The sequence below is a fragment of the Hylobates moloch genome, unplaced genomic scaffold (genome assembly GCF_009828535.3).
Source record: "Hylobates moloch isolate HMO894 unplaced genomic scaffold, HMol_V3 SCAFFOLD_24, whole genome shotgun sequence".
Lineage (NCBI taxonomy): Eukaryota > Metazoa > Chordata > Mammalia > Primates > Hylobatidae > Hylobates > Hylobates moloch.
In genome coordinates, this window is record NW_026652299.1 from 24176081 (window position 1) to 24248169 (window position 72089).

A 72089-nucleotide genomic window follows, 5' to 3' on the forward strand; every position below is an offset into this window, starting at 1 on the left:
CCGATGTGGCAGGGAAGACCCAGAGGAGAAATGAGTACCTGTGGGTCACGCCGTGATTGGCCCAGTGGGCCCCGGGTCAGCCTTTCCAGGCTGTGGCTCCCGGCCTCTTCCTGCTCTAGCAGCATTGTTCTTCTTCTTTCCTCTTTCTTCTTCTTCTTTCTTTCTTTTTTTTTAAACAGAGTCTCGCTGTTGTTGCCCAGGCTTGAGTGCAATGGAGCGATCTCGGCTCACTGCAACCTCCACCTCCCGTGTTCCAGCAATTCTCCTGCCTCAGCTTCCTGGGTAGCTAAGATTACAGGAGCCCACCACCACGACCGGCTAATTTTGATATTTTTAGTCGAGACGGGGTTTCACCATGTTGGTCAGGCTGGTAGCATTCTTCTTAATAAAGCACCCTCGGCCAGGTGCAGTGGCTTACACCTTTAATCCCAGTACTTTGGGAGGCCGAGGCAGGCGGATCATGAGGTGGAGTTCGAGACCAGCCTGGCCAACATGGTGAAACCGCATCTCTACTAAAAATACAGAAATTAGCCAGGTGTGGTGGCGGGTGCCTGTAATCCCAGCTACTCTGGGGCCGAGGCAGGAGAATTGCTTAAACCCGGGGGGTGGAGGTTGCAGTGAGCTGAGATTGCAGCACTGCACACCAGCCTGGGTGACAGAGCAAGACTCTGCCTCGAATAAAAAAAAAAAAGAAGGCACCCTCATTTCAAGCCAGGCTGATTATCTGCATCACTGTGTGAATACCCTGACCACAACCCTTCAGTGGCTGCCATCACCTGCAGGATTGAGTCCAAAATCCTTATCAAGGCAAAGAAGGGTTTTGTGACCTGACCCTCCCCTATAATTCCTTCAACACCCTAGGGAGCTTCATGTCCCTGTGTTTTTCATAAACTGTTGCTTTCTTTGATCATACATTTCCTTCCCCCATCTACCTGAAGAACTATTCATCTTTCAAAGCCCTACACAGGCATTACCTCCTCTCTGCACATCCCTGAATCATTCTTTCTCCGGATCACTTTAGAACTTGGTTACACATGAATATAAAGCCCCAAACATACATAGGTCTCTCTCCTAGTCATTAGGCTGCAGGACTAATCTTTCGGTAATATTTGGAACCCAAAGCACGGCACAGTACCTGACACATAACACATACCGAATAACACCTGGCGTTGGCCTACAGAGCATTCCATTGGCATGTGTTTTCTGAGGGGGCTGGCTGCCCAGGAACGCACATCTCTACTTGGGGCTTGCAAGGCTTAACATAGCATTCTTGTAGGAGCATGGCAGGCTAGGACAGAGGCTGCTTCTGCAGCTTGGTGTGCTTCTCAGAGACACTCATTCCTGAGCTCTAAGATGACAAATGTCAGCCTGTGTGGCCCTGTAAGTGAGGTGCAGCCTGAGTTTCTGTTGCACAGCCAGATGCCAGATCCCATGTCCCCACCAGGCCTGTCTGAGTCCACACTCACCACTGAACATTGCTCCAGGCATGTGGAAAAATATGGCGTGATAGTGGAGGACCAGCCTTCACAGCATTGACATCCAGATATCTGGCTTCACGCTCACTCTGGAATCATTGTCCATTTTCTAGTTTTTCAGTTCTGCCCCCTGACTCCTAGCTTCTATCCATGATTTCCATCACCTAATTGTAGACAGTAATGACCTTCTATAAAGGCCCAGTCCCAGAATAGACCTTTTCCAGTAGCACAGCCCAGGCTAGCTCACTCTCTGTGTTTCCTCAGCCCAGGGAAGCTCCTACTCATCATGGTCCAAGCTAGCAAGGGGTTTAGATACTGTGTCCTAACTGTCTAAATGGGGGGACTCCATTGCTACTACTTATGACCTTGGGGTCTGACACCCAGCTCTGGCTTCCCCAAAAATCTAGCCTTGGCTGTAGTCCACCAAGATCTGGGGATTAGCAAAGCAAAACACCGCATTTGGGGTAGTCTCAGATGTTTCCTGCTGTCCAGGGAAGATTTCCAGCCTGGGCGAAGGTCCACTGAGCCTGAGAAATTTGTCTGAATCCATCAAAGTCATACTGGGACATAAAACTCAAAACCCCTCTCCCCAGCAGGAAGGCTCCATTCTGCCAAGACACCAGCATGCCATGCCATCAGCAATAATTGCCAACAAGAAGAGAAGAACCGTGTAAGATCAAAAAGATTTTAAATTGTTCAGCCATCCAAAATTGTCTGTGGTGATGGTTTTCAAGAGTCAGAGGTAGGGAAGGAGATCCGCCCCTCTGAAATTCACCTGCTGCCCACACACACACTTCCTTAAGATCTAGATTTTTGCTACCTGTTACCCATACTGTGCTCTGCCTGGGCTGTTCCTTGCTCAGCCTAGTTAAAATTAACCCCTTCACACCTTGGTCAACCTGCAAGGTGGAGCCTTTAAAGGGCAGAAGTGGGTAAAAGAAACAAAAGGAAGAGAAGAGCTGTTTATGTTTACCATTTCGAGCTCCTGAAGGAAACATTCCTCAGTGCTATAGGATTAGCCGGAGTTATTTTAAATGGCTTATTTTAAAAGACTATTGTTAAACAATAAGGCACCTATTTTTTAACAATACATGGGCACTGAGGGCCTGTGTATTTAACAAGTGCTCTGGTCCCTACTGGAGACAAGTGAGCCACCTGGCAGACATTGCTGACCCTGTCCCTTGGGCCACTCAGGGCTGGCTGCCGGGTGGAGGACATGGGATGGGGCAGGGATGGACAAAAGGTAGTAGAAGACAACGGCCCATTTGAGAAACTTAGAGTCTGTTTAGGGAGAAAACCTGGAATGCATGAAAAACTCAACTACTGTAAGCTGTAAACAGGCATCTGAGGCTCAAATGTCAGCTCCCCCAAGAGGCCTGGTAAGGCGGGGGTAGGGGCTCCTGGGTGAGGTAGGCCATGAAGGCACAGCAGGATCCTCTGGGTAGGGAGGACAAGGAGGCCTCTGTCTCAGCCATGGAATCAAGTGACAGAGGAGAGGGTGGCTAGAGAAAGAGAGAAGGCACTTGGAGGACCCTGGCTTTCTGAGCTGGCCTTGTTGAGGTGTTTGCCACAGGCACTGTTTTTCTATTGCTGGGCTTACCCCCTGCCCCCACCACCCAAGCTTTATTTAATTTATTTCTTGATATATGCTGGTTAAATTAACTAATGAATTTGTAAAGAAGCAGAGTCTTGAAGAGTGAGTAGAAATTAGGTGGAAATAGGAGAGATGATGCCGCCGGCAGAAGGAACATGGGGTGCAGAAGCCCAGAGGCCAAGCTCATTGGGTTTGCATAGGGGGCTGCAAGGTCAGTGGGTGTGGAAAGGGACAAGGTGGGAGCCAGGATGATCAGGTCTGGGGCACTGGGCAGGGACCTCATCCTGGAGGGTCTTACGGGTCTTGAAATATATTTTAGCCGATTTCAGGAAATATAGAAATATTTCCTTTTTTTTTCCTTTTGTTTCTAAGCTGTCTTTTCCTAGCAAGGAGGCAGGATTTCCACATTAGGTTTAGTGGTTGAGAGTGGTTTGAGGTAACAGAGGCCAGACAAAGGCCCCCTCTCTGGGCATGAGTCAAGCAGCCCGAGGTTTTGGTATTGATGTCTGCATTGCCTTTGCATGAGTCTCTGGATTCGAACTGCTGTGTCAGGTGGGCAAAGTATCAAGCGTGGGACTGGGCTTCCCTCTCTCCACCATTGTGACTGAGACTGTGGCTCAGTGGCCTGGGTTCACAGGCTCTGGCTTCCTCCTTGTGTCCTTGTGATCTTTCTTCATAGGAGACAGGACAGTGTGCCTGGGCCCAGAACACCTCTTTAAACAGAGGACTCTAGGCTAGGCTCAGCCCCAAAGTTCACTCTGCAATTCCCCAGGCAAGGGGTTGATGCCTGTTTGCGCTCCAGCTCAGGCTTGTGGATTTGCTGTTGAGTTTGGCACTGATTTGCAATCTGCAAGTTGATGGATGCTGAGGCTGCTGGCAGCTGGGCGAGTGAGAAGTGACTCTGAGATAAGAGAACCCCTCCTGATATTTACAGCAGGGCTCTGAGAGTCCAGACGGTTTTCTGAGGCCTCAGCCAGATCTGGGGAGGGGAGCCAGCACTGGGTGGGTGGCCCAGGGTCTTGGGATGAGTGAGGACATCTCAGACAAAGGGTGGAAAGCACTTCAGGCTTGGAGTCCTGGAGGCCTGGGTCCTCTTCTTGGCCCCCTCAACCTGAACAATCTGTGTGCCACTGCGAAAACTATTTCCTATCTGAGCTCTTTATACCACAAAGTAAGGACAACAATTTGGGCCTTGGTCTCAGCCATGCATGTCATGAGGATCAAATGAGATGACATCTGTAAAAAGACTATGCAAGAACTTTAAAGATTCATGAAAATATTGTAAAGGTCATTAAATTACAGGGATGTGTCCCCTGTCAGCTGACAATTGCCCAGCATAACATTGCAGAGTGCTTAGGAAGACTTGGGGAATTACGATCTCTCTGTTCTAATGTATATTAAGATATGCATGAAATAAGCCTTGTGATTTTTGTGGCCCTTCTTGTTTAGATCTGGTTAAGGCATAAATGTAAATGCAAGCATCTCAAGTGCTGGTGTGGTCAGTATTATGAAGTTGCTCATCAGTGCCTGAAGTTCAGGAAACCTGGGCTGGGCACAGAGCCAGGACTTTCAACATCAGCATTTCATTAAATCTCAGTGTTAGGATGTAGGCATTGCTGACCCATTCATCAGAGCCAGGCTGTCAGCCTCTGCTTAATCCACGATGACTGGAACATACGGGCTTGGAGAAGCACACAGCCTCTGAGAGTTCACCAGCCACTGTGCTGGGTTCCATCTAGGCCAAGGGGGTTCCCCCTCAGGCTCTGTGCTTTTCCTACTGCCCCTAATGGTGATTTTCTTGCTTGTCTGCATGTACCTCAGGGGCTTGTGCCTAAATGACTCTTGTAGGCTTTATCTTACAGGGTCTTCACCATAACCCTGGGAGCTGGGGGTCAGGGGAGAGGTGTTATTATAATGACTTACAAGTACAAACAGAAAGGGAGATTCTGGAAAAGGAAAGAAAGGAGGAAGGAGAAAGAAGGGAAGGAGAAAAAACCTTTGAAGTTTTCGCTGTGTCAGGCACGTCCACATTTGCTACCTCATTTCATCCTGTCTACCCATGGGGCTGGAATTATTATCCCCTTCTTTAGACGAAAAAGGGAGGTCCTGAGGATGTAGACAACTTACCACAAGCCACATGTGTAATCTCAGTGTTAGGTAGTTAATAAGTGGCACACCTAGACCTCTGAGGCAGATTGCATGACTATAAGGTCAGACCAAATTAATCAGTTTTGGTTTTTTGGAGTTTTATTCATGCTGCCGGTTTCCCTTCTGGAAGAAAGAGGAGGATATTAAAATTAAGAGCAGAAGTGATGCTTTTAAGTTATCCTTTCTGGAAAAATAAACAAACAAAACCTTTTGAAATAAAGTCAAGATGTGGGGGGAATTACTGACGGTGGAAGATAGCTTTTATTTTTAAAATTATTTTATTATATATATTTTTGGTAGACACAGCGTCCCACTATGTTGCTCCGACTGATCTCAAACTCCTAATCTCAAGCAATCCTCCCGCCTCAGTCTCCCAAAGTGCTGGGATTACAGATGGGAGCCACTGCACCCAGCTGGAAGGTGGAAGACAGCTTTTAAATTGGAAATTGCTTAACGGAAACATTTCCTCATTTTGATAGAGCCTCAAATAGAAAGGATCAGGGTGTAGTGAAAGGTGTCATCCCAGTGCAGAGAGCTTAAGCCCAGAAAACCAGAGAACTGGGGTGTGTTTGGCATCTGTGGGCAGCTCACTGGAGGACCCTGGGCATTTTATGTGCATCCTACGCCTTGTTATCCACATCCTTAAAATGGATGTACTAATATCCCCAAAAGCAGATAAGAAATGTGATAACTTGATTAAAAATCTCTCTGTCCCAAGCTTTATTTTTCTTCATAGCTCTCCTCACCACCTGACATGTCACATAGTTTTCAACATCCCTTCCTAAAACATAAGCAGCCTGAAAGTAGCCACTTTGCTCTACTGCAGCCCCAGCACCTGGATCAATGGCATTATATAATAGATACTCTGTAAGCAATTTGTGGAATATAGGAACCAATGATGAATGAATGAACAGCTTGTCCTGTAAGCGTCATGGAAAAGGATCTTTTGTTCCCTTATGTATCACCTAGCACAGAGCCTATATATAGTAAACGCTCAACAAATCTTCATTGAACAAATTAATACAAGAATGTGTAAAAATGCTTTTGTAAACAGGAAGGAACACAGACACTAACACACAAGATACACAAATGTAAGAGTAACAACCCCATCAAAAAGCAATCTCCAAAGGGAAATGGAGATGATAGCTAGACACTCAGCACATTTTGTTGCAGCTTCTTACTTTATTCAACCAACAGGTTATCCTGCAAACAACCAGTATGTGATCTCTTAATAACAGTCACTTCTAAGGATGAATTTGGCCGATAGCTTCCAAATCAGTGTGCATGTGGAGAAATGCATGACACTGATTTGCATTTGCATTTGCAAATGACACTGATTTGCACAGAAAGACTCCAAACCAAAGGAGAAATTACAAAGGTGAGCCCAGTGCCCTAGGCCTGCCAGAGAGAGAAACCAGGAAGAGATCATTAAACCCTGAGAATGGTCTCTGTGCTAATAATCTAAGTTACTATTAGTGACTTACAGCAGAGAATTTTTTTAAAATGCTAGAACACATAGGATTTTTATCTTGCCATTATCCCTGTAATCATTGGTCCTGATTAGAGACTTCTGCCTTAAAAGATGGATGGGCTCAAACACTTAAATATATAGTAATCGTTCACTTCTTAAACGCTGTTTCTCCCGAGACATCCTTCCATGCACTTCAATTTAACAACCAGCAATTGTTTCTCTTCAACTATTTGAAAAACACTGGGGAGTTTGGTTGAAGGGGGATGGTAAAAAAAGAAAAATAGTAATAATTCTAACCACCTCCATTCTTCCCAACTAAGGAAGTTAACTAAGCAGTTAAGAGACTTGTTAGAATTTTTTGCAATGAAGAGGCATATATTTGAAAAAATGCCAAAACATGTTAGCGCGTGTTTCTCCATAAATATGCAGGGCAAGATAGTCATCAAAAAGGAAATGTTAGGGTATCATTCACTTGACTCCTCTCACATCTAGTTAATGCCAAATGGGCTGGGATTCCCAGGGCATTCCTGTGGCATCTGATTCCCCAAGTTTCCCTTCCCATCCTGACCCAGTTGTCACCTCACTTAGCTCACAGTCCCTCATGTCAAATCCCTTTGGGACAGTTGTCATCTCAAGCTTGGTTTAAAACCATAGGAATTGGGGCTGTGCATATCCAGAGAGTAACATGAGTTCTTTGTGATGGATGGGAGTTGAAAATTTTTTGTACCGTGTCTAGTAGCAAATCTTGAACTACAACAGCAACAATCACCTTATCAGTAAAGGTAAAGAGATACAGTGAGTATCTTTGTGTAAATCTCAATGTTTCTTTGTCAAGTTTGCCCAAAGCAAGACTCCTCTTCAAGGCCTCCCTGACAGTTTAACTTCAGACTAGAATTTCAGTCTCATGGCTGCATTTCTTTAAATAGAACCCACCTGCTAACAATGTGTGGTCATTCACTCTTCCCAGACACCCTGTTCAATGTTATCTTCAGTCTCCTTGCTCATGCTCTCTCTGTTCCCTAGAACATCCTAACCCTTGTTAGGACTGTACTCTCTATTTGTCAGGACTGTGCTCATTCACAGCCATCCTGGGTAAAGGAGATCATCTATTCCAAGTTTTCTCCACTAACCAATCTCCAGTCATCAGCCCTCTTTCTTCTCTCCTTTGTCTGTCATTGCACTGAGGATGTGGGGCTTGCAGGAGAAGCATTTGGACACATCTGTACCCCCCCAGCTATGAGCTACAAGAGACTAAGGAAGTCGTTTTCTTCCTAGCACCCCAGTGCCCAGCATAGGACCTGGCACACGTGCAATGTCAGTGCTTGCAGACTGAAATGGAATTCCGCTCTTGGAATTTAGAACCTTAAGGAGGAGGCATCCATTTTTTATTTCACCCCAAAACCTCATCATCTCCCTTTCCAAGCTAAACTCTCCTAGTTACTTCTAGCTCTTCTGCCACATCATTTCCACTGGGAGAGGGGATGCAGACATGCCCGAATTTGAGTCTTTACTTCCTAGTGACTCATTAGCTATGTAGGTTTAACAAGATCTTAGCTGGTCTGTGCTGGAGCTTCCTTAGCTGTGAAATGAGGATAAGGTGTCAGAGGAACGCCTAGAAGATGGAGGGAGATCAACAGATGTAAAGCACTCAGCAGTTGGCAGCCACCATCCTGCCCCTGTTCTGCTCACACCTGGGGGATTTCTGGTTGGCCAACGTCCTTCCAAAGGAGCCCAACACTCCCAGTTGCCCTGGGAATTGGTAAAACAGCTGTGCTTTCATCTCCCTTTAACGGTTGCATTTCATTGTTAGCAATTCCTTCTAGCTCAGAGAACTCGGGCTTCCAATCTAATGATGTCCCTAAAGGGCTGACAAATAAAGCTCACCGGTGCTCAACTGCCATTTAATATTAACACTGGAGGATCCTTTTTGAGTTAAGTTACTGACAGTTCTAATGAAACGTAAATACAAGAGAGTAACATGTATCTTAGAGGTATCCCAAGCTCACCATGACACGATGGTTCCTACCACTCAGTCTGGAGAGCTGCAGATCTGGGCTCAAGTCCAGGACCCAGAAGTGATAAGCTGTGTGGCCCCAATCAAGCTATTTAGTGTCTCTGAGCCATGATATGCCAGGAGCCGCTGCCTCATCTGATTATTATAAGGAGCAATGCATGCAAAGCACTTAGCACTGCACCAGACAGATAGTAGGCACTTCACTGGTGGGGGATACCAAACAAGGCTGTTGTGAGAATAAAATGAGTTAAGATCTATATTAAAAAGTGCTTGGAAGTTATGACAAGTTTATTCATTGCCTCTTTCTGTGTTTGGGGTGCCAGTGATGCCATTATCCTCAGAGTGCCCAAGTCAGGTACCTGGACCATTCCTGACTTGTTTCTCTCTCGCTTTACCCTATCTTTCCTATTTCCCACCCCAAACCACTTCAAGTCCTGTTGACTTTGCTTCCCTACTGTCTAGCCTTGCTCCCCCTCATAGTCTTTGAACCTTACAATGTGCCCCCCAAGCTCCTTGTTCCTCTTGTTCATAGCTGTTTTCACAATTTGTGATTTTCTATTTATTTCTGGCGCTATATGTTTCTTCCCCACTAGTAGACCAGATGTTTTCAGAGTCAAGGACTCTGTTTTGCTCACCATTGTTCATCCCCGGTGCCTAGCACAGTGCCTGTTATATGGTAGGTACTAAATAAAGATTCTTAGGTGAATAGATAGATGTATGAATGGATAAGTGAATGAATGAATGAGCACTGGACTTAGACCTCAATGCCTATCCACCCTGTAACCAGAGCGATCTTTTTAAAAACAAATCTGATTGTGTCACTCTCCTGTCAACATCCTTCTGTGACTTCCCATGTGATTAGGATGAATTCCAAATTGCTTAGCCAATCTCACCGAGCACTGCCTGCTGAGGACCAGCTTGTTTTAGCCTCTCTGCTGAGCTTCTACAGTGCACTTGTTACACCAAGCCACTGAAACCACCCCCAAACCACCCTGCTGCATTTGCACATGGAGCTCCCGCACCTGGGTCTCTGCATTCGCCTTTCTACACCAGCCCCACTTCATCTGACCAACTCCTAATGGTACTTCAAGATTCTCTCCAAGGTCCCTACTGCAGGAAGCCTTCCCTGCCCACACAGGCAGGTTTGGGGAGCATCCTCTGAGCATGCACAGGACCTCCTGGTTGCCTTAGCAGAGCACTTTGTCTGCTGCGTGCCTATAGCGCCCATTAGCACATGAACTTATCGAGGACAGGGACCATATATTCATATTAGTCTTTAATGTCTTCCACTGAGGTTGTCTCGGAAGAGGAAGTTAGTATGTTTTTAGTCGTGGGTGAGGGAGTGAGTGAATGAAACCACAACTCCCCACTAACACTGTAGACAGGAATTTGTTCTGTATGGGAGCATCTCATGCAGAGTAGCACTTCAGAATAGACTGCAAATCAGCGTGGCGGAGAGCAGAGAAACAGGCCCTCCGGGACTGCAAATACAGAGCACCCAGGCCTGGGGGATGCAGTGAGGTGGGGCACTGGGGGTTAACCAGTCTGTGCTGGGTGATGAGAGCAGGACCTCCGGTAAGTCTGAAACTTACCTTCTCCTGGGAGAGACAGACACAGGCGATGGACAAATGAGCAAAACAGATCAATGTAAAATAATTATAGATTACTGTAAGAGTTTTGAAGGAGACAAACCTGGGAATTTAAATAGTATGGGCACAAAAAGCCCATCTGAATAGTGTTATTTAAAAGGAAAAGATGAGAAGGAGCCCCATGTGAAAAGCTGGAGGAGGAGCAACACAGGCAGCAGACACAGCATGTGCAAAGGTCCGACTGCTGACTTGTGTGAGGATCCACAAAGTAAACATGACAGTGTTGTTAGGACCTAGTGTGATTGTATCAGACACACACACACACACACACACACTTGAGTTCAAATATGGTCTCAGGACTTCTCATCTCAGTTTTCTTAACAGTAGATGGCAAACATTAAACCTAGATAAAATAATCTTCCCCTGGGAACTACCTTGTCCATTCAAGCTGCTGTAACAAACTACCATAGAATGGGTGGCTTCTAAACAACAGACATTTATTTCTCATAGTATTGGAAACTGGGAAGTCCAAGGTCAAGGTACTGGCAGACTGGATGTCTGGTGAGGGCCCACTTTCTGGTTCACATAGAACTGCCTTCTCACTGCATCCTCACGTGGCAGAAGGGGTGAGGGATTTCTCTGGGATCTCTTTTATTTTTACTTTTTAAATTTATTTTTATTTTTATTTTTTAGATAGAGTCTTACACTGTCACCCAGGCTGGAGTGCAGTGGCACAGTCTCGGCTCACTGCAACCTCCATCTCCCAGGTTCAAATGATTCTTCTACCTCAGCCTCCCAAGTAGCTGCGATTATAGGTGCGTGCCACTACGCCCAGCTAATTTTTTTGTATTTACAGTACAGACAGGGTTTCACTATGTTGGCCAGGCTAGCCTCGAACTCCTGAGCCCAAGCAATCCATCCACCTCGGCCTCCCAAAGTTCTGGGATTACAGGTGTGAGCCACCACACCTAGCATGGGGTCTCTTTTTTAAAGGTACCATTCGTGAGAACTCTGTCTCCACAATCTAATCACCTTCCTAAGGCTCTGCCTCCTAATACTCTCACACTGGGGATTAGGTTCTGACATACGAATCTGGGGGAGAGGGGACAAAATATTCCATCTATAACAGGAACTGAAATCTAGGCCTGGAGCAGGCTTTTGGTTGAGGTTTGTGGGTAGAGAGTGGAGGCAGTGCTCAGGGAGTGAGCCACGGTCAATGCCAAGGCTCCATCCCGGCAGCTTTACTGATTTGCTACAGCTGCCTTTTGTATCCCCTATTCCACATGCAAATGCATTTTGTATATCATGAATGTATGTGCAAACACAAATACACACGCACATAATCCACATATGCATACTCAGGGGAAATGGGGCATATTGGATCAAACACAACACGTATTTCCACATTCAAAGAGTTTCCTTTACGCTTTGAGGTTTTTTTTAGAAGACCCATTCAGTAATAACATCAGGAGTGGAAACTTTTGTTTTACAGGCATCTTTAAGACAAATTCACACAGAGGAGTACCAATAGGCTTTAGCTTTGGGGAATGCCCTCCTGGCTTTTGGAAACAAGAGTCCTGGTTATTTTGATTAGGAGGCTCAGATTACGTTGCTTCCACCCTGATCCCTGGGAACTGAAAGCCAGCTGCTGTCTTGTCACTAGATAGCATGTCCCCATCAATGACTGCTCTAACGACATAAAAGGGCAGAGAGTGACTGCCTCTCCTGTCTTTTGATTATGTTGCTCGTAAAAAGAGGCTAAGGGACATGCTTTGCTAAATAATTGGAAAAATGTGTGATGTTCCCCCAACCACTTCATAAAATGTTTGCATCTGTTAGCTAGTGTCTAGCATTCCAAAACTCCCAGGTATCCTTAATTATAGGATCCAGAGAATTCCAGATGGGAACACCCCACTCCACTGTTTTCTCAACTTTCATCTACGTAGTAAAGAATGTGCTTTTCCTTATCCAAACCACCAACAGGATAATCTTCTGCATTTTGCTGATTGGTCTGCAAATGTAATCTTCAGTGGCAAAAACCTTGAAGGGCTGCCTTGAGATTTGAGCATTCAATCAGTCTTAGGAATTTCTTTTGGCAAAAATACTTAGGCTTGGTCAGAACTCGTGGGGCTGCAGTTGGCTCCGTGTCTCTGAGGCTGGGTATGCCCAGCGGTGTGGTTAAATATCATCAGTGCTGAAGTCTGCCACGGGGTCTGTTGGAGGTAATCATGCTGATGTGATTTTGAAGAAAGGTTAAAGGAAATGGTGCTATTTCGCTGGTAGAATACAAGACTGAAGAGCAACTAGATTCCTGTCTCCAAGTTCAACAGCGTCTGTAACGTTTAGCACAGCATGGAACTTACCTCAAGATTCTGTAATTGTCTTTTTGCCACTGCACGGGGGCTTGTGCAAAGTACAGCAACATTCTCTCACCTCCACATCCTTAACAGGCCTGCAAGTGGCTGCTCTGAGGGTGTGTGCCAACTTCAGAATTTGTGAATGGAGAGGAAAAATGATACTCTCTTTTCATTAGGAACTAAACAAGAGGGCACATGCTTAAGCCAAAAAGTGGTTTCTTTTTTTTTTTGAGACAGAGTTTTGTTCTGTCACCCAGGATGGAGTTCAATGGCTTGATCCCGGCTCACTGCAACCTCTGCCTCCCGGGTTCAAGCAATTCTCCTACCTCAGCCTCCTGAGTAGCTGGGATTACAGGCATGCGCCACCATGCCCAGCTAATTTTGTATTTTTAGTCGAGATGGGGTTTCTCCATGTTGGTCAGGCTGGTCTCGAACTCCTGACTTCAGGTGATCCACCCGCCTCAGCCTCCCAAAGTGCTGGGATTATAGGCATAAGCCACCATGCCTGGCCCAAAAAGTGGTTTCTGGTGTACATCACTTAAGTACAAAGTGACTTCTGCTCTACATTTTTTATCTTCACTTGGTGAAATGATGACCAAGTGAAGATAGAAAATGTAAGTGAGATTTCTGGAAAAGTTGAAAAAACTCTATTCTTGAAAATATTTTAGAATTCTTATTCATGCTGAATGCCTAAGTTTATTTACTTTCATCTAGATAGGAGGCTGGGTATGTCAAGTTCTCTCAAAGCTTTAGCCGCCAATGAGTATAACTGTAAATAAACTCCATGGTTGGATGAATCTATACTTGTGAAATTTTTGCCTGCAGCTCCATTAAAGACTGGGTGTAAGACAGGCTCTCAGTCCATCAGTGGGGACTCTGGGCACTCACTGACAGGCAGCAGGCGCTCGGCATCTGAGCCCACACTCTCCCACACAGGGCCAATGGCAGGTGTGACTGGTCCATCACAATACTCCCAATGAGCCCAGGTGGAGCCTCAAAACCCTTCTTGAGCACTTCCAAATAATCAGTGTTGCAACATAGGAAGAAACCTATTAGCTATTAGGTTGGTGCAAAGTAATTGCAGTTTTTTGTCATTACTTTCAATACTTTACATCTAACCTCATTCTCTATGCTTTTGGAAGAAGGATTTGTTTAGCCCCAGGGATTGGAAATTGTGCAAGGGAGTAGGTGAATTTATAGAAGGAGGAAGGGGCTCATAGTAATTAACTTTACTAAAACGTTGAAGGGATGGAGAAAGATTTTTGAGTCTCTATGCTTTGGGAATCAGTGAGTGAACAAGTTTGTCTTAGGTGTCTGCTACAGCAGGCACTGAACAAGGCATAGGGCAGCAGGGTCCTGACAAGCAGAGGTCTGGCCTCAAGCTGCTTCCATTCTGTAGTGTGAGACAGACAATAAGCCTATAAACAAGTAAGTGCATGTTACAATTTCAGATTCTTAGAAGTAACATGAATACAGTAAAGGTGGGTTAGAAGGTGGGAACAGAAATGGAATTGCTGTTTTAGCCTGAGTGTGAAGAAGGCCCACTGAGGAGGAGGTGACAAATGAATTGAAATCTGAATGGTCGGGGGTAGGTGGAGAGGAGTGGAGACAGTGGCGTCAGCCATGCAAGGCCAGAAGAGAAGACAATAGACAGAAGAGCGTAGCCAAAATCCTGGGAACAAACCGGGAATATCCGAAGAGACAGCAAAAGGCTGAGGCAGCTGATGTGGAGCCACTGTTAAGTGGGAGGTGGCATCAAAGAGACGGGGAAGGGGGAGCTCAAACAGGGCCCATAGACCCACATGGGCATCTAGTTCTGGGGGCTGTGATAGTGTTCACAGCACAGGAGTGATGCACTATAATTTGCACTTCAGAAAAATCACTCTGGTTGCTGTGTGGAAGATAGCCTTAGGGACTGTGGAGGGATCAGACTGAAGAAAGAGAAAGAAGCTGTGGCTGTAGGCAGAGCAGGAAAAGATGGCAGCTCTTATGGGCTGAATTGTGTCCCCTTAAAATTCATATGTTGAGGTCTTTACCCCTAGTACCTCAGGATGTGACTGTATTTAGAAATAGGGTCTTTAAAGAGATAATTATGTTAAAATGAGGTTCCTGGGGAATGCCCTAATCTAATATGACTGGTGTCCTCATAACCAGAGGAAATCTGGACACAGATATGCACAGGGAGAAGACCATGTGAGGACACAGGAAGAAGGCGGCCATGTATGAGCCAAGGAGAGGGGCCTCAGGAGAAACCAACCCTGACAACACTTTGATCTTGGACTTCCAATTCCTCCAGAGCTGTGAGGAAATAAACTTCTGTTATTTAAACCACCCAATCTGTGGTGCTTTGTTATGGCAGCCTGAGCAGACTAATACAGTGGTGTAGGCTAGGGCTTGTGCCCTAAAGCCAATGAGACGTGACGTAGTCAAATCCAGGATATGTTGTGGAGGAGGGTCAGCAGTTCTTTCAAATGGATCGGATGTGGGATGCGAGAGAAAGAGGGTAATAAAGGCTACTCCTAGGTTTAAGGCCCGAGCATTTGGTGGGTGGCATTGCCATTACAGCGATGGCAGAGAAGTTTCAAGTTCTGTTTTGGCCAGGTTAGGTTGAGACACTTCTTAGTTTTTGGAGACCTCAAAGAAATCTCATGTGCACCATACCTATATAATTTAAGGGTTACAAGTTTCCTCTCCTCTATCATGAAGCATTCATTCTCCAGCTGAAATGTTGAAGAAACATCAAAAACAGGAAGCTCTCAGTTTCAGGCACAGTCCATTTGTTACTGTTAGGGTGACTGTTAGCAAGTTATTCCTTTGGTTTAGTAGAAATTAGCTTCTTTGTGAATTCCATTCATTAGACTTTATCTGACCACTGGACAAAACAGAGCAAATCTGCTCTATCGCTTAATGGCTTCTAGCAATGACAGACTTGAAAATTATGACCAACTTTCCTACTGAAAATAGATAGTAAAGCTGAGCAAAATGTTTTTAAAAGGTACTGAGATAAAAAAAGAATTTCCAGCTGAAGATCCAGGAGAAAATCAAAATTTAGAGAGTCGATTTTGGTAGGGGTTGCTTTTCCCTAGGAGCAGATGTTGATTGGCAGTGAGAAGTAGGGAGGCTGATCAGTACTTCAGCCTCATGGGACTGAGGAGACGAGGGTGAAATTCCAGAGCCAGCCAATGAGTAGTGACAAGGAGCTAGTAAACTCCCCACATTTTATGCTGGCTCCTTAAAGGACTCTGCCCTAGAAATGAAGATGTTTTGGAAATAAACCAGCCATAACATGCACAGCTTCCAGTCATCTAAATCAGCAGTCCCCAACTTTCTTTGCACGGTGGACCAGTTTCATCGAAGTCAATTTTTCCACAGACCAGGGTAGGAAAATGGTTTGGGGATAATACAAGCACGTTGCATTTATTGTGCACTTTATTTCTATTATTATTACATTGTAATATATAATGAAATAATTATACAACTCATCATAATGTAGAATCAGTGGGAGCCCTGAGCTTGTTTTCCTGCAACTAGGTGGTCTCATTTGGGGGTGATGGAAGACAGTGACAGATATCAGGCATTAGATTCTCATAAGGAGGAGGCAGCCTAGATCCCTCACATGTGCAGTTCACAAAAGGAGTCACACTCCTATGAGAATCTAATGTCGCTGCTGATCTGACAGGAGATGGAGCACAGGTGGTAACGTGAGCAATGGGGAGGGGCTGTAAATACAAATGAAGCTTCGCTCACTTGCCCGCCACTCACCTCCTGCTGTGGGGCCTGGTTTCTTTTTTTATGAGATGAGTCTCACTCTTGTTACCCAGGCTGGAGTGCAGTGGCACAATCTTGGCTAACTGCAACCTCCACCTTCCTGGGTTCAAGCGATTCTCCTGCCTCCGCTTCCGAAGTAGCTGGGATTACAGGCACCCACCACTATGCCTGGCTAATTTTTTTTGTATTTTTTAGTAGACATAGAGTTTCACCATGTCGGCCAGGCTGGTCTCAAACTCCTGACCTTGTGATCTGCCCATCCCAGCCTCCCAAAGTGCTGGGATTACAGGCATGAGCCACCGTGCCCGGTGGCCTGGTTTCTAATAGGCTGCAGACCAGTACTGGTCTGTGGCCCAGGGTTGGGGGCCCCTGATCTAACTAGCCCTTACAATCTCAAGCTGTAAAACTGAATTAAAGTGTTCCCTAATTGGAGTCTGGCAGAACTAACAAAACCCTTTCTGGAGGAAGAGAACGTCATCTTTGGTCTCAACATCTTTTCACAGACAATTTTTTAGTACACTGTAGAGTACACAATAAAAAGAAAACCAGGTATACAAAGATATAAGGCAAAATGATTGATAACCAGTAGAAACAACAAATGATAGAATCGGATCCATAGAGTGTCCAGATATTGGAGTTATCAGGTAAAGACTTTTAAGTAATTATGCTTTTTATGTTCGAAAAGATAAAAGGCATAATTGAGAATTTCATTAGAGAAATAAAAATATTCCTTTGGAATACTGTGAAAACTGCTTTTCATATGCCGGAAGTGACCCCCTCTCCCTACCCCATCCCCCACCAGGTTCTGGCTGATCACAGTCATTGCTCCAGGTGCAGCATAGGTGGCCCATCAGCTCTCTGAGCAGCTTCTTCAACTACTCAATCTGGCTTACAGCCTGCTCTCTGGAATCACAGAGCACTTAAAGATGGTATTGTGATCATCCTCCTCTTGTTTGTTTTCTCAGATGAACTGCATGCAATTTGAAGGCAGGGACCAGCTCCCATGCATTGTATCTGATGCACTAGTGCATAATATAATGCTTGGTGTATGTAACAATTAGGAAACTGGTTTTCAACTTAATGCCGAAAATGTTAAAAGCTGGAAGGCTGCTGAAATTCAGTGAGGAGGAGAAAAAGTGATGAGTGCAAAGAGAGATCATTTGCAATTCCAGGAAGAGAACAGAAATATCTGAGGTTCATTTTCATCAACTGCAGGTTATGGTAAGTCTGCATCAATGCAGGATCTACCTGATTTAAAAGGCCTAGGAAATAATCATGGATGTGCCTGATGAGTTAGTCACAAGGATGCTAACCTCATTATGATTTTGAATATAAGTATTTACTTAATGTAATGCTATTTGATTAATTGCATAATCATTATGTGTGGATATATAGTATAATGATAACTGATTTGATTGATTAATAAATAAAATATTTTAAATATTTTCATTAATTAACATTGAAAACGATTTAAACATCTTACACTAGCGGATAGGTTAAATAAATTAAACTTTGTTAATACAGTAGAATAGTATGTACATGCAGTCATTAAAAATGATTATATAAGTGTGTACTTATTGATGTCTGAATATTTTCAGAATGAATAATAAAGAATAAAAAGCAATATATTGAAATTTGTAAAATAGTACACATAAGTAAAATATAAAGTAGTATATTAAAAGGGAAAGATAGATAGCTTTATGATAGGATTATAGGTGATTGAATTCTTTTCCTTAACATCTGTATTTTCTGAATTTGTTCAATAGATGCAAGAGTTTTGCAAAAAGAAAGAATTACAACTTTAAAAAGTTTCAGGGTCAGTGCCTATTGTATCTTGCTGTCTACTTTACTGGGTTATTGCGAGACTCAAATAAGATATATGTGCATGAAAGCACTTTGCAAACAAATTTTAAAAATGTTTTTTGAAGCATTGTTATTAACGTTATAAATATGACAAATAATACTTTCGGTGATTTGGTCTCAGGGAAAACAAATCCTGTAATATAAAGGTGAATGTGTGGCAAGAGTTTGTTGGATTCCTAATGCAGAGCTAAGAAGAAAAATGTAGCCACCGAATAATTGCCAGCTTTTCTCCCTGAGCCTGCCATCTTGTACCAGTGGCTTGGGCAGCAGCCACACACATGCTCCCAGCCAATCTGCAGAGAGAACCTTTTGTGATTCTGTAGACGCCGCTCTTCTGTCACGCTGACTTCATCTTCAAAGGCCAATCCCTTGGATTTGCTCAAAGATGCGTCACTTTAAAAACCTGAGCCCGCTTTAGACAGCAGCCTCTCTTCCCTGGATAGGCTGATCCATGGCTCATTTACGCCACTGGAAATTTACGCATCTCTTCTCACCAGCTCACTTCAGTCCTTGCTAATTCCCTAATCATATTGAATTATTTGGAGTTTACTGTGTCATCCCTGGTCACCTACAGATTCCCTCACTTCATTACTCCTTGGCAAAACTGTCTTAGGAGGGCTCCCATGACAGATTTATATTCTGAGCAACAGACAGGAATGTGTTTCTCTGCTTTTCCTTTGCCTATACCACATAAACATGTCCAGGGACGCTCCTGGATAGGAGCCGCGGATCAGACCTTGGTCACAAACGGGCTCTCATAGAGGAATCTTCTGAAAGAGGAGGTTGAGGCCACTTACCTCAGCGAGTCTTCCATGGAAATGTGAATGCCCACCCAGGGCCTCATTCTAGAGAGGTGTGTTTAAATTTCAATGTGCCTTTGATTACCAAAATATCTCATTGTCTTGTATAAACATCTATTAGTTAAATACATCTATTGGAGTCACTGATATCTAAAAGAAGCTATTTCAAATTTTAAATTTCAAACAGTACCTTTAGATATGTGCCCACACCCTTTACCTAGATTTATCACATGGAGAATGGTTATCATTGATTACTAGTTTAGGAGAAATACATGTATGTTGAAAGTTTCCTAGCACATCCTTATGAAATTATTAAGCCTACCCAGGTTGTATGTGGTTACTATTTTGTTGTCGCTGTTCCATAGAAAACTCCCTCTTCTTAATTATAAAGAGTATTATTGATGTTGATGTTCTTGCTGCTGTTGTTTCACTGCACCAAAGCTTGGAATAAGACAAGGTCTTCACCTTGAGGAGTTATAGTCTACTAAGAAATATGGCTATATAAATAAATATGTTATATCATTCCATGACACACATGCCATAGAATTCTAAAGCATTATGGAACCACAGAGAAAGCAGTAACTGAAGTTACAAACAGTGACTAAAATACCAGCAAGAGTTCTACCTGGATAGAAAATACCTGCAACAAATCTTAAAGTGTAAGCGGAGTTAGCCCAAATAACGAGAGGGAGAAGGCAGCCCCAGAAGGAGGAATCATCAAAGAAAATGCATGAAGGAGTCAAGGGGCAGAATATTTTTTGAGAAATGTTGCGACATTCCGCTCATTAAGGACAACAGACAGTCAATAGCAGTTTTTGTGAAATAGAGGGATGGGACCAAATTCCTTTTCTAGGTCAATAGCTCTGGCATTTGTGTGAAGGTTGCACTGTAGTTAACATGGAGACTGGTGGAAGGAAGAACATTTAGGAAGTGGTTGCAGGAGAGTGAAAATAAGGACCTAAACTAAAGCCAAACAGTGGGAGTGAAGAAGAGGCCTGGATTCAAGCCAAGTTTAGGAGACAGACTAGGCAGGACTTGGGGCTAATTAGAAGCAGAGGAAAGGGGAAAAGGGGCCTAAGATGGCTTAAATAATGATTAGATCGAACAGGAGGGGCACACTCATTGGTCACTCATTCTGTCCCAGTCACTATAACTGGACTTAAGAATTCAGGAGAAAGAGATAGCTTGGGGTTTATGTAATGTGTAAAATTACAGTAATGCTAACTTGGAAATGCCTAATACAGGTAGTTGTTTGCACAGTAGCACAGTGCTATACAGATGACTGGAAAGCTGAAATCATGCAAAACAATCTAAGTAATCAATGGGGAAAAATTATATTTGTTTCACGACCTTTAAACATTTTTATCAAAACATTAAAAACTCTTTACTGTCAGCTATAACTGTATAGAAAAATGAAAAGAAGTTATATAAGTAACATTTACTTAATACACTGTAATTTGCATATTTGAAGCATTAATTAAAGTGCTTTCACTTCATTGTAAAAATAAAATCCTATTGAGAGAGTTTGCCTTCTTCTAGTGAAATAATTTGATACAGGGGATCATCTTTTCTGAGCCTTGGTGAATTTTCATATTTCTTTAAGCTTGGATCAATGTCCAACACTTTATCCTTTGTGCCTTCCATGTTGTGAAATATCTCAGAGCATTCCTTAAATGTGAAGTTCTTTGCTTATGTCACTTCCTCTGACACATCTTTATCCTTTTTGTAACAACCACTTTACTCATGTATGATGTAAGTCTTCACTAAGTTCCTCTAGCTACACTTTTAGAGTCTCTTGCAAAGCTTCAGTATCCACATCCCAATGATCAACTATTTTTTTTCTTTAATCTCATTTACATTTAACTAAAATTTCATTTCCAGTATTATCACATTTTGGTTTTTTTGCTGCACTTTCATCTTTCTTGGCCAATTTCCTCTTTTGATTATTTATTTTTATCAAATATCATGTAAGTTTATCATTGGAAAACAGGGAGGCAACACAACTACATGCTTTGCTGTCTGTGCAGTGACGAAACCTCTTAGACTTTGAAAGAAATGGTATGCATTCCTAATCATGGTTGTATCTGCTTTTTATGTAATAATTTGTGGAATGATGAAGTAACAATGAGGTTTGTATTTTATGCAATCAGTCACAGCCAATATGTCATAGGAACTAAAATTTGAATTATGTTATTGAATCATGTTATCATGTTATAGGGATTGGTATTATTTAACTAAATTGTGGTAACCAAAACCTATGTATGTTGGAGCCATGCAAAGAGAATTGCCAAGAGTTACCCAGGTAACACAGGAGTGGTCAGGCCTTTGGGAGCAATGAAAAGTTTTAAGAAGTATGAATTCATCATCAGCATCAACTACTGACCAAGGAGATCAAGGGAATGAGTCTGGAAATATTTTCTTGTTTTGGCCATTGGTCATTGGTCGTATAGAAAATCTTAGTGGTCAAGTTATGAGGCAACAATCTAATTGAAATAGGTTAAATAGAAAGTCACTGAGAAATTTAATAATATTTTATAATAAAAATAATCAACTCTTTTAAAGAAATTTTTCAATAAATAAAGGAGGGAGTTAAGATATCAAGATTAAAGGAAGATATTTAATTTTGGAGGTTAAGAACTTTTATTTTCTAAAAGTGCAGATATGATTCTAAGAGATTTAGTCAACAACTTCCTGAAATTCAGATATACCTTATCTATAATAGTTCTCATTTATATAAATTCCTATGAGTTTGGTAATTTTAATCAACAAAAAGAAATGAGACCTGGCCTGGCATTTTTTCTCACCCTCACCATGGATCCCCTTCCTCAGAACTCTTAGGTTCTTATTTTGCCAACAGTAAAGTCAGCATTGACCAAGAAGGGGGTCACTGTTTTAATTAACTTGGTACTTGAACATAACAATAGCATTCTGCCTGTTTTGAGATAATTCTAGATGAGTCATTAAGGCACTTTTCTAGAATCTGGTAACCTGGAATATCAGAAACCAATTAAAATGAATGCAAAGCTCTCAATGATGACAAAATAGACACTACCAAACCAGAAATAATATGAAATGAAAAATTTATTTGCCCTGGACCACTGGTCAATTCCCATTCTCATCACCTCAAATGAGTGATGAGTTTAAAAGGAATACTCAAAGTCTTTAAAATTTATATATCAACTCTACCACTTAGTAACTGCAAAATTCTAGATAAATTATTGAATATCCCTCATCCATAAAGTTGTATACCAGTATCTACCTTGCAGAGTTGAGATGAAAATTAGGTGAATTACATAAGAAAAAGTCTTGATTATTATATTGTATTATCTTGGAAGTTAAACAAAAAATGTCACTTCCCTTCCCATCGATAAGAATGACAAAATAGAGATTTGAGCCCCGCTCTCAATGCATGCATTAGGATGGCAGACTCACGTGGGAATGTGACTGGAAGATCAATAGTTTTAATGCCATTAAAGTTGAAACACATTACACACGCCCAGATTGTTTCCATAAAATATCACAATAGATTCTACAACAAAACTGATACAATCGTCTTATTTTTGTTTGTTTTTCCTACCTTTAGAGAGTATTCCATCAAGTTCACTTCTGCACACCAGGATTCCAAGGATTTCCTCATCCAGCTGCTCTCCAATGACATCAGGGCAGCACCGTGCACAGTCATGCCCCTAATCTGTTCAGAGGCACTCCATAATTGCAACCTTACTTTGTCCTCACCATAACTACATGACACATTTGCTCACTTATCATCTCCCCACCATCCACTGCATTAAAAATATGCTCATGCAAGTAGGGACTTTGCAGTGTTCTCTGCTGTACCACAAGGTACGTGGGTGGAATCAATAATGGAATGAGAAACTCTGTAAAGAACACAGAACTCCTGTAATGTCTTCCCCATTTGAGAAACCAAATCAGAGAGGATTCATGAATTGCCTAAAGCCTAGACTTGACTCACCTGGCTTCTATTCTAGTGCTTTTCAAAGCTTTAGACTTTCTTCTACCTGAATAGGGTATTGGGTAGGGCACAATGTGTCAGCACCTCCATGCAAGGCCACCAGCTGGAACAAACATAGCCTGCTCTGCGAGTGCTGCCTTTAGGCTGGAGACCACATCAGGGTTGCTTTGGAGGCTTGTGCCACCCCTAGTGATCACCTTTACCAAGAATGTGCTGGAAGCAAGGGGCGGTTTCTCCTGCCACAGAGAGGAAAGCCAAAGACTCAGGATGAAGCGTGGAGAGACTAAATTTCCAAAGGCATAATGGGTGTCTTCTTCTCCACACCCCCTCCGCACCACTATGAAGTATTGCAACTGGCCCTGTCAGCTTGGTATTTGAAAAAAATGGGTCAGGCAATGGGGCTGAATCAATCATAGCAATTTGAAATGTCACTTGGTTCTCCTATCGTGTTTGAATTTCTTCCATGTTACAACAGATCTTCTCTCCACGCCCAGACTCAATTGAATCCCTCTTTTTGTATTGTTGAAGAAGCTTGGAATAAGGTTTCGGGTGCACTAATATTTGGACAACTCCCAGAAGCCTTCTCTCTGCTCCCCTCAACTCCCCAGCAGTCTCTGCCTCTCTTGCCCATCACCAGAAAAGGCTTTGGAGTTGTTACCAGTTTGCAAAACATCTGCTTTTACTATTTGGCATAGTGTGGGGTTGGGGTGACAAGGGATTTGATTGGCCTTCCAGGACTTATTATATTTGATACATTGTGTGTCAGACTGGGGACCCCTCCCCTCGGTTGTTCCTATACTCTGTGCAACCCTGTGATTGGTTTGTTGTCGGCTTTCTTTTTCCAGGGACCAATTCTAGGGCTAACTGTCCTTTTTCTGCCAGAGCCTCCTGGTCTCACACTCTTTGCCTCTTAATAAATATGAGAAGCTGCCAGCTTCTTTGTTCTTGGTCCTCTTCTGGGCTTGAGTGGAAGAAGTTGTCCATAAAAGAAACTTCTGATTTACAGACCATCTCCCCACACGCAATCAGGGCCAACATTCCTCAGCACCATGGCCACATGTGTGCTTGGCTGGCCAGGTGTCCATCCAGACAGCAGGGGTGGTGGCTCTGGGATGCAGCAAAACCAGCCACTCAGTGGCCTGGAATGCCCTTCTGCTTCCCCGCCACCCATCTGTGTCTAAGACGTCCAAATGTTCCCACCCAGCCCAATACTCAACTCATCCAGGAGGCCATGCTAGCCCTCACAATTTCCTCCATCAAATCTAATCACCATGCACATCACTCATATGGCTCCTGCCTAACTGCCTCCCACATCTCTGGCTAATCTTTTCCATGGCCCACAGAAAGGGCCAGCCAGGGCCTTGGAGTTAGTCACACCTGGGTCCAAACCCCCATTGTACCTTGTATCAATTTAATAGGACTGCCATAAAAAAGTGCCACAAACTGGGAGGCATAAACAAGAGATATTTATTTTCTCACAGTCCTGGAGGCTAGATGTCTGAGATCAAGGTGTTGGCAGGAGTGGCTTCATCCTGGCCTCTCTTTCCTCGCCTTGTAGCTGGTTCCCTTCTCCATAAGCCTTCATATGGTCAACCCTCTGTATGTGTCTGGGTCCAACCTCCTCTTTTTGTAAGGACACCAGTCATACTGGATTAGGACCTATCTTACAACCTCATTTTAACAATGATCTCTATAAAGGCCCTGTACATTCTAAGGTACTTGGGGATTCGGACTTCAACATGTGAATTTTGCAGGAGGACAAATTCAGTCCATGATATGACTTTAGTTAGAGCAGGGGTTTATAACCTGAGGTTAACTTTACTTCATCCGTAAAATAGAGTTAAAAATCATTCCCAGGATTATAAATATTAAACAAAATCCTGTAGGTCAAGAATCTGACACTGAATAAAATTCTAGAAGCCTAGTTTGTTTCCCACTGTCCCGATTCCACCTTGAGTCCCCGACCCCACAGCATGGGCTGTGCCTCCTCATGTCAACCAACCAATAGATATTTGTTTCCTGATTTCAATGAAGACAAATTGAGTAGCCTATTGATATCTGAGTGCCTCCCTCTGCTCCTAATGAAACATAAAAGATGAGGTAACACAGTGCAAGGAAGGCAGGGAGCAGGGTGACTATGGGAGCCAATGCTGGATGGAGTCAGCCTTCAGGCAAGTCGCTGAAGCTCCCTCTGCCTCCATTTCTCCTCCATGGAAGAAAGTTAAGAGTAATGCACAGCAGCAGAATTGCTGCATGGATTAAACGAGAAAACCGTCATGTGGTTGGCACAGTCCTCCATGAATATGGCTGTTACTATTGTTACTGTCAGGATCCGTTCAGCATTGTCCACAAAGATGGGACAAATGTATTATCTCACATATTTATGACTTTTTTCTAGTAAGAACATTTAAATCTACTCTCAACGATTTTCAAAATACAACACATTGTCATTCATGTTAGTCACCATGTTGTATAACAGACTTCTTGAAGTCATTCCTCATATCCAGCTGAAGTTGTTTCTTTAAATCTATCCCTACTTCACACTGGGACCTGCAAATGTTAGGCATGTTCATTCTGATACTACTGATGTAGTAGCACCATTAAATGGGCCATTGTATCATTAAATGGGTCAACCAAACAAGGGACTTGGATAATACTTTTGCCCTACAGTCAAGGTGCTGAAGGCCAGCCTACCTTGGGTGAAATTGACAACTATCTACCCATCATTATATAAAGCCTCCTCTAAGCTGCTTCTCTTATGGCCAAGCATAGCCTAAGAGCCCTACCCTCAGCCTCTCCCTTATATTGAAGTCATTAAGGCCTTTGTGAAGTTTCAGTAACTGGCCTGGAACAAAGGGGAGTCTTTCAGCTATTAACTTAGCTCTAGCTGAGAGCAGGACCTGAGCAATGGCATTCAGGATGAGTAAATTTCAGAGAGAGGAAAATTGGAGTGCACCTACAAGTTAGGGAGTCCCCAAACCCACCCTCACCTTTGACACCAACTTCAAGTTCTGAGGTTCCCAAGACTTTGATCATTCACTAGAAGGACCCACAGAATTAACTGAAAACTGTACACTTAAAATTACAGTTGATATGCTGAAAGAATACAAATTAGAGTCAGCCAAGGGAAGAACACATGGGGCAGAGTTCAGGAGAGCTCCACATGCAGAGTTGTTCTCTCCCAGTGGAGCCATGAACAGCCAGGCTACTCCTGAGAACTGTGTAACAATAAACACCAAATGCTACCAACTGGGGAAGTGCACCTGTATCTTAGTGTCCAGAGTTTTTATTGGGGTTTGGTCATGAAGATATGGTTGACTATGTGACCATCAGGTACTGACCTTTAGTCTCCAGCCTTTCTGGGTGTCAAGTCGATACTACATAGCCCAAAGTCCCCACTTTGGCCAAGACTCTCTTGTGGAAAAATAATCATATCTGTTTTAGTGTCTGCATTTGTTATAGCATTTATATCACAGATATAGGAGTCATGTCAGTATGAACATGCCTAATATTTGGAGGCAGGCCCCAGTGTGAAGTAGGGATAGATTTAAAGAAACAACTTTAGCTAGGTAGAAGGAATGACTTCAAAAGGTCTGTTATACAGTATGCTGACTATCGTTAATGACAATGTATTGTATTTTGAAAATCACTGAGCGTGCGTTTTTTTTTTTTTTTTTTTTTTGAAGTGGAGTTTTCACTCTTGTTGCACAGGCTGGAGTGCAATGGCACAATTTCAGCTCATTGCAACCTCTGCCTCCCAGATTCAAGCAATTCTCCTGCCTCAGCCTCCCAAGTAGCTGGGATTACAGGCATGCACCACCACGCCCGACTAATTTTTTGTATTTAGTAGAGATGGGGTTTTACCCTGTTGGTCAGGCTGGTCTTGAACTCCTGACCTCAGGTGATCCACCCGCCTCAGCCTCCCAAATTGCTGGGATTATAGGCATGAGCCACCTCGCCTGGCCGAGAGTAGGCAAAAACGTCATACTACGTGAGATAACACATATGTTAATTAATGCAATTGAGCCATTCCACAATGTGTACATATTTCAAAACATCATGTTGTTCACAACAAATATATAAAATTTTTATTTTCAATTAAAATTAAATTTTAAAAAAGAAACAACTTATCTATCTAGAAAGTCATTACATACATTTTCATATTTTTGCCCTGATATGATGACTTGTTCTACTACCATCTATATCTCATGATACACTTGTGCAGAACTATTGTTTTGTTTTGGTTTTAGAGACAGGATCTCTGTTGCCCAGGCTGGAGTGCAGTGGTGTGATCACAGCTCACTGTAGTCTTGATCTCCCGAGCTCAAGCTCAAGTGATCCTCTCTCCTCAGCCTCCTAAGTAGCTGGGACTACAGGTGCACACAACCATACCTGACTAATTTTATTTTTCAGTTTTTTAGTTTTCGTAGAGACAGGATCTCACTATATTGCCCAGGCTGGTCTCTCAAACTCCCGGATTCAAGTGATCCTCCCACATTAGCCTCCCAAAATGCTGAGATTACAGTTGTGAGCCACCGTACCTGGCCAGAACTATTGAGCATAGCAATTAGATGACGATTAACGAAATCTAATGTTTCCTCAGGACAGTCATTTTCCATCAGTATTATATCCTGAGGAGGCTTTCACTTAGTTTCCTGATATATTTGATCATCGACAGCAGTACCGTCATTAGACTTATTTACATAAGGGGACGAATCTTACCATGATGCCAGTGCTACACCTTATTGCAATATGGTTACAGATGTAACCTGAAAAGTAAGTCAAAAGATACAGGCATATTACTAAAATCTCACTCAGTCATTATCAATTTGGTCCAGGTCATGATCATATTATACGACCAAAATGTCTCCCAGAGCAATGCCACCGACTCAGGTTTGCAGGTTTCCATTCAACCTTGTCAGGTTCCCAAAAGCAGGAGTGGTCTTTGCAACACATGGCTTCATCCTTTCAGGCATTTGCATGAAGCTAAAAGACAATATCATCTTTATCAAGGCACCATTGTAATATTGGAATTCCCTTGTTGCATAAGCCATCTATTCATTCATTTACCCTCAGCTAGGATTCTTCCTTCTATCCAGTTATCATTGTTTTTCGTTTTGTTTGGTTTTGTTTTGTTTAAAAAAAAATAGGATGGGTTCTCTAAGATTTGCCCGGGCTAGTCTCAAACTCCTGGGTTCAAGGGATCCTGCCCCTTCAGCCTCTCAAAGTGCCGGGATTACAGGCATGAGCCACTGCACCCAGCCTATCATTGGTTTTTATCCAAACTTTTCTACCTTTGGAAGGGCTGTTAGTTTTAGTACTGTTCTGATACGCACTGCTGATAGCAATACTGGTCTAACAGGTGCTTCTCTCTCAATTAACTTCCGTTTAATAGGGTGAGTTTACACACATACAGAACTAGTGGGCTATCTTGACCACTATGCAATAATATATCTGCATTCATCATCAAGACCAATTTTGCCAGATGGGCTGAAGGCACAGTCTACCCCATCAGGTGCTTGGGAATTCTGACATAAAAGTTCAAAAGTACAGTTACAGTTTCCTGCTTAGGGATTATCCCTGCTCTTGCATCCAGTTGCAGCTCTGGTTCTGTGATCACTGAATCAGATAGAAGGAAGAGTTAAAGTTATGCAGGGAAAAGAAAGTTGCAGTGATGTGAAGAAGAGTTGTATGGTCATATTAGCATTGTCCTCCAACCCTTCTTCCTGGATGTCACCCCAGAAATGGTCTCTGCCAATGAGAGAGCTGACACACAGTAAATACAGAATAACGAATCCTTTCTTGTTCCTCTGTTGCTGAGGTCTTAACTGATGATAGGAAAGATGCATCATTTGCCAACAGTGTGTTTGTGCTGATCAGATGTTGGCCTCACCATTTATCTTTCTATAGTTATCCCCTAAGGCAGGCAAAGGCCTTCACTCCCATGGGAAGGAGAATGTCCAAGGGCAGGAAGTGGGGGGTTGTCATTCACCAGAGCAAAAAGCAATTCCTTAGGGAGGAAATGAGGCCTGAGCAGGGAAGAGATTCAGCCTCCTTTGATGTGGATTTTGAGTGGTCTAACTAGAGAGTTTCTAGGAGGTGAGGCTTAAGGATAGTGCAGCAGACAGAATAGCAGCCTCCCAAAGAAGCCCATGTTCTAATTCCTGAAACCTGTGTATCTGTGACCTTTTATGGCAAAAGGAACTTTGAAGATGTGATTCAGTTAAGGATCTTGAGATGGGAAATCATCCTGATGAGACCATTTAATCAAAAGAGCCCTTTTAAGGGAAAGAAGGAGGCAGGAAATTCAGAGTCTGAGACGGAGATGTAACAAAGGAAGCAGAGCTCAGGGACAGAGGTTTGAAGATGCTGCACTGCTGTCTGTGAGGGTGGAGGAAGGGGCCACAAGCCAAGGAGTGCTGGCAGCCTCCAGTAGCCAGCAAAGGCAGGGAAACGGGTTCTCCCTTAGAGACTCCAGGAGGAACACAGCCCTGCTGATCCCTTGATTTTAGGACTTCAAACCCCCAAACTATAAGACAATAAACTTGTATTGTTTTAAACCACCACGTTCATCAATAATGTACTACAGCAGGAACAAAGAAACTCATACCAACAACATCAGCTGAGGAAGTCAGGAAGCAAGCTCCCCTGCATGACTATTTTCTTCTTTCTGTGGTCCCACAGGGTCTGTAAATAAAGAAAGCAAGACCAATTTTAGGACTGCTTAACCTGGAATCCATAGCCCACAGAAAAGATTTGAGGAATCCTCATATGCCAGGAAATTGTAAAATTTTACGTGGCCGGTTTTGGTGAGAGATGGTCCAGGAATCCATGACTCCTGAAAGGTTAAGAAATACTCACCTTAACAAAGAGAAAAATCCAAGCCGAAAAAGAGCCCCACAGTCAATACGGAGAAGTGATGTCAGGAGTCAGATGAAAGAGAATATGGAATCTCTACACTCCAGGAGCAAGGTGAGGGGAAGATCTGGGTGGCTGGGTAAGCCTCAGGATGGTGACCAGGCTGAGCGTGATGGCGAAGGTGGCCTGCTCCTCTTTGGGGGTTGAGGATATGATCCTGGTTTAACAGAGATGCATAAACAAAAATAAAGAGAAATTCAGCTTCAGCCATTCTGAAAAAGGAGAATTTGCTTAATGCGCCCCACTATGCAGAATAATAGACACCCCAGCATTTGTAGGAAACATAGAGAAGTGGCTTATGGTCTTTGGTTTGCCTTTCACTCTTTTACTGTCCCAAGGCAAGTCTCTGGGCTGGATCCAGGGAGGCAGGACATTCATACTCAGAAGTCATCCCAAGGAAGCCCTGCCAGCCACGGTTTCCCTAATCCCATTAGGACCACCCTTCAGGGATGTGGGCCAGCTCAGAGTCAGTGCACAGCAAGTTACTGCTGTTGAAAACGGAGGCTCCCAGAAAGTTCCTGGCCATGAAAAGAAGGTCTTTTTCTTTGCCCATTAACTGCTAAATTATCATTTCATGACCTAAGAGTAAACAAACCAAAACCACATGTCCCTTTGTAATTCAAATGAATAGAATATTCCAGATTAGAGAAAATCATGCCTGAAGATAGAGAGATCTAAAATCCAGTGTGAAAAACTTCTAGTAATACCTGGTGGATCCCAGGATTCAGTGGAAAGGTCACTTCACCGGGTGTCTCTGTCTAGCACATACCCAGGCAATCTTGAAAAAGACAAAGATAGGTCACCCAGGGAAGTGACCACATTAGAATCTTCTAGTGTAGAGATCACAGGACTCCCAGGAGTGCGTGTGTTGAGGGGAGAGGGGAAACGGGCAAGTGCCACTAGCATTATTCAACCTCGGCCACTTGAGCAGTTGTTAATGCATGACCCTGACTCGATGGTTGTGTTAAACACATTCACAAAATGTCACTTAGCATGTTTCTAAAATAAAGACAAGTGAAGTATGTGTGAGTGAAGGGACTGGGGGAAAAATGACGTGAAATATGTGAGAGGGGAGTGCGTGTGTCAGCTGCAGGAGTAAAAATGTGTTTTCTCCATTAAAAAAATAGTTTTTCCATAAAGTCACAAAAATGTTAGCTTGGAACTCTTGTCTGATGGACTCACTTAATGGGTTGGTGAGGACTCCTAAGTGCAAAGAGAAGAAGGGCTCTCTTAGGTCCATCAAGGGAAGGTGTTAATAGCCCAGCACTGGCTTTCTAACCCCAGGGCATTTGCACTGGCTGTTCTTGCTACCTTGACTGCTCTTCTGCAGCTATCCTCATACCCCATTCTCTTATTTCATTCAGGTCTTGGCTCACAGGTCCACTTATCAGAAAGGCCCTCCCTGACCACCCCCTCTAACACACACACAAGGGCAGTGAACAGTGTCTTGCAGGCAGTAGGCACTCAATTCATGTCTGCTGAAAGTTATTGACTGACCAGCTAAAGATGCTTCACTGTGGCACCTTTCCAGGATACACGACAGTTGGAAACTCTAGCATCTTAACTTGACATCACCATGTGATAATATCTGCAAGACATCAAGATGGGAAGACACTGGCCTATATTCAAGGACTATATATCTAGTTGGTGATACAAGCATTGCAGACAGGAAACCAAGTTAACACAGCCTTACCCACTACACAAGCAAGATTCTGTAGGGATGATAGAAGACAATGCAATTATGGGATAGTTGGTACAGATGGAAAATTCTGAAAGTTCAGAGAGAGAGAACAATGTGTGAGACAGGCAGGCTGGTTGATTCCCTGTTTTAAAATAATCTGGAGGAAAAGGATCAAAGCTCTAGCTTTTATCTAACTCTCAGCCAATCAGTAACGAGAGACCCAAGAAGCTGTTAACTGCAAGCTCCTATTTCAGGCAGCTAGAGACTTCCCTGGAACGCCACATACCAGTTAGACTTCAGCTCTAATCTAAAGTTACCTCTTCCTCATTTTAATGCTAAAATTCACACCCAAGGCTGGAGATTTACAATGCTAATGCTACACGCAATGTATGAAGCAGCATGTTGAGCCACTGAGCAAGCGTTAGAAAACTTTCTTCTACACATGCCCTGATGTAATTTTTTCCTATTAAGAGATCCTATAAAACGAACCCCCCCACAGAGTACCCTCGGGGAGCAGCCCACTCCTTTTTCCTCTCTCAATGCTAGCTCCCTTGTGCATAAGCTGGTATAAACTTAAACTGACCTTTGCTGCTACGTTTGGTGATATCTCTTGATTTCTATCCTGGGAGATTGCCAGAACCCCAGGCACCAGTAACATGTGGACAAGAAGAGTCCTTCCCATGTGAGCTAAACTTTGACAGAAAAAAAAGAAAAAAACACACACCAGTCACATGGGACCTAACCCAGGATAAGTTATGGGCCACGCAGACACCTGCTCAGGGCACCTATTTATAAAGAACTCTAAACAATCACTGGAATAAGTTGGAAGTATGGTGCCAGCTAATTTGTAATTCTTTAAACATGGCAAAATTTCCTTTGGTTTCCACTCTTTTCTGTGGCTAAAAAAGCCCTGTTTTTCGTTTGAACATGTAACAGGAAAATAATTATTTATAGTCCCTCTCCACTTTCTATGACACTTAGAAAATTTTTTTTCTCATTCAGTCAGTTAATAAGTATTTATTAAGTGTCTTTTCTACACTCCAGGACATTTTTCTAGATCCTGGAATTACACCTTGAACAAGAGAGCTAGAGCTTCACCTTCCGGGGTATGTTCTCACCGCCAGTGGTTCACAAGGAGCAAAGAGTCCACCGAAGGCTTTAGTGGGTATTTCTGTAAGTATGCTTCCCAAGAATCTACCCTTGGCCTTGGGGGACTCGAGAGTTTTGCATTTGGATCTATGCATATTACACTTTAGCTAAATGTTTATATAAAAATAGATTATAAGGAAAAAAATGTTAATGTTCCTTAATTGTCCCCAAAAAGGGTTAGGGTGCAGACATCCCAGAGTGTGTTCAAGGTGACAACAGTCTATTTAAAAAGACATTTGCTAGAGGTTGGCATTAAGGGAAGCTGGGAAGGTAATATATGAGCTCTTTGTACTATGTTTGCAACTTTGCTATAAATCTAAAATCGTTTATATTTTTAAAACATTTGCTAAAAAATGTATATGGAAAAATGCAATTGCAGATGAATTGCCTTGCCCACTTAAAAGACATCCTCTTTAAGTACTTTATTAGCACTTATTCATTCAAATATTTAACATTTAAACAACAAATGTTCTGCTTATAAACATTCCATCTAAATAGATCCACACCATTGGAATGTGGGAATAAAATGTTAGGACTATTTGTGTTTATTTTTTTCCCAAACATATTCATTTTTTGTGTGTGTATTTCATGATGTACATACATCTTAGTATAGTAGTTCAAATATATCATTTATACACAAATAAATGCACATATTAGAAGGATACACTCCCAAACCTTCTGGTAGAAGTACTTAATCAAAATAATCAGGAGACCACTGAAAATGTTATTAATTGCATAGCATCCCAAATATTTGTCTGCTATCTTTCCACTTGTCCATAAGGGAAGGAATCCCAGTTTTTCATAGGACTACACACATACTAAGTATTTGGTTGTATTTATGGAATGCCTGTACTCTGTATCCTCCTGGCTACCTTTGTGTTTTGAGAGCAAAGGAAGTGCAGTCAACCTGGGGATCAAGTACAGAAACTAACTCATCCCAGGTATTTAAAAAGCCCATCTCCTCTTTTATAATCGCTTTCTATTGCCTTTTATTTTTCCTTTTTAAAATTTTAATTGCCATGGTTTGCATGTGTTTTCTGCTTTAAGCTGCCTCGAATCCTTTTTTGGAAGAGACAGAGCATAAATCATAAATAGTTATAGGAACATTCTATGAAAAAGCACTAGCTAAACAACTGGAAAGGATAAAGGCAATTTCAAGAGGATTGCTCAACCTATTTAGCAGAAGTGGTCCTTTTAAGCACTTTATAAGCAAGCATTTACATTTTAAACAATTAATGTTCTAATTACTAACATTCTATTCACATAAAGCCAATTCCTTTTGGCAATGATTTGTAGCCTAATACATAACCATTTATGTTTGAACTGAATGCAACAGCAGGCCTTTGCAAAAACACTGACAGTATGCACTACAGTATGAGACAGCATGTGCCTTTGCAGGACCCAAAACACTGCCCTGCTCAGGGTTGGTGCTGGACAAATATGCAAATGATAGACTCTGAGAAGGAAAGAGCTCTTTACAAATAATTTATTCAGAACGCCACATTTTGTAAGTCAGGAAACATAGACACATAGAGATGAAGAATCCCACCTAAAATTATCCAATAAATGAATGACAAAATTTGATCTAAAACCTGGGTTTTCAGCTCCTTGTCTAGTGCTCTTGTAACATCAAACTCTCTTTCAGTCGTTGAATTCGATTTAATTTAATTTAACCCTTTTGGTAGTTCTCACTGTCTGTCAAGGTAATTAACCCAAATTACTACAGCTTTAGAGGGATTATGATGATTTCACCTTTGCTCATTATTCTGGGGCAAGGACTTCCTGTCCATGCGGAGGAAGCACCCATTCTCTATTTTTGCCCAGTTTCTGACAGCTCCCTGCCATTTGAAATGGGGAGAAGTTACAAAAATCTTACCCCCATCGTGGGAAACTCTGTGGCCAAATGTTGTAAAGAACCAAACTGAGCATCATCCTGGAAGCCAACTTCTTCACCCAATTGTCTATGAAGAAATCAACAACTACTGTTTTTCTGAGACCCATCATGCTATTGCTGCTCCTCTCTGCCCACCACCAAGACACACTCTATGATGAGAAAGCCCAGGTGACAACTGTTAATAATGCAACAATGGGCCTTCGCCTCATCAAGGGTGGCTCCAGGAAAAATAATTACAAGCAGGGATGCTCTCCAAAACCCACAGATGGCTCCACCAGTTCTTTCCCCAGAGTTAAAGACAGACCTGACAAACACTATCAGCCTCAAGGATATCAAAAGTGGAGAGAACAGGAGAAAAGGGGGGAAGATGAAGACATCGCTAGCTGGACCAAAAGAGACTTGGAGGCAGTGAGCGGCAGGAGGGGGGACTCTTGAGGGAAACAACATCACATCTGACATCATCCAGGCAGGGCAAGCTGAGAAACAGCTGAGCTAGCAAAACAAGCTCCCAGCAGGCTCTAGAGACAGTCCCGCAGCACAAAATAATCCTGCAATAATCGTTCTGCAGCACAGGCAATTCCAGCAAAGCAGAGACGGGATCCCAGTCAAATAAAATATTTCTTAAGACAAAGCAAAGCCGTATGGAGACATTTACTCTCATTCTTTGGCCTGGATGGGTCCTACCCTCATCCAAATGATCTCAGAATAATTAACAGTAGTCGGCCAAGATAGGGAGACCTGAGTTCTGAGCCTACCACTACTACTCATCTAAATGCCAGGCACTCATTCCAAGTCTTTAGACCAGTTATTGTTATTTATAAAAACAAAGAGTTGGGTCAAATCTATGGTTTTCAATTTTTAAGCATGAAATCTTTCTTTATAATTACCACATAACATTTTACATGGAAGGTCATGATTAAACAGATCACAGGAGAGCCTTGAAGTGGAAATGGAAGTGGAAAGTACAGAGCTTGGCATCATCACCATGCCGCTGAGGCCCCTCCTTAGACCCCAGTCCTTGGGGAGTTTGAAGCTACTGGACTAGAAGCTCAGAAATGTTTTCCAGCTGTCTGGCTCTGTGACACCATGTTCCTGAGAACCTGTGGATATTGGATGATAGACCACTGTGAGCTACGTGAGGTGGACTTTGAAGAATAAGCCAAGCTGGGACAACAAAATGAGAGAGGAGGAAGCATCCTAGGCAAGCAGCAAAAACATCAGGAAGCAGCAGAAGTGGCTCTCCAGCTTGAGTAGAGCATTTGGGTAGCTACTATAGACTTGACAGTGTAGAGTGAGTGTGGAGTCAGTGCTTCCCCGGAATGTTTGCAGTGGGACCCTACTTCCACTAAACCCTATCCCAGCCTATGGGAAATGCTTTCTTACGAAGTCACAGGGAACAGCTTGGCCAACAGCAAGATAGCTCCTCCCACCTCGGGTGTGCACAGAAGCCAAAGCTTGCCCACCTTCTCATCTGAGAGAGAAATGGGGCACCCGTGAAGGTCTGGTTCTTTCACATCATTGCTGCCTTTATAGCAAGGTTACACAAATGGCTGTTCCCATTTAAAATCATACCAGCTTCCTGAAATAGGAGCTGTGGCTCCTTTTCTTGGAGAGCTTCCAGTTCGTCTAGAGAAAACAGACATATATTTCTGGCAAGAGAAAAACACAGAATGAACTAAATAATAAAGTCCCAAATATGTGATAGAGTTTGCAGGTGATGTGGATGTGTCCTTGGGAAATTGGCAGAACAATATGAATTGTGAGGAACAGGGGTACACCTACCTTCTGATTGTCTTCATGGTAACATACAAGAAAAAATATGTTAGAAAATAGATTCTTGAAAAGAAGGGTGTAAATGCACAAGGGATGCCCCAGGAGCTCGTTGCTCTCGGTGGTACAACAGGATTACCCTTAATACTGATGAGTCATCTTGCATTTTGCAAGAACCTGGTGGTAGAATGTCTTCCAAGATAGCCACCAGCAATCCTGCCATCCGAGTATGCACCATAGCACTCCTCCAATCCAGACACAGTTTATCTCTTCTCTTTTTGAATCTGTGCTGGCCCTGCAACTTGGTTTAACCAGCAAAATGTGGTGAAGATGACACAGCCGGTTCTGGGTCTAGCCCTTAGGAGACCTGGAAGCTTCTGGCTCATCACTTAGAAGTCAACCACTTGGGCTAAACTATTGATTCATGAGAACCCACATGAAGAGAGATAGTCCTCTCTCTACATGGAGAACTAAGCTACTTCAGGTGACAGTCAACACCAGGTTTTCAGACATGTGGGTGAGATCATCTGAGATATTTCAGCCCCAGCAGATCACCTAGGCGAGCTCCCTATTGAATGTAATTATGTGAGTAATCCTGGCCAACACCATATGGAACAGAAACATCACTCAACTGAGTCCAATCTACACAGAGAGTTGTGAGAAATGATAAAGTATTGTTTTAAGTCATGAAGTGTTTGGGTGGCTTGTTACACAGTAGTAGATAACTGTAGATAACTGATACACTTGGACTCAATGGTAAGAGACTGTATTTAAGAAAGAGAGGATATGGTCCCTACACTCCAAGGCCAAGGTACTGAACTGGAAATCCATGGGCTTTTAGGGACTCTGAGAATAGACTTCAGGGAGTCCACGACTGTCTCTAAAACTGCATGCAAAATCGTAAGTTCCTGTGCATATGTTCATTTTTCTAGGGAATGAAATCACAAAATTAATCAGATCCTCTCACCTCAGGAGTTCCCAAGCTAATTGGGCCCTGCAAGGAGCAAAGAAGACAACATCTCCTCACTGTGACTCCGAATATTGTTTCATCTGATTTAACATATTCACACTTTTTTCAAGTATAGAACAAGTTTTTCAAAGGAACCAAACCTTCATTCGTAAAACAGATAAAAGTGAAGCTGCTCCAAGTGAAGTAAAGGCTTAGATCCCACCCAATGCTATTTTACCATCATCTCCCATGGAGGGCCCCAAGACACTTCTGAGGTTAAAAGCCACTTGTAGTGGGAGTGATTTTTCTCAGTCACTTTACCTTTTTCAGAATGCCATGTAAATGGAACCAGACATTGAATAGCCTTTGGAGTGTGACTTCTTTCACTTAGCACTATGCTGCTAAGATTCATCCATGTTGTTCCATCTATCAGTGGCTCCTTCCTTCCTATTACTGCATCATAATCCATCATTTGGACAAGAATTTCTTTATCCATTTACCTGTTAATGAACATTTGAGTTGTTTTCTCATAAGTTTTAAGTACTGAAAGAAGTTTCCAGGGAAATTTGAGAACTTCCTTACCTGAGCTTCAAAATTTGCTTGAGTTTTCTGTGAGGGTGACAAAGGCAGAGGAAGACCCCAGTAACCTGAATTTTGCTGAGATCAGGCTAACTGCATCACTGAAATTGACAGCTTAGCTTCCTGCTGCTGATTTCCACCAGCATGTCATTTGATGGGTGTGGGAGTTCTACACAGCAAAGCAGGGGAACACGAGCCAGTCTGACCCCTCCCTCTCTGTGCCCACCCACTTTGGGGTAGGTTGGCATCATTGCACAGACGAGGACACAGATGAATTCCCAGACAGTTGTGTAACAGCATCAGTGTAACAGATAGGCGGGTGTCACAAAGCCTGGGCGCCCTGAACCAAACCATACCAGCTTTATCGCATTTCAAAGCGTGTCAGGCCTCCCCTTCCCATCCGCTGTTCCATACAGGGCCCTGAAATCGATATATGCTCTGGGGATCCCAGGAGAGACCACATCCAAAACTGCCTCTGCAGGCTGTGCCTTAGTCCTGCTGCCTGAAACAGGCCTCCCAGCAGCCTGGACACTTGAGAGACAATTGCAGTTGGAGGGCATTCTTTTCCCCTCAGTGCCAGTAGTTTTACAGGCATCTTTTCCTGCTTGGAAGCCCCAGGAAGTGGACACAACATAGCCTGTGAATTCTGCCCATGGGATTGTAAAATATGTGCAGTCACTTGTAATGGGACAAGGAAATATATCAGCCCCCAAAATCATTCTATGGGTTGGCACCAGAAAGGAGAATCTCCCAGTGGAGATGAGGCTGCACTTGGAAGCTCACCATTCTCTGGATTCCCTCCTTGCCTGTCCCTGCTGCCACCATTACAATGACCTCCTGCCATGCCAGTCTGGCCCCAGCTGAGCAAACAACATTCCTAATGCCTGGCCCACTAAGATCCCACTGAGCAGCATGGAGCTGAAAGGTGTGTACTGCAATGCACGACTTCCTGCTTAGCGCTCCCAAAAGCAATCTTAGCCACAGCACCCAGGAAGATGTATAGCCATCTCTTGATACTTGAAGTCTGTATCAAGAGTCAGAAGCTGAGATTGTTCCCTTAACCTGCTAAGACCTGCAGGCTTCAGGGTTCAAGTTCTGGTCTCAAAATGCGCCTGTTACTTAAATGAGTTCCACAAGTGAGGCTGCATTAGCTGTGGGAAACCCAACCTCTGACTCGCAGGGGCATGGATTGACTGTAGCATTCCTTGAACAAAACCAGCCTGTCAATTGTGCAACATGCTCAGTTATGGCATGGGTGGGGTTGGGAGGCCAGCATGGCAGAGAGGTTAAGGACAGGGTCTCTGGGATCAGACTGCCTGTCCTACCACCTCTCCATTATGAGGCCATGGGCAAGTCACTCAACTTCCTTGAGCCTTAGTTTCCACACCTGTAAAATGAGGCAATAGTAATGCCTATCTCCACGGACTGCGATGGAGTAATAAATGTATCAATAAATTACATATCTTGGTGCCTGGCACATAAGCAATTAACCTGTAAAACATATTGTTCTTGATAGGTTCTTACAGTGCCCTCCTAGGGATAAGTTTCTGGTTGAATATAATGCTTCCACGGATCAGGCTGCCTTAGCCATCCAGCACCCTCTCGCTTTCAGGCTGAATCTTGAGGCTCTGAGTCTAGACTCTGAATAGAGACTGTCAGAGCAATGGGGGATCACTAGCCCAAGGCATCACGGAGAGTCACATGCAGCCCAGGGGGAGAGGTGGCTAGCCAAGCTGGCCAGGCCATCACATTGGATTCTCAGTCCCAGGGCCTGAGCAAAGAGGGTATCTAAGGACAAAGCCAAGAAACTAAAACAGCCACCTCAGGGGAAAGTTGCAGCAGCAGGAAGAAAGAACTCATCACCAACCCCAGGGCCTTCTCCACTGGTTAGGTGTACAGCCACCGACATCCCCCAGCCCTTCCCACATGCTCTTGCCTCTGCTGCAGTGCTCCCCGCGTGCTTACCTTGGCTTGCACCAATGCAGGTGTCTGTCTACACAGCGTTGCTCCTGAGGAGCCTGCCTTCATTTCCTCCATTATTCTTCTGTTGCCCCCAAAAATTCCACTGGCAGTGTTTTTCACACTTGAATTATTTACTTATTTGAACATAATTTGTCTGCTGCCTTTTACTCTTAGATCTTAAGCTCCAGATATTCTTGGTTTATCACTGCACCCTCAGTATCTGGCAGAGCAGTCACTTCATTTGTTAAATAACTGAGAGAATAAATGAATGAATTGCAGAGTGCTATATTAGCATTAGCTTGGATCATATAAAATTGCTGTTATTCAACTATATTTGACCTCCAAAAACAGCAATTTTATGTTCTGACCTAATATTTATCATCTGGGGGATTTACCTTCATTTCTCTAGAATAGATGTATAAATGCACAGGTGAAGGGGTGGGTTGCCCCTCCACACCTGTGGGTGTTTCTCGTTAGGTGGAACAAGAGACTTGGAAAAGAAAGAGACACAAAGACAAAGTACAGAGAAAGAAAAAAGGGGGCCCAGGGAACCAGCGTTCAGCATACAGAGGATCCCACCAGCCCCTGAGTTCCCTTAGTATTTATTGATTTATTGATCATTCTTGGGTGTTTCTTGGAGAGGGGGATGTGGCAGGGTCATAGGATAATAGTGGAGAGAAGGGCAGCAGATATAAACGTGAACAAAGGTCTCTGCATCGTAGACAAGGTAAAGAATTAAGTGCTGTGCTTTAGATATGCATACACATAAACATCTCAACGCCTTACAGAGCAGTATTGCTGTCCACATGTCCCACCTCCAGCCCTAAGGCGGTTTTCCCCTATCTCAGTAGATGGAACATACAATCGGGTTTTATACCGAGACATTCCATTGCCCAGGGACGGGCAGGAGACAGATGCCTTCCTCTTGTCTCAACTGCAAAGAGGCATTCCTTCCTCTTATACTAATCCTCCTCAACACAGACCCTTTACTGGTGTCGGGCTAGGGGACGGTCAGGTCTTTCCCTTCCCACGAGGCCATATTTCAGACTATCACATGGGGAGAAATCTTGGACAATACCTGGCTTTCCTAGGCAGAGGTCCCTGCGGCCTTCTGCAGTGTTTGTGTCCTTGGGTACTTGAGATCAGGGAGCGGTGATGACTCTTAAGGAGCATGCTGCCTTCAAGCACCTGTTTAACAAAGCACATCTTGCACAGCCCTTAATCCATTTAACCCTGAGTTGACACAGCACATGTTTCAGAGAGCACGGAGTTGGGGGTAAGGTTATAGATTAACAGCATCTCAAGGCAGAAGAATTTTTCTTAGTACAGAACAAAATGGAGTCTCCTATGTCTACTTCTTTCTACACAGACACAGTAACAATCTGATCTCTCTTTTCCCCACACATAGGAAGCCATTACAGGCTCACGCCACTGGCTGGGATGCCATATCCCATCTCCAGAAATGTCACATGTAAAGTACATATAGCTATCCCTGATTCACACATGATGAAACTGTGCAGAGTAGTTAAACGGCCTACCCCAGGTTAGTTTTGCTCATGATTTAGATTATATACATATCTGTTTACACATACTTGCCCTTTTAAAGCCCACATTCAGGAGCAAATAAAAAAAAAATCTTGGCAAATTGGCCTAAGGTTGGAGAGAAATGTAAGGGAGAGGACAAAACAACCGAGGGGAACATATATTGTTGAATTTAAAACAACACAGTTAATAAAATGCTTTCACTGTTTTTGAACTTAATGGCAAGTGGGGTTTTATTGATTTAACTCTTTATACTCACCATTAACTCAATAAAATTGCTTTTTAAATGGACTCAAGTGCTTTTAGCTCACAATTTTTGAATTCAATAAAAGTCATTTTAAAATTCGCTTTATTGCTTTGCACATTCTGAATTAAGCACTTCTCTGAACTTGAACAAGAGCTTTTGCAAATGGGCAGGTTCGTAGAAATATGATTTCTCATATGCTCGTTGCCATCTGCTATAATTAAAATCTGAGCATAAGTCAATGGGCACAATCACCAGTGATTAGTCAGAAAGTTGTGGCTGATAGCAAAGCCTGGTAAGAATAGAAGCTATGTGATTATTAAATTTCGACAGGTGTTCTTCTAACCTTCATTGTGACAGTAATTGCTGTAAGACGTGTAATTTTAGTCAGTGGTGTTGAAATTGTTAATTGACATCTAGAACCTCAGCAGATGTAAAGATTAGCTAGTTACTGTTAACATTAGCATTATCTTGGACTTCGTTCAGAGCACTGGGTTCCCTCACTCCCCATCCGCAGACTCCCAAGCTAGCAGTAATAGTCTATAATCGGTTTTGACAAAAGCTGCCTATGTTTGTTTTAGGAATCTTCTTTAGGCACTCTGATACAGCGATTTGCCCTGAAAAGCTTAGATTTGAGGTTACAATACAAGTTCTACAAGTGGCATTGTTACCACATAAAAACTTTATTAGCAACTTTACAATCTTAAACCTTTTATGATACTAAAAATTCCTCAATACTGACATTCCTATAAACAATGGTAAAGAAAAAAAAAATAATCGTCACTCCTGTAGTCTGCTAAGTGCAAACATATTTTCCATGTGTTCTTCATCTTGCCATTCCCATTAATGCCTATAAGAGGCAATGGCTTTACTTCCATTTTAGAAAAAAAAATTTGGAAAGGAGACTATTTTCTATTTTCTTGGGTTCTGGTGTAAATGCCAGCACACGTTCATTTTGCAAAATCATTGATTATTAATGCATCTACCTGCTTTCCACACAGTGAGAAGTGATGTGTTGGAGTGACATTTTTCACTCCGTTTTTTACCAAGCACTCATTTTGCATGAGGCAAAATGATTTTGTAATGACGATTGTGAGGTAGAGGATTAAGCTAATGACATTTGTTTAAACTCCAGCCACAGACACTCAACCCCCTCTAAATATAGCTTTGGTTGGTCCCAGGCCTCCAGCTCCCTTTGTGCTGGGAAACTTCTGTTTCCCCAGGCAGAGGACCTGGAGGGAAATGCTGATGAGAACAGTAAGGCAGACAGCTCCTTTTCTGCCCTTTCTCTAAAAGAAAAGAAAAAAGCAAATGAAAATGTGAAAGAGTCTATTGGTGAAAGCAACAGACCAAAAGTTACAAAAAGCAGAAGAGGAGGAGCAAAAATAGACATCAGGTCCATCTGTTCTCACAGCCAGGCAGGGGGAAGGGGAGATAATCGTAAAGGCATGCGTGAAAGTCAGTGTGTCAGGTCCGTCGCAGAGCTGGCTCTGATGGGGTAGAGGAAGCGTTTGTAGGAGAAGAAAGGCAAAGCCACGAAATAGCACACAGACACCCCCCAAAATGAGACTGAGAGTGGCTGGCCGGTAATGTGGGAAGCAACTGACAGCTCAGACCACAAACATCAGCAGCAACATCAAAACTTCTTTTGTAAGGCATCCAGTTCCTCGATCTGTGAAAATAGAAAGCAGCTAACTTTTTCCCAGACCACATTCTTATTACGGCTATCTACACCCAGACCCCAGCTCTGCACGTACCAGCAGCTTTGCCCTGACAAGGAATGGACATCCAGAAATGGTCCACAGATAAAAAACTGTTTCTTATGCACTTGAAGATTAGAGTTTATGGGTTGAACTTGCGGCTACAGACTGTTGAGTGCCCTTAACATCAGATCCTTATAGCAGGCTTCATAATGCAAGAGAAAGAGCAAGTACAATCTCTCTGCCTTGCATGCTGGTCATCCCTGTGTAGACAACTCACTTTCCATCAGGTTCGCAAAAGCTCAATTGTTAAGAGCCTCAGCTAGAGACAGAATCCTGGCTCCATTACTTTCCACCAATAGGATACTGAGCAAGTTACTTAAACTTTTCTGTGCCTTCATTTCTTCATCTGTAAAGTGTGAATAGCAGCAGAAGCCTAGTTCATGGGTTGCTATAAGAGTTGAATGAGATCTTCATCTAAGATGCTTACAGTATCCTCTGGCACATAGCAAGCATTCAGTAAACATGAGCTGACATCACTACACTTATAGCTGTTCCCATTGGCCAGGGCTGCTGAGAACCCAGCCTACTTCATACCTCCACTCTGATGAAAGGCCAAGAAAAAACTTTTCTAACTGCTTTTCATTCTAACACTAGTTTTTGCCTTTTCACCCTCCTCCTTTATCTCTATCATTTTCCTGACTCATTTTCCCTTTGCTACGGTTGCCTGGCTTACTGTTAATAGCCATTCTCACCACCTCCACCACCATCACCTCCACAATCATTTACTGACCTACACATTTTATATCCTTATATTGTATGTTCATCTTTTTATTCTATTTGTACATTTGAAGGCACTGTTTTATATTTTGATACCATTTCAAAACATTTTTGAAACAAAGTAGGGTATAAACATAGACTATAGAAAAGCATAAAGATGATACAAGCCATTTAAACTGGGCTATAAATCTCAGTGACTTTATTAAGAGTAAATTAGAAAATAATGCTATGTATTACTGGAAGTAAACATGCATGAAACTTCCTTTTTTCCATTTTTCGTTAATGATGTGTGCATACTCCCACGTGGTGTTTTAAATTCTAAGAGCCTGCATTTCCCCTTCTGTAAAATGGGGATAACAATTCAGCAACAACATGCTTTTTGAGATTGTTTTTAAGATGATGGACATGAAGGTATATTGGTAAAAATCTAGCCTATGGTACAAATGTCAAACTATACTCATTTAGGCAAACATCCTAAAGGGTCTCATTCTGAACCACATCTGCTGGAATGGGCCATCCCGTTTTTTCACTAAGGTGCATTCCTAAGTGACCAATGGACAAAGTGGTTTCCATGGAAAGTGTGGAGCGGCAGGGACCCTCAGGGGGTCACCTGGCACACACACCTACTCCCTGCCACTGTTAAGACTGAGGCCTTAAGTGCTCTACTGCACTCCTATGTTGGCAACAGACCATGGGAAGAAATGTGTGTGACTGCTCAAATCCCTCCCTTCACAGGGGGCCAGGCTCCGCCCCAGCTGAGCACTACCTCCTTGGTTTGGGGGTGTAGAGCTGGAGCAGGGAGATCCCAGCTAAAATAACAGGAGATGCTGGAGCAGGAGGAATGGGTAGGCCACATCCCGGGATCCAGGGCCAAGAGATGAACAGCATCAAAGGCAAGAAGCAAAGTCAACCTCAGAGACAAAAATTGGCAACTTGGAATGGGAGAAATTGAGATCTGGTGAAATTTTTTTGCCAAGTGGATGGGAGAAAGAGGTTGGGATGAGATGGGGCTGAAGGGAAAGCCTATAACAATTGCCCCAAACAGGAGTGAGGGTGTTAGCTCTGCCTTCCTGGATTAACAAGGGTCTGATAGATAGCTCCATCTAGTTATTGCAGGTTTCTTATTTCTGTATTTAGACATGTCTTCCTCCAGGGAGTCCTCAAGGAGGTTCAGTCTTGTATGGCAAACACCACCATAGAACATTCTAGAATTGACTTTTGTCCTTTCACCTCAAAATCAGTCATATTCTACCTCTCTAATTCTAATGAATTCAGGGGAGGATCCATCTACACTAAAGGCTTGTCTAAGTCAAAGAAAACCTTTGAAGAAACACCATTTGGTAGTGAGTTCTTCAACACTGCTTGAAGTCACAGGCTAGAGGAATATTGGATGGGACGTGAAAGCAGCAATTTAGGCATTAGTTTGGAGTTGGGAAAGGGAAGGAAGGGGTTGTAATTATTGACTTTTACGATCTTTTCCTTGAGACTCTGAGATCCTGGATTCTTAGTGCAGATAAAAGCACTCAAATATTTATGCCTACAAATATCTAGAAGAATAATTAGGCTTGTTTTGTATGGCCCACTGCTAAAAGTAAGGAAACAATTTTGGCTCTACCATGGAAGTACTTTCTGTTGGAGCTATCCAAATAGTCGACTGCCTTGAGAGTAGTGTGCTTCCCTCCCTGGAGTATCCAAGACAGGGTGGGCACTTGGAGGAAATGTAGAGGCTTAAGGGGGAGTGGTCATACCTAAAGACCTTAGGTCCCATGATTCTGGAAAATGACATATAAATCATCATCGCACTGATTGAAGAACTTGAAAGTAACAGGCTCAGAACCCTTGTCAACTTGATTGTATAATTAATTTGTTTAGTAAATTCTCCTTTGTGTAGATAGAGCTCAGCCTTGGTCAAAACTACTTCAACATTAATGGCATTTTTAACTCATGAGGATTTTATTGCATCACCAAATAATCTTATTGCAATTCAATATGCAGCCAGCCCTCATCCCATAAAAAAAAAACATAAAAAACAGAAGGGGAGCAAGCTTCTACTTTCTGCTACCAGGATGTAGATGTAAACAACAGTCTGATTTAGCACCACTCAAAAGCTAGTAACAATCAGGGAAAATTTGTCTATTTAAAAAGGGGCTGAAATGATCTTAGTCATTACAGAAATGTTAATTGCATTATCTGTGGTGTGGACATCACCCCCATCCTAACAAGGACCACACCACATTCACTTTCATCCTGGAAAGCAGACGAGATTAGCTGGCTGATTATTTTTTGGCATCTTCTGCCACTAATGCTGACTGCAACAGGACCGATATTTACTCAATAGCAAACTTGTTATAATAGGAAACTAAGAAAAAATAACCAGAGCAAACATGCAGCTCAATTCAAATAGCTGTGAAATCCCCTCCTTTGGGTTATTATCTTTCTCTGCAAGCAAAGGCAGAAATATTCTGCTCCTACCTGTGTCTTGGGCGCTCTGAGGCCCGGAGAACACAATCACGCTGCAGCAGTGGCAGAGCTGTAGGCAGGTGTGAAGCCCACACAATTGTTGCGGATTAGTGACTCCTCAGTACCCGGGGACAATAGGGACACAAAGCAGCCCTGCCGTAGAGTCTGAACACCGGCCATGTGCAGGGCTTCTCCAGTTCTCCCCAGCACAGCCCTGGCTCTTGATATTATTTATCCCCCTGAGCTCCGCGTGCCAAGATAAAGGCAGCCAGAGACGGCACGTGCATTTCACAGTAGGCCAGGCTGGTGGTGAGGAGTTCCTGAGAAACAGACTGGGGAGCACAAGAAAATCCGGATGAGAAATGGCCCCCGTAGGTATCCATCCAGCCTGCCTCCTTTCTTGCCTTTGCACAGGGAGCTTGCTGGGCTAGGAGCTCCTCCTCATCCCCACATTCTTTCCTTTTTCTTGCACCCAGTGAGGACTCCACACTCCTCCAGCTGGCTCTCTCCTACCCTCCTTGGAGATTCAATGAGCCTTCCCTGACCCCAGCCCCTGCACCTCCTGCTGTGCCCCCATTCCACCTGGCCTTCTTCCAGTTACAGTTTAGACCCTGTGGGGCAGCATCGGACCCTCCCCCATATCATTACTAGCTAGACAGGAGCTCCTCAAGGAGAATGATGGTGTCTTGTCATCTCTGCACCCCCAATGTCTGGCACATAGTAGGTGTTCATCAAATATGTGTTGAAAGGATGAATAGGGCACTTTTGAAGTAACCAGTGATTAGCATTTTAGATGTAAGTGTTCATTTGAGAGGAAGGAGCATCATTTATGCCTTCCTAGGACCCCCTTGGGGTGATTAACTTCCCAAAGAAAGGGTCTGGTGACATATCTGCCCTTGAGGTCCCTTCTGGAACACAGTGTGGTCTCTAAGAAATATCCCCACCACCACTACCCTGGAAAGCAGGCTACCAAGTTAACAACCCTGATGCATGGGTCCCCATTATGTGGTGGACACTGCTTCCCACCAAGCTAGGCTCTGGCACAGCCTCCTGGGTGACTGCCTTCCTCTCTATATGAAGAACTGGATGACTCAGACCATTTTAGCAGTGTCTAGCCCCATGTACCCAAGTGTCCAGCAGGTTGGCAATCCTCTGAAATGCTCTTCTCTTTAATAACCAAATAAAGGACCTAAGTCCCCACTTAAAAGCATGGTTCTTGCACCTCTTCATCCTTAAGAGTCCTTCTCATTTAACACCACTTTCCTGCAGGCTTGGGTGTTAAGAGGAGACACGGTAGCTCTGTCTCTAAAGTTTCCCATCCCGTACATTTCCACAAGGAATCCTGCAGCCTGTCTCTCTCTTCTGAGCCTCTCATGCCTTCATGTTGTGGGGTCTGTTCCCAATTGCACATCTTTTCTCCCCTTTTCTCTTGTCAGTTCCAGAATCACAAAATCTAGGCTCCTGATCTATTAGCCCTAAAATCACTGCAAATTCAGAAAACAGTCTGCTCGAGCAGGCTACCCTATGACTAGCATGCAGAATAATGTATTTCTTTATCACTGTAACTCTTGCTATTCTGGAAAAAGCTCAGGGACTAACCCTGCTGTCACCTAGCAGCCCCCCAATGGTCATTTTCCCAAACAAAATAGAAGTCCTCCCTTTGCCAAGAATGCCCTTCTGCAGCACACTCCTCTACCTCGCCCTCACCTAGAATGCAGAAATGACTCCAAATTCTTTAAGCAGCAAATGCTAGTTTTCTGTTTGTTGATACAGCTTTTATGTGGGTCTGTATCAAGGAAGCTGGGGGAGAAAAAATCCACAACCTCCCTCTAGCAAAACTTTCATAGCACCATATGCCACAATAGGGAGGAAAACTCCATATGAGAGCTTGAAAAGGAGACACTGAGGATTCATCTCATCCATGATCCTGCCCCCTGAACACATGCTGCCGTGCCATGCCAAGCAACAGACTTCTTCCCTATTCTGAACTCTCCCCGCAAGCCTACCTTGATTTAACCTCCTCACATCACCTCTTGCTAAAGAAACCTCCTCTTGTTTGAACTCCAACCCTATCCTTCCCACAGGAAGGATAACCAGTCAGCAACCTCCTTCTAGTTACTGTTTCTTAACTATAAGATTAAGGAACAGTTAGGCTTCTGGTTCAGGCTCCACCTTCAGGGAGCTCAGTCAGACACAAGAGCAAAATCACTCCTGTCCTGGGAAACACCAATTCCAATAGAAGACACACAGAGCATCAAGGCCTGCGCATGTGAAAGGAGGCCTGATAGAAATCTCGATTGCTGGCTGAGCGCAGTGGCTCACACCTCTTTTTTTTTTTTTTTGAGACGGAGTCTCGCTTTTTCACCCAGGCTGGAGTGCAGTGGCGCGATCTCGGCTCACTGCAAGCTCCGCCTCCTGGGTTCACGCCGTTCTCCTGCCTCAGCCTCTCCGAGTAGCTGGGACTACAGGCGCCCGCCACCACGCCCGGCTAATTTTTTGTATTTTTAGTAGAGACGAGGTTTCACCGTGGTCTCGATCTCCTGACCTCGTGATCTGCCCGCCTCGGCCTCCCAAAGTGCTGGGATTACAAACGTGAGCCACCGCGCCCAGCCGGCTCACACCTCTTAATCCCAGCAGTTTGGGAGGCCGAGGCGGGTGGATTGCCTGAGCTCAGGAGTTCAAGACCAGCCTGGGCAACATGGCAAAACCCCGTCTCTACAAAAAACACACAAAAATTAGCTGGGCGTGGTGGTGCAAGCCTGTAGTCCCAGCTACTCAGGAGGCTGAGGCAGGATAATTGCTTGAACCTGGGAGGTGGAGGTTGCAGTGAGTTGAGATTGCACCAGTGTACTCCAGCCTAGACGGCAGAGCAAGACTTTGTCTCAAATAAAAAAATTAAAAATTAAAAAATTTAAAAGAAAACCAGAAATCTGATTGCCTTTTTCTGGCTGTGCCTTCAGTAGCATGTTCAGCTCCCACAAGTCAGGCTTGGATAGCAATATCTACAGTGATGGCTAACACTTTCACAGCCTTACTATGTGCCAGACAGTTGTTTCCAACTAACTCCCCATTAGCATTAACTCCATTTTACTTATGGGGAAACTGAGACACTATAAAGTGATGATTTATATGTGGGTAGGTAGTTGTAGATACCCATCCAGTTTCCCCAACCAGATATCAATCCTAGAAAGAGGAGCCTTGTCAGCGGGGAGTGCCTGCTGCATCTAGAGACTGGTAGCAAGGGACTCAACGAATCTACAGTCTGTGATGACCCATTGCTCTCAGTAAGTCTTTCTAGCCAGGTTCTCCCTCAAAGAGCAAAAGGCCCCTCTTATCCAGATCCACTCAAATATTGAAGATTTGGTACTATAAGCTCCATCAAAGATCCTTGGTATTGGAGGCAAATCCAAATGCAGAAGGAAATAAAAAATAAAAGAGCTTATCACTCCCTCAAATTGTAAGTTAACGGAAGAGGTAAGACAAATCCCAGTTGACTAACAGCTCTGAATTTGGCCCCAGAGTACCTGAAAATGGTCAAATATATACAACAAAATTACACATTTATCAGGATACATTATAGTCATTTATTTGCCCATCGTTGCCTCAGTGGATTTTGAGTTTAAGGAGAGGCCCCAAGCCTTATACATCATTAGACCCCTGATGCCTGGAATAATCACTTACTATTTTTTTTTAATGAGCGAATGAACAAATTAATAAATAAAAGAACAAATGGGTGACTGTATGTGGATATACCTCCAAACATTCACATGTATGTCGTGTATGTAAATTATATACTAAGAAAAGCTCAAAATTGAATTATATAAATGCTAATGAACAGTTTGACTTTAGTCTTTTTATTTTCTAAATTTCTTTTTCCTACAGCAAGATGGCTTCTGAAAAGGGGCCTCAGGACAGCCAGGTGATTGATTGCCTGCAGGACCAATTGGAGCTCCCACTTGCTCCAGAATTGATGGTCCCAGCCCCTCTGTGGTAGTGCAGTTTTTCATTATATGAAATGGAAAAGTGATTTAATAATTCTTTCTGCCTTATATTGCTTTAAAGAATTTCAGACAGTTAAAAATTGCATGGATTTTTTCACCATCTGTGTGAGAGTGGAGGGAAAAAATGCTGGTTTTGTTTTTCCTATTTTTAATACGAGCCAGATGAAACAAAAAGATTGTTTCCCTGCAAACTATAGGTCAAGTACCTATAGAGACTCAGGGATGCTCTGTAAGTTATCATATTATCTGTCTTCCTTGACAGGATACCATTAGGTGGTGTATCATTTCAACATTTATTATCTTTCATGTCCTTTTATCTTCACACTAGGATTTCTTTTAAAATTCCGATCTGTGCGTTTGGTTTCATTACATAGCACTGTCTTTTACCAAACCAATTTTTGAATGGCTTTCGATATTCTTCAGTTCCACATTTGTCATCTCAGCCTGAAACAGTGCCCTAGTTATGTCTGTTTTAGCTTGTTAAAAAGAAACCTATCCCGGGAATGAAGTGTTGGGAGATCACACCTTCAGAGGTAAGTGTTATGCGTCCTGGAGAAATGGAAATCACTCATTGAGGAAAGTCAGCCATTATGGAAAATAAAACAAAAATGTTGAAACCAAATGTAACAACTGGTGTTTGTTTTTAGAATATCATCAGTTATTTTAACATCTGGAAACATTCCATAGACTGTAGCAGTTTTCTCCTACAGCCCATGTGGGGATATCTCCTGATTCACAAATGGGTTGCCCTCTACAATTGCAAAGTGGTCCATAGTTTTCCTTTGTGTTCAGAGTCAGCAGCATAAAGAGCTTCTAGTTGAATATCAAAAAAAAAAAAAAAAAAAAAGCTTTCGACTTACGCCACTTATTTGCAAATAGGGCAGTCTGATTGCATGACTACCAGTGGCCTTCCAAAGCATCTTGACAGTGTCTTAGGAAGTTCTGAGGACTTTTTCAGAATCCATTTGGATGTCTTTATTTCTGCTATAGCTTTATTAAGCTAAAGGGATTTGCATCACAGGAAATTTGAAGTGTTCTGGAGAAATGCTTGCATGTCTCTGTTGCAATGTTGTCAATTAGAGTTGCATGAAGCATAACAGATGGGCTGGACTGGGAAGTGTCATTTCAACAGAACCAGACACCAGCCAGGGCTGTGGAAGATCCTGGTGTCATCTTAAACATGAGTTCCACAAGACACTGTTCCTCCTGCATCACACTGACAAGAGACGGTCTACAAACCTTCTTCACTTACCCAGATGAAAGGACAGATTTGGCCTGCTTCACTAAAGCAAGAAAATTCAGGTTATGCATTCATTCAGTAAAAGGTAGAGTTGCACAGTAATTTTAATGCATCAGAGTGAAATGAAAATTTTAGAAAAATGAAATTTAGAATAATGCCTGATTCAAGGAATTGGGTGTGAACAAACAAACATCCAAGGTGAGACAGAATCATGTAAGGAATGTCACCATAACAAAGAAAAGGTGATTTGAAATGTTGTAGACTGCATTAGCTTCCCAGGGCTGTCATAACAAATTAACGCAAACTAAGTGGCTTAAAATAACAGCAATAGGCCGGGCGCGGTGGCTCACGCTTGTAATCCCAGCACTTTGGGAGGCCGAGGCGGGCGGATCACGAGGTCAGGAGATCGAGACCACGGTGAAACCCCGTCTCTACTAAAAATACAAAAAATTAGCCAGGCGTGGTGGCGGGCGCCTGTGGTCCCAGCTACCCGGAGAGGCTGAGGCAGGAGAATGGCGTGAACCCGGGAGGCGGAGCTTGCAGTGAGCCGAGATTGCGCCACTGCACTCCAGCCTGGGCGACAGAGCAAGATTCCGTCTCAAAAAAAAAAAAAAAATAAAATAACAGCAATATTTTTTAATAGTTCTGGAGGCTAGAAATCTGACACCAAGGTGTCAGCAGAGCCATGCTTCCTCGGGAGGCTCTAGGACAGGGGTCCCTAGAGCCTGTCCATTGCCTGTTAGGAACCAGGCTGCACAGCAGGAGGTGAGCACAGGTGAGCAAGCGAAGCTTCATCTGTATTTACAGATGCTCCCGTAGCTCACATTACCACCTGAGCTCCGCCTCCTGTCAGAACAGGGGTGGCATTCAATTCACAAAGGAGCGCAAACCCTATTGTGAACTGCACAGGTGAGGGATCTAGGTTGTGCACTCGTTATGAGAATCTAATGTCCGATGATCTGAGATGGAGCTGAGGCAGTGATGCTAGTGCTGGGGAGAGGCTGCAAATGCAGATTAACATTAGCAAAGGGGTTTGACTGCACAGAGACCATAATAAATAAATTGCATGCAGACTTATATCAAAACTCTGTCAGTGAGTGGCAAATGAGAATTAAGCTGCATCTGGTGGCAGGCTTTATAATGGCAAGTGAATTGATGTACTTCAATTATACAGCTGCATCTGGTGACCTTAAAAATGTGTTTGAGACAACTTCAAATCTCTATACACTCCGGATTAAAGTCAAGGCGGAATATCCTGAAATTGCCACAAAGCACTGAAAAGCCTGCTTCCATTTCTAACATCCTATCTTTGCGAAGCAGGGTTTTCCACAGTGACAGCAATTAAAATGAGATTATGCAGTAGACTGGACATAAGTAACACACTTCGGGTGTCACTCTCTCCCATCACCCCCAGATGGGACTGTCTAGTTGCAGGGAATCCACCCAAAGCCATCCACGACCCCCAACAGCATCTGTGGAAAAATTGTTTTCCAGGAAACCGGTCCCTGGTGCCAAAATGGTTGGGGACCGCTGCTCTAGGGAAGTATCCTCCATTGCTCCTTCCATGTTCTGCTGGTTGCCAGCAATCCTGAGTGTCCCTTGGCTTGTACCTGCAGTGCTCCAATCTCTGCCTTCTTCAACACATGGCCTTATTCCCTGAATGTATCTGAGTCTCTGTATCTCTACATCTCTCTGTATAAAAAGACCAGTCACTGGATTCAAGGCCCACCCAATCCAGTATGACCTCATCTGCAAGGACCCTCTTTCCAAAGAAAATCAAATTCTGAGACATGAATTTTTGGTAGACACTAGTCAACCCAATACAGAGACCAGTCATGATCCTGAAAACTTTGTGAGCTTTCTCAGTCCCAGTTGAACTTTCAACATATAACACACAACAACTTCTCTGACATGTTTCTTCCAAGTTCTTCTAAGTTTCACAGTACTCAAGGCAACAAAGATAGATTTCTAAATTCTGAACAACACACTCACATTGGATTTGGTGCTCTCTTTGAATCAAGGATAGAATGAGGTTTCCTACTTAGGCAATCTAATCTCTAAATGGCTTTGGCTAGTAACTGCAGCCAAGTTGGTATCAGACCTTAACACAAGGTAGGAATGAGATGCAGAGACATTTATTAATGGCATGAGAATTCCATGTACCTCTTTGTATTGAACAGCACAAAATCAATAGAAAGCATTTATGAAAATATCACATCTAATACACAGAAGGTGCTCAACAAAAGTAGAATGCAAGGCTAAATAATGGTTTGGATTTTGTTTGGAGAATTTTAGATTATTGTAATAGGTAAGTTCAAGTTAAGCAATTAAATAATAGTAACGTTAACAATGCAGATTATTTTTCACTTTCTCTAACATAGAAATCCAGAGATAAGCAAACAGCTATGCTGCATGGAACCCTTAGGGACTGGGATCCTTTCAGCTTACCACCTGCTATCTCTAGCAGGATGAGCCCTCATCTTCATGGTCCGATATGGCAGAACCTGTTTTCCAACATAAAAAGGCAATGAAAGGGCACATTCCAGATAACTATTTACTTTGGATTCACATGGGCCAGATATGCTAGGTCTGTGGGTCAATCCTTCCCCAGAACCAGTCACTTCTTTCTTTTCTTTTCTTCTTTTTCTGTTCTAGATGCTTGCATAAATGGAATCAAGCAGTATGGGCTCTTTTATGCCTGGCTTCTTTTGCACAACAAAACATTTTATCCATGTTGCTGTGTGCATCAGGGGTTTGTTCCCTTTTAATGAAGAATAGTATTCCATTGTATGGATGTACCGTAATTTGTATATCCATTAAATTTGTCGATGGACATTTGGGGTGTTTCCAGTTAGGGACTCTTATGACAAAGCAATAGTCAACAGTCTTGTATAAGTCTTAGCATAGACATGTGTTTTTATTTCTGTTGGGCAGATACTAGAAATGGAAATGCTGAATCGTATAGCAAATATATATTCAATTTTATTAGAAACTGAAAAGCTGTTTTCTGAACCGGCTGTACTATTTCATACTCCCACCCACAATGTATGCCCATTTTTATTAGGTTGTTTGTTGTCTCCATATTGAGTTTTAAAAGTTCTTTATATTCTCTAGACACAAGTCCTTTTTCATATATATGCATTGTATATATTTTCCCCTAAGATTGTGAAGATTTTTCCTCATATTTTCTTCTGGAAGTTTTAAAGTTTTAACTTTTATAGTTAGGTCTGATTCATTTCAAGTTTATTTCAGTAAATGGTATGATACTGGGGTTGAACTTTTTTTCCTTATGGTTGTCTAGTTCTTATAGGCCCATTTGTTTAAGACTATACTTTCTCCGTTGACTTGATATCTTTGTTGAAAATTAATTATTCAAATATATGTATGTCTGTTTATAAGCTCTCCATTCTGTCCTATTGCACTATGTCTATCTTTATACAAGCACTACAGTGTCTTGTTTGTTACGCCTTTATAGTAAGCCCTTAAATCTGGCAGTGTTATTCCTCTAACTTTCTTCTTCTTTATCAAAGTTGTTTGGGCTCTTGTATGTCTCTTGCATTTCTGAATAAAATTTAAAATTAGCTTGCCAATTTTTTAAAAAAAAGTCTACTGGTGATTTTTTATAAAAATTGAGAATGCAATTCTAAAATTATTATTGAAATGCAAAAACAACTTTGCCAAAACAACAAAGTTTTTATCAAAGTTGCCAAAAGAACTTTGATTAAGAAGAAAAAAACAAAGTTGGATGACTAACACTATTTGATTTCCAGACTTATTACAAAGCTACAGTAACCAAGAAAATGGGATGTAATGCATACCAAAACTGCGTAAACAGAACAGAAAAGAGAGATTGGAAATAGACTCATACATACAGGGACAATTACAACAAAATTGCAAAGGCAATTGGATCAAATGGCGCTGGAACAACTGGATATCCACATGCAAAAAATAATAATAAATTACATTTCCAATTTGAACACACAGTTCACCAAAGAAGATATATAAACGGTAAATAAGCACATAAAAATGCTTAATATCTGTTATGGAGGAATGTTTGTATCCTCCTAGAATTCATATATTTAAGCCTTAATCCTCAACATGTTGGTATTTGGAGATTGAGCAGTTGGGAGGTAATTAGATTACGTTATGAGAGTGGAACCCTCATAATCGGATTAGTGCCTTAATAATTAAAGCAACAGAGCTCTCTTTTCCTCTTCCCTTCCCCCTGTCTCTTCTCCTCCCTCCTTCTCTCACCCACATGCACACACTGTAGAAAGCCCATGTGAGGACCAAATGAAAAGGCAGCCATCTACAAGCCAGGAAGAAAGCTCTCACCAGAGCCTGACTATGCGGGCACCCTGATCATGAACTTCCAACCTCCAGAACTGTGAGAAAATGAATGTCTGTTGTTTAAGCAACCCAGTCTGTGATATCTTGTTATGGCAGCCCAAGCAAACAAAGACAGTATCATTAGTCATTAAGAAATGCAATTTAAAACCACAATGAGATACCACCACACCTTCATCAGAATGCTAAAATTATAAAGAGTGACCACACCAAGTGTTGATAAAGACGTGAAGGAACTGGAACTCTTAAACACTGCTGGTGAAAATATAAAAGAAAGGCAAACAAATTAATAGTGACAGAAAGAAGACCAGTGGTTACCTGGGTGGGAGGGTTGTGAAAAGAGATAGAAAGGAGGAATTAACAGAAATATGAAGAAATTTTAAGAGTAATGCATATGTTCATTATCTAGATCAAGGTTGTCAAATGTTTTTCTTTAAAAGACCAGACAGTAAACATTTTTGGCTTTGCGACTATATACTCTGTCACAACTACTCAACTCTACCACTATAGAGCAAAAGCAGTCATAAACAATATACAAACAAATGGGCATAACTGTGTTTTAATACAACTTTATTTGCAAAAACATATGGTAGACTATATTTGGCCTACAAGCTATAGTTTCTCTACCACTGATCTAAATTGTAATGATGGTTTCAAAGGTGAAAAATGTACTAAACTTATCAAATTCTACATTTTAAATGCATACAGTTTACTATATGTTAATTATACCTCAATAAACCTGGTATTTTATTTTATTTTATTATTTTATTTTGTTTTTGGAGACAGAGCCTTGCTCTGTCATTCAGGCTGGGGTGCAGTGGCCCCATCTCAGCTCACTGCAACCTCTGTCTCCTGGGTTCAAGTGATTCTTCTGCCTCAGCCTCCCAAGTAGCTGAGATTACAGGCATGCACCACCAATTCTGGCTAATTTTTGTATTTTAGTAGAGTCCAGTTTTCACCATCTTGACTAGGCTGGTCTCAAACTCCTGGCCTCAAGTGATCCACCTGCTTTAGCCTCCTGAAGTGCTGGGATTACAGGCATGAGCCACCTCACCTATGCAAAGCTGGTATTATTATTATTATTATTATTATTATTATTATTATTTTGAGATGGAGTCTTGCTCTGCTGTCCTGGCTGGAGTGCAGTGGCGCTATCTCGGATCACTGCAAGCTCCACCTCTGGGGTTCAGGCCATTCTCCTGACTCAGCCTCCCAAGTAGCTGGGACTACAGGTGCCCACCACCATGCCTGGCTAATTTTTTGTATTTTTAGTAGAGAGGGGGTTTCACCGTGTTAGCCAGGATGGTCTCAATCTCCTGACCTCATGATCCACCCGCTGTAGCCTCCCAAAGTGCTGGGATTACAGGTGTGAGCCACCACGCCCCGCAAAGCTGGTATTTTTAAAAGGGGGTGAGAAAAGACAAAATTCCTGTATATTACATTGTTATAATAACAATATAATACTATTGTTATCCATGGTTAATGTAACATTATTATATTATCATTTACAACTAACCATCTCTCCCTTCTAGGAGAGACTATTTCTGTATTTTATTTAAATGAGACTTGTCCAATGTCCCCCATAAGCAGAGTATACTTCCCAATCTATGTCTAAGCCAAAGCTTTCAATCCAGTGAAGTCTTTTGGCTTAACTAGGCATATTTCTGTCTTCTGCCTTAAGAAGAGGGTCCCAAATGAGGAGACACATGGGGCCAGCCCTCATTTGCACACAGCTTGACTCAGATTCTTAGTCTACCCATAACCCACATTAAAGTAAATGAGGAATGGACCTTGTAAACCACTGAGATATGGGGATTATTTATTACTGCACTAAAAGCGCGAATACACTTCCCACCAAGTTGAAAATGGACTTCTTGATTCCTTCCTGAATGATGCTGTACACACATTAACTGATTCAAATTTACTAAATGCCTCCTCTATACCAGTCACTGTGCCAGGGACTATTGACACTGACTATATCCACAGTCACCACTTGTACGAAATGTATAGTCTAATGAGGAAAACAGACCACAATGATGAAAGTGGATAGCAGGCCGGGCCCGGTGGCTCACGCTTGTAATCCCAGCACTTTGGGAGGCCAAGGAGGGCGGATCACGAGGTCAGGAAATCGAGACCACGGTGAAACCCCGTCTCTACCAGAAATACAAAAAAAAAAATATTAGCCGGGCGTGGTGGTGGGCGCCCGTAGTCCCAGCTACTCGGAGAGGCTGAGGCAGGAGAATGGCGTGAACCTGGGAGGCGGAGCTTGCAGTGAGCCGAGATTGCGCCACCGCACTCCAGCCTGGGCGACAGAGCGAGACTCCGTCTCAAAAAAAAAAAAAAGAAAAGAAAGTGGATAGCAGTGTTATGACAGTTGGAAACTCGGGGACTCCAGGAGCATGCAGGAAAAAGCACTGGACCAAATCAAGAGGGTGAAGGCAATGAGGGGCAGACCCAAGAAGCTTCCCCATGGAATTTGACATCTGAGTTAATCTTGAAAAGTTGAATACAAGTTTGTCAGGCTAAAAACGAGAAAGAAGTTGTCCTGGGCAGAGGAAACCTCATAGGGAAAAGCTTGGAAATAACAGTCTAGTTTACTCTATTCCCTATTTCCCTTTTAAGGACTTTTCACTACAAGGGCTCTTTAAAAATAATACCATTTCAGATAACACCTCCTTTCAATTCAGCATAACAAGTTGTTTACCCCGCAACACCCTAAATAAATACAATATAAGAAGTGAAATTTTGACATTGTGGTTTCAGGCAAAAACTTGCTCACCAATTTACTTGACACTGCAGTTTCTAGTTAAAGAATATCATCGGGGACAAATTTGAATTCATGTTTGAATAAACCCAAAGCATTTTGCTTTACATACACCATGCAAGCGAGATAAAGAGGTAGCATCTTCTATAACTTTTCAGTCTGTTAAGAGTGTGTTATTTCCAAGTGCTTCAATGCACTGGCATAATTAATTTTTATTTTGTTTAAAGGTGTTTTTCTGTGCTATTACTTTGTTAAAGTGCAGCTTGAGTGTAACCACAGTTGCCCGAGAGTTATAAAAGAGTTATAAAATATCTTGGGAAATGGTGCAGAAAAAGAGAGAGCATTTTCTAAAGAATGACTCCCTGGCCTCCACCATCACCTACCATCAAGCCATTTATTCTTTCTTTGGTGAGTACAATAATTCTTCGCTTTATGAATAAAAAGCATTTATTTACTTTCAAATTGTTCTTACTACTAAAATTTATTTTCATTGTTTAGTTGATATATTTTCTATTTGTGAAAATTGTCGAGATGAAATGTCCCATAATGTTTCCCACTATAATAATGGAAATATTTCCTTCATTCAATAGCTTTTCTCTTAGAGATAACGTTTTGGGGAACAAATTAAAGATGCTAGGCTGGGTGCGGTGGCTCACGTCTGTAATCCCAGCACTTTGGGAGGCCGAGGCGGGCAGATCACCTGAGGTCAGGAGTTCAAGGCCAACTTGGCCAGCATGGCAAAACCCCGTCTCTACTGAAATATACAAAAATTAGCCAGGCGTTGTTGTGGGCACCTGTAATCCCAGCTACTCAGGAGCCTGAGGCAAGGAGAATTGCTTGAACCTGGGAGGCGGAGGTTGCAGTGAGCTGAGATCACGCCATTGCACTCCAGCCTGGATGAAAAAGCAAGACTCGGTCTCAAAAAAAAAAAAGAAAAAGAAAAAAAAAAAAGGATGCTCAGCAAGGGATAGGTATATCGTACAGACTAATTTAAATTAGGGACACACAAAATGACCTCTCTAAAGTAGAATTCCAGTTTCTCCCTACTCTTTACAAGGATTCAGTATGTGGTCCCCAACACCTGGGAGCCTCTCAACCTGCCACAGAAGGTCTCTTCCAGGGCTATCTTGCTCACATCATCTTGACCACTTAGCTCCCCCTCTTCCCCATACCAGGTGGGGGACTGTGGATCTTTTTTGAGCCTGATTCTATCTCCAGGGAAGAAGGGAGCAGCAAAGTGGACAATTCCCAAAGAGCTCTGTTGCAGGAATGGAAGAGGAAACCTCTGAGGTTACTATTGTGTGTGTGTGTGTCTGTGTGTGTGTGTATTATGTATATTATATTGTATGTAATATATAATGTGTATACATGTATATACACATATTGTATATACATATATCTCTATAGATATTATATATAATAATGTGTATAATACACACACAAAATTGTTAAGTGTACTATTTTTCTGTAATATCTCTTGGTTTGCCTGCCACATCAGATCTCCCTCTAACCTGATCCCACATTTCCAGTTCTTCCATCTCTCCCTGTTTTCTCCTCACACATTGTCTCTAGTCCAATGAGACTGTCCCAACCAGTCACCTCACCCCACTGCGATTCATACCTCTCAGCTTAGGGCCCCTCTGCTCCTTTCCTCATCCTTTCTGTTTGAAAATTCAAGACCCACAGGGTGCCTTTCTTTCTACAGCATTTTTGTGCTTAACACATATCATCCTGACATGATTCTTTTTCACGTTCAGTATCATATTCAACAAATTACATGAGTTATTCAACACTTTATTATAAAGTAATCTTTGTGTTAGATGATTTTGCCCAACTGTAGGCTAATGTATGTGTTCTGAGCATGTTTAAGGTAGAGTAGGCTAAGCTATGATGTTTGGTAGGTTAGGTGTATTAAATCCATTTTTGACTTACCATGTTTTTAACTTACAATGGGATTATGGAGCTGTAACCTCATTGTAAGTCAAGGGCCATCTGTAAATACAGCTCTCAATTGCTCTACAAGGGTTTCCTTTTGGCTCCCCAATCAGATTCGATGGAGGTCAAGGTTGCCTGCATTCCACGGTGCCCAACCGAGTGTTTAGCGCATAGTCAATGCTGTTGTGTTCAGAGAAGACAGTAGGAGCCCCATGCACAAATCTTATATTGTCTGTAATGTTACCAATTAGCTAGGTAACTTGCTTAACTGCCTGGGACCCAGTTTACCCCACTGGACAATGAAAGATGAAAAAATAAAAATAGAAAGGATGATTTTTGATGTCTCCTCCATCTCTGAATGGCCTGATGCTGGTAAACAACTTCCTGCTAAACTGAACTGGCAGAAGGCATCGCCTAAAACTAATTTTTTTTTTTTAAGATTATTCTTATCAGACAGCCCCTGCAAACCAGAATAGGTTGAGAGATTCCTAAAACTAATTTTTAATTATAAAATTCTCTCTTTTTCCTCCTTTCCAGAAATGTCTCGAAATAATTCAACCTAAAAACTAGCCCTTGAAAGCCTGTGAGACTCTATGACTCTCTACACTTGTGGCTGAGCCCCAGTGCTGCACCATCACCATCACCATGTGTGCGCACACATGGACTGGTGCCTAGAACACGACTATTGTTAGGTAAATGCTCAGGAACTGGCTTTTGCATATACGTACTTGGCAAGGTCATAGGAGGAAAGAGATGGAGAAAAGGATTAAGACTAAAAAAGAAGGAAAGTGTTATGCCACTAAGTGTTCCGGAGGTGCAGAAATCAGAATATTTGATAGTCTGGAGAGGAACATCGCTAGGGGCAATGACCTGAAATCAAGCAAAGGAAATGTGGAGCTGAGCAGGAAATTTCCCAGTTGGTCTGTCACACTAGGCTAGACAGCCCCGAGGAGCCAGTGGAAGTGCATGTCATTAAAAAGCTCTCGCAGTTACCCGCTGCTAATGGGAATAATCCCATTTTGCTGGGATTAGAGAATGTCTGTTAGAGCTGACGGTTCATCCCCTTCATTTTTCAGGTGAGAACACTGGGCCCCAGAAAGGGAAAGCACCTTTGCAGGATCACAACATCAAACTTGAACCTGATTCAGTGCACTAACTCCACCTCCCCACCTCCCATTCCCTAGCCAGCCCATGGACTCCCCTAAGGATTTCCCTATAATGACCTCCAGGCCACCGTGGACAACTTGCTGCCTACATCTTACTTGCTGTGAGCGTTTGGCACCTTTCACCACTCTTCCTCTGGAAACACCCCATCTTGCCACCACCCCCTGTCCCTGCCTCACCCCTGCCCACCGAGGTCCCCACTCTGGTTGTCTTTCTGCTTCTCCAGCAGGTGCTTCTCAGTTGCCTTCAGCAGAGGTCTCTCAAGGCTTGTCCTAGCCCTTCTCTTCTCCCCACTCACATCCATCGTGTGTGATTGCAGCCTCTACCATAGGGTTGGCATTCCCAGAATGATAGACCTATCCCAGGTCTCTCATCTCATCCCAAACTCAAGACTCCAGCTTCTCAGTGGGCCCCTCAAAATCAACACAGCCCCACCTGAACACCCAAGCTGCTCTGCTCCATTCTTTCCCACCCCGGAAAAGAGGCCACAATCCACCAGGTGCCTAAGTCAGAACTCTGCACGTCATCCTTGACCCCAGCATCTCCTTGTCCTTTCCACCTCCTCTCTCTCTCTCTCTCTCTCTCTCTCTTTAATCAGCCCACTTCTTTCCACCATCATGGGCCACACCCTGGCCAGCTCCCAGTCCCTGCACGGCCCACTGCCACAGCCTGCTTCCAGCTTCCAGCCCTGCCTGTATCCCCAGTGCCGCAAGTCATCCTTTGTGACAGAGAGATCTTTTGAAAGTGAAAATCAGAGCCTGCTGTTCTCATCCAAAATTCTTCGTTTTTTCCCACTCCCCTTAGCATAAAGGCCAAAGGCCCTGCACTATCTGGCCTCTGTGGACCTCTTAGCCTCATCATGTAACACTCCCAATCTCCCTCCAGTCCCTCCCATCCTGTTCCCACTCCCTCCCACACACACACTTACTTGGTTCCAGGCAGTTCAGGTTTTTGAATTTAACCGAGGTTTTTTCTGCCTCTGGGTGTTTGCACAAGTCCCTCCTTCTCTCTACCCTACACCTCCTCCCTACTCCAGACTACTGTTCATCGCTCAGATTTAAGCTTAGAAACCTCCTCCTCCAGGCAGCCTCCCTTGGCCCCCAAAAAAGGTTGGATCTGGTTATATTCTCCTTTTTCTTTATTGTCCTGTTCCAAGGACCTAAAATTATCTGTGTGACGGTGCCTTACTCCTCTAAACCATGAGCTCCAGGAGGGTCGGAGATGTGCCAGCCTAGTTTGTCACTGTTCCTGGCAGCCAAGCACAGAGCAAGGCAGGCAGCAGATGCTCAACAAATATTTTGACAAAATGAGGGAGGTGATCATTGCATGCAGATCTAGCATCAGGGGGCTCTTCCCACCCTTCTCTTTTGTCTCCGTTTAAGAGGGAGGCTTGAGTGGGTAATGAAAAGCACTACAATGGATCTCGGAGAAGCTACTTGACTAACACACTTAGTAAATGCTAGGTCCAAGTTTGGGGACATGTCAAGGTGAGCAGATGGCTGGGAGATTGGGCTCTACAAAGGCAGATGTTCAGTGAGCAGCAGCACCGGGCAGACCCAAAGACTTCACGGGTGATTCCAATGCAACCGGAGACGCATTTCTTAGCTAGAAAAGCTTACTGTTGTCAAGGGAGCATCAAACTGAGACCCATAGAAATAAGAAACTTGGAAATAAGAAACCTCATTTTCAACACCACAGATCTGCTAACCCTGGCATACTGCTGCCGTGTGTCCTTGGTGAGTTATTCAACCTCTCTGAGCTTGTCTCCCCATTCATAAAATGGACACAATAACTGTTCAGTCTGCATCAGAGGGCTGCCATGAGAATAAAATAAGATGTGTGTCTGTGTGTGTGTGGGAAGCAGTTTTGTAAACTATAATCCACTGTTCAAAGATGATGGGGACTGCAGCAGCTGGGCCCCGACTCTTGCGAAGAAAGGAGCACACAGAGGAGCTCACTTGGGTCTCAGCCTAAGTGAATGTGGCAGGGGTTTACTTGTCTGCCCAGAAAACTCAACTGTTCCTGGCACTACAAATTACCTGGGCTCTGGACAAATGCAACAGCAGGGCTTCAGATTTTATGAGGACTCTGGGGCTTCAAGAGCTCTCTGGGGGTAGGGATGACACCCTTCACAGAGCAGGCAGGACTGTGCTCGCTTCTCTCTGAAAACAGCAGGACACACGTGTGAGTTGGGCCATGTGACTTGTTTAAAGCTACCGCCTCTCATTACAGCCTTCTGTAACAGTCTCCTTTCTTTGCCCAAGTCCCCTGAACCCCAGGTCTGTCTACTTGACAATAACACAAAATCTTCCTGGCTCTTTTTCTATCCCTAGTCTAACCTCACCAGGACAATCAGAAATATCCTGAATTTGCATAGGTTTGCTGTTCCCAGGAAATTCAAGGAACCACCTTTACTTCAGCATTCAAATAACAATGGCTCCATACCTTCATTCTGTCTACAATGGAAAATTCAGCATTTCCTACTCCCAGTATTCCCCAGAATCTGGGGAAACTTCTTTGTCATTGTTGTTAGCATCTTGCTTTTCCATACTCCTCTTCCCTGCTTCCCTCAAATTGTCTCCACATCTGTGCCTCGCCTCCTGCATCCAGTCTCTCCATTGCGTTCTGATCTAGACCCAGCCTGGAGCATGGCCTCTTTTGCTTTGATTTCCCAAAGCAACCAAAATGAAAGTTTATATGTATAGCTGAGTTGTACTATAGGTTTAGGCATCAGGAAGCAGAAGAAATTTATGGCACATCTCAGCCCAGCAAACACCCAAAAACTGAATGAGCATCCAACTTCTTAGAAGTCCCTGAGCCATTACCAATGCTGGGTTTTCCTCACCTCAGGCCACCAGGTACCTTTGCCACATTGCTTAGGCCCCCTCTATGAGGCACTGTGGTGTTGGGGTTAAGAGCACAGCTGCTAGGGTTACAATGCCTGTGAGCAAATTCTTACTTAGACCAGTAACCATGAACAAAATACTTAACCTATCTGTCACCCTATTTTCCTATCTACAAAATGAGCATAATATTAGCACAGACTTCATGGGGTTGTTGTGATAATTAAGTGAGTTAAAATAGCCAAAGCACTTACAACAATGCGGGGAATGTCAGCCATGACTATCGTCTATTCTCCATCCACATTCTGCCTCTCAGCTGCCTCCATAAATTACAGATGTTCCCAACTTCCTATGCAGAGTGCTTCAGCCCTTTGTTTCTCCTGAATTCACACGATCATGTTCAGGGGAGTCTCATCTTTCATGTTCAAAATAACCCTCAACATAGCACCACCCATCCTAGAAAGGAATCCTACCCTTGCTACTCAAAGCCCCATCCTTGAGCGAGTAGTTTCTGTTTCCTCTGGGAGCTGGCTAGAAAGACCTAATCAGACTCTGCTGTTTAACAGATCCTCAGGTGATTCAAATGCACATAACTGCCATGTGAGAAGCAGTGGACAAGACTGCTTTCCTAGAAGTGGAATGCAGCTGCAGCAAGCTGTGGGCATAAGTAGCATTATTTGTCTCTGTGCCAGCCTCATTGAGCAACTGCTTGGTGGAATGGTGATTTATTATTATTATTATTATTTTTTATTTTACTTTAAGTTCCGAGATACATGTGCAGAACATGCAGGTTTGTTACATAGGTATATGTGTGCCATGGTGGTTTGCTGCACCTATTGACCCCTCCTCTAAGTTCCCTCCCCTCACCCCCCACCCCTCAACAGGCACTAGTGTGTGTAGTTCTCCTCCCTGTGTCCATATGTTCTCATTGTTCAACTCCCACTTATGAGTGAGAACATGTGGTGTTTGGTTTTCTGTTCCTGTGTTGGTTTGCTGAGGATGATGTCTTCCAGCTTCATCCATGTCCCTGCAAAGGACATGATCTCATTACTTTTTATGGCTGCATAGTATTCCATGGTGTATATGTACCACATTTTCTTTATCCAGTCTACCATTGATGGGCATTTGCATTGGCTCCATGACTTTACCATTGTAAATAGTGCTGCAATAAACATATGTGTATATGTGTCTTTATAGTAGAATGACTTATATTCCTTTGGCCAAATACCCAGTAATAGGATTGCTGGGTCAAATGGTATTTCTCATTCTAGATCCTTGAGGAATCACCATACTGTCTTCCACAATAGTGGAACTAATTTACATTCCCACCAACAATGTAAAAGCATTCCTATTTCTCCACAGCCTTGCTAGAATCTGTTGTTTCTTGACTTTTTAATAATTGCCATTCTGACTGGTGTGAGATGGTATCTCATTGTGGTTTTGATTTGCATTTCTCTAATCAGTGATGTTGAGACTTTTTTCATATGTTTGTTGGCCGCATTCATATGGAGTCAAAGAAGACCCCATTAGCCATGACAATCCTAAGCAAAAGGAACAAAGCTGGAGGCATCACGCTACCTGACTTCAAACTATACTACAAGGCTGCAGTAACCAAAACAGCATAGTACTTGTACTAAAACAGACATCTAGACCAATGGAACAGAACAGAGACCTCAGAAAAAACACCACACATCTACAATCATCTGATCTTTGGCAAACCTGACAAAAACAAGCAATGGGGAAGGATCTCCTATTCAATAAATGGTGCTGGAAAAACTGGCTAGCCATATGCAGAAAACTGAAACTGGACCCCTTCCTTACACCTTATACAAAAATTAACTCAGGATGGATTAAAGACTTAAATGTAAAACCCAAAACCATAAAAACCCTAGAACAAAACCTAGGCAATACCATTCAGGACATAGGCATGGGGAAAGACTTTATGATGAAAACTCCAAAAGCAATTGCAACAAAAGCCAAAATTGACAAATGGGACCTAATTAGGGGCTAAAGAGCTTCTGTGCTGCAAAAGAACCTATCATCAGACTGAACTGGCAACCTACAGAATGGGAGAAAATTTTTGTAATCTACCCATCTGACAAAGGTCTCATATCCAGAATTTACAAGGAACTTAAACAAATTTACAAGAAAAAGAACAAGCAATCCCATCAAAAAGCGGGCAAAGGGTATAAACAGACACTTCTCAAAAGATAGTGTTTTCATACTTCTCAGAGCACAGCAACAGAGGCCATTTAGTTTTTTGCCCATTTATTCACTAAACAGGAAGCAGCTGCTTGAGGATGAATACAAAAAATCTAGCAGACCAGGGTGGTTTCCTCGAAGATTTGGACTTTGTGTCAAGAAGCAGGGTACCTAGACAGAGGCATTTGCCTTAAGGAACAATATAAAGTGGGATGAAATCAATTGGCTTAAAGGAGCACTATAAAAGATCAGTGATCTTAGATGAACCTCAATGTACCTTCCAGCTGACAACCTGTGCCTGGATGATGTTAAGCTTAAGTTTTTAAAGCATGATCTAAGGACCTTATGAACCACTTAAGAAGCTTGCTAAAAATGCTGATTCTGAGACCAGAGAAGAGGGTCTGGAGGCACGGAACCTAACGCTGTTTCATACCAACTTCCTATAACTAAATTGAAAGAAAACCCTAACTTTCCACACCTAAGTAACAAAAGGACCAGAGCCTACTCCCTTTGCAAACCCCCGACCTTTACTGCATGGCAGATGGGAAATTGGCTGTCTGCAACCAATCAGACTGATTGCGGGCCAACTCTTCGTTGGCAACTTTGTAACTTCATCTTAGCCTCTGATTGGTTGCTCTTTGCAACCAATCAGATGTCTGCACAGGAGTGTGACCTTTTTAACTCCACTTCAGCCTCTGATTGGTTGCTTTCAACCACCAATCAGACCAGTTGCAGGCTCCCACTTCATTTACATGAAGTGAGCGTGAAGTGGCCAATGGGGAACCTATTGGGGGTATTTGGACCCAAGAAGAGGACTGTTTGAAGCCAGGAGTTCAAGACCGGTCTGGGGAACAGAGTGAGTCTTCCATCTCTACAGAAAATGTTAAAAAAAAAAATAGCCAGGTATGGTGGTGTGTGTTTATAGTCCCAGCTACTTGGGAGGCTAAAGTGGGAGGTTTGCTTGAGCCCAGGAGTTCAAGACTGCAGTGAGCCATGATCATGCCACTCCACTGTGGCCTGGGTGACAGAGTGAAATCCTGTCTGTCCCCCCTGCTGAAAAAAAAAAAAAAAAAGCTTGTGGACAGAACCCACCCATGGAAGAGCAGAGCTAGGACCCTGATCAAAAGCATGCCTGTAACTGAGACTACTACTAGGCTTCTTCTTATGTGAGATTATAAAATTGTAGATTATTTTAAGAAACTGTTTATGCCAATTTGAGTCAGGTTTTTTTTTCTTTTTAACCTGCAAGAATGCTCACAACTGGTACAATAGACAACTGGGTAAGAAGTCAGATGGGTCTGCTATTGCCTAGGCCATGCCACTCACCAATTGCCTGTATATTCTAAGTACATCGAACAGAGTATTTTCTGCTTTGTGTGTGACTAAACACAATTTGTATTCATTAACTATTGTTACCTATTAAATTATCTCAAAACTTAGCAGCTTGAAACAACAAGCATTTGTTGGTTCATAGTTTCTGTGAGTCAAGAATTCATGAGTGTGGCTTGGTTGGGCAGTTCTTCATCAGTCTCTCAGTGAGGTTGCAGCCATGACATGAACTAGAACAGCGTCCATCTGAAGGCTTCACTGGAGCTGGAGGATCCAGTTCAAAGGTGGCTCACTCACATTGCTGTTGACAGGAGGCCTCAGTTCCCCATAATCTCCACAGGGCTGCTTCAGTGTCTGTAACAGGCAGCTGGCTTTCTTCAGAGCAAGTGATGAGAGAAGTGAGAAGCTGTAGTACCTGCCTAGTCTTGGAAGTCATACACCATTACTTCTGCTGCATTTGGTTAGTTAGAATTAAGTTACTAAGCTGAATGCAGTAAAGAGGAGAGGAATTCGTCTACCTTTTGAGGGGATGATTGTCAAAGGATGCATGGGCATATTTTAAAACCACTGCATGCTTCATCCTTCAGGTTTCAACTGAAAGGACCGCACTGCCAGAAATCTATCTCTGACCCAGAAACATCAAGGGATTTAGGGCTGTCCTCTGGCCTTCCACAGCACCCTGTGCCCACCTCTATCACCACGCTTTGCTCTCTGCCTAATTGCTGGTTTCTAATCCATCTTCTCCCGAGCCTACACACACAGAAAACTGGAAACTCCTAAAAGGCAGAGACTGAGTACTATTCACTGTCATATTCCCAGTGCCTAGCAAAATGCTCATGCCTGAGAAGAGTCTCAGTAAATTTCTACTTTAAAAAGGTACCCAGCTCTGGTTCTTACTAGCTGAGTGTTCTTTGGTGAGTCAATCCCTATCTGTTGGGCTTCATATTTCTCACATACAGTTGATGCTTAAACAATTTAGGGGTTAGGGATACAGTCAAAAAACTACGTATTACTTTTGACTTCTCCAAATCTTAACTACTAACAGCCTACTGCTGACCAGAAGCATTACCGGTCACATAAACCATCAATTAACAATTTTTTTTTTATGGGATATGTATTATATACTGCATTCTTACGGTAAAGTAAGCTGGAGAAAAGAAACATTACTAAGAAAATCCTAATGAAAATAAAATATTGATTAAGTGGACGTGGATCATTATAAGGTCTTAATCCTCATCATCTTCACATTGAGTAGGCTGAGAAGGAGGAGGAAGAGAAGAGGAAGAAGACACACCTGCTGTCTTCAGGGTGGAAGAGGCAGAAGAAAATTCACATATAAGTGGACCCAGACAGTTGAAACCCATGTTGTCCAAGGGTCAACTGTATATCATAAAGTGATGAGTTATATCATCATTTCTCAGTGGGTCTGCAGTGGGATCTGCCGATGATAATAAATGTGAGACAAAAAAGTAAGTCCATGGTTGTATTAGTTATCTATTGCTGAGTAATAAATCCTAATGAAAGCAGGTCTTAAAATAACCATGATTTGTTTTTCTTACATTCTGTGGATTGGCTGGGTTCAGCTGCGTAGTTTTTCTGCCTCATGGGAGACTCCAGTTGTATATGTATCTACATTCACCAGGGAATGTGGCTGGGCCTGGAACATCCAAGGCGACCTCTTATCCTTCAGAGCCTCCCTTCATTTGACTCATCATCATTTAGGAATCTAGACCAAACTTCTTTACAAAATAGCAGGTGGCTTCTAAATGAGCAGAAGCAGAAGCTGTCGGGCCTCCAAGGGCACAGCCTAGAACGAACACAGGGTCACTTCTGCCCAGTGGCCGGTCTAGGTTTAGGTGTAGAGGAAGGAGAGTCTAACTCATGATGGGAGGAGTGGCCTGAGTATAGAAGGATAAGAGGGATCATTGATGGCCAATAATCAACAAATCTACAACAGCGGTCAAAGAAATTTAGAAAATAAGTGGTTAAACAAAGAAAAGAGGTTGATTGCTTTGTTTTACTTGAAGGAATTTTCAAAGGTTTTAAAATGCTTATGATTATTGGAAATTTCCAAAAAGACAATATTGTATACAAAGTTTTCCAAATGTATCAGACCATGGACCTCTTTTTCCTTTTTCTGTTTTTTTTGTCTTTTCATCTTGAAAAATTGATATTACTCAAACCTGAAAATATTTAATGACTCTTCCAGACTTAAAAACCTTTTGATTTCCAGACAGAGTAGGTTTTTTTCAATTTGAATGAGGGGGGGAAATGGCCAGGTCAGAAAGCCCCTGGCTTCAAGTTTCTTTTGTGCTGTAAACTATGGAAAGAGTGTGTCCTGCTTTCTTCCTGGTTCCTTAACTGGCTTCTTTTTGGCTAACCGAACTCTCTTATCCCTCATTCTCTCCTGCTGTGAGTGGTTCTTGCCTTTGCTAAGAGTTTGAATATGCATTCAAAGTGAAAGGAGTGGATCTTTAATTTCAATGATAAGAAAGTCACTGTGAAACGTTGCAGATAGCAGAAAATAGACCTGTTCCTAATACCTCCTTGGTAAGCTAGTATTTCCTGGAAAGCTGAATTGTCTTTGTTGGCTTGTCAGTTGGAGCTAGGCCCACCCATCAAGGTGGCTCCATTCCTGGTACATATTCCTCCCCATTCCCAGCTCATACTCTGCACGGGTGGAGACATCACCGTCCGAGCAGAGCTCCCTACCTGCTAAGAAGACCTGACAGGGACACAAGGCTGAAGTTGGGTCCTGCTGTCTTCCCATACTCTGGAGGCCACCTGGTGCTTAATGATCTCCCAGGAATAGAATAGAAGACAAGTCATTTTGTTATGTTTCTCTTTAACAAATATAGGTTGCTTTTTAATCTTTTTCCATGGATAGGGAGGTAGAGGGAAGAAGTGGGCAGGAATAGAGACAAAAGTGATCTACAGGTTTTCCTTGTCTGTGTTCTCTGGGTTCCCTATGACCACTCTAGTTTTATTCTAGAATCTTTGGAAAACACAGAGAAATAGAGTGAAAATAAAACTTGCTCATAATTCCATCATCCAAAATTAATATTGTTAATACTTCAGTATATTTCCTTTCAGAACTTTATTGTTTGTACATATACAATGTTGCATACAATAGTCTGCCCTTATCCACATTTCAGTTACAGTGTATAGCACAATAAGATATTTTGAGAAATAAAGAGAGAGAATACATTTTTGTAACTTTTATTGCAATATGTTGCCATATTCTATTTTATTATTGGTTATTATTGTTAATCTCTTGCTGTACCTAATTTATAAATTAAGCTTTATCACAGATATGTATGTATAGGGAAAACATAGTATAAATAGGGTTTATTGCAATCCAAGGGTTCTAGCATCCACTGGGGCCCTTAGAAAATATCCCCTGAATATAAGAGGAAACCACTTTATATATATATATATATACACACACACACACACACATATATATACATATATACGTATATATACACACACATATATACATATATACACACATATATACACATATATACATATATACACATATATACATATATACACACATATATACATATATACACACATAT

At 42.8% G+C, this 72089-nt stretch overlaps 1 long non-coding RNA gene across 1 annotated transcript; it reads right to left on the bottom strand.

Moving 5' to 3' along the window:
* Positions 1-27117: 27117 nt before the first annotated feature.
* Positions 27118-30297, bottom strand: LOC116462855 (uncharacterized). The gene is made up of 3 exons (XR_004246486.1): positions 29914-30297; positions 29663-29739; positions 27118-27821 (listed from the first exon to the last, which is right to left on the bottom strand). It is a non-coding gene; the product is annotated as an uncharacterized LOC116462855 (long non-coding RNA).
* Positions 30298-72089: the final 41792 nt, after the last annotated feature.